A 72,089-nucleotide genomic window follows, 5' to 3' on the forward strand; every position below is an offset into this window, starting at 1 on the left:
ACTTTTTAAAAAATAGAAGTATCTGTCTCTTTGTTGTTGCTGCTGTTTAGTTGCTAAGTCATGTCTAACTCTTTGCGACTCTGTGCACTGTAACCCGCCAGGCTCTTCTGTCCATGGGATTCTTCAGGCAAGAATACTAGAGTGGGTTGCCATTTCCTTTTCCAAGGGATCTTCCTGACCCAGGGATCAAACCTGCATCTCCTGCATTGCAGGCAGATTCTTTGCCACTGAGCCAGACAGATAGGGCTTCCTTTATCTCACTGTACTTTAACATTAGTGAGACAAAACATGCAAAGTAACAGGAAGAGGATAAAGAGATTATTGCACAGCTAACATCAAGCTCCACAGCAAGGTAGGAGTCAAAAGTGCTTTACTGTAAACCACATATTCTAAACACGTTTCTTACATCACCCGTTTCTTTTTTGGTATTTATACATATACTGTAAATGTTTTAAGAATGGAAAACCTTACTTCTCTTTGATCCCCAGAATACTGAGAGTCCAGCAAGAATTCAAGTTGATAGAGGTTCATTCAGTTCAGTTCAGTCGCTCAGTCGTGTCCGACTCTTTGCGATCCCATGAATAGCAGCACTTGAGGCCTCCCTGTCCATCACCAACTCCCGGAGTTTACCCAGACTCATGTCCATCGAGTCCGTGATGCCATCCAGCCATGTCATCCTCTGTCGTCCCCTTCTCCTCCTGCCCCTAATCCCTCCCAGCGTGAGTCTTTTCCAATGAGTCAACTCTTCGCATGAGGTGGCCAAAGTATTGGAGTTTCAGCTTCAGCATCAGTCCTTCCAATGAACATTCAGGACTGATCTCCCTTAGTATGGACTGGTTGGATCTCCTTGCAGTCCAAGGGACTCTCAAGAGTCTTCTCCAACACCACAGTTCAAAAGCATCAATTCTTCGGTGCTCAGCTTTCTTTACAGTCCAAATCTCACATCATACATGACCACTGGAAAAACCATAGCCTTGACTAAATGGACCTTTGTTGGCAAAGTAATGTCTCTGCTTTTGAATATGCTATCTAGGTTGGTCGTAACTTTCCTTCCAAGGAGTAAGCGTCTTTTAATTTCATGGCTTCAATCACCATCTGCAGTGATTTTGGAGCCCCCCCCAAAACAAAGTCTGACACAGTTTCCACTGTTTCCCCATCTACTTCCCATGAAGTGATGGAACCAGATGCCATGATCTTCATTTTCTGAATGTTGAGCTTTAAGCCAACGTTTTCACTCTCTCCTCTTTCACTTTCATCAAGAGGCTTTTGAGTTCCTCTTCACTTTCTGCCATAAGGGTGGTGTTATCTGCATATCTGAGGTTATTGATATTTCTCCCAGCCATCTTGATTCCAGCTTGTGCTTCTTCCAGCCCAGTGTTTCTCATGATGTACTCTGCATAGAAGTTAAATAAGCAGGGTGACAATATACAGCCTTGACATACTCCTTTTCCTATTTGGAACCAGTCTGTTGTTCCATGTCCAGTTCTAACTGTTGCTTCCTGACCTGCATATAGGTCTCTCAAGAGGCAGGTCAGGTTGTCTGGTATGCCCATCTCTTTCAGAATTGTCCACAGTTTATTGTGATCCACACAATCAAAGGCTTTGGCATAGTCAATAAAGCAGAAATAGATGTTTGTCTGGAACTCTCTTGCTTTTTCCATGATCCAGTGGATGTTGGCAATTTTATCTCTGGCTCCTCTGCCATTTCTAAAACCAGCTTGAACATCTGGAAGTTCATGGTTTATGTACTGCTGAAGCCTGGCTTGGAGAATTTTGAGCATTACTTTACTAGCGTGTGAGATGAGTGCAACTGTGCGGTAGTTTGAGCATTCTTTGGCATTGCCTTTCTTTGGGATTGGAATGAAAACTGACCTTTTCCAGTCCTGTGGCCACTGCTGAGTTTTCCAAATTTATTGGCATTAGTTGAGGAGAAATTAACACTCCAGGCAGAGAGCCTGGGAAGCGTGTTAGGTGCCATATGAATTGTGGTCAGAGAGCGTGCTCCCTGCACGGGTAGGTGGAAAGGGAAGTCCAGCACAAAGTCACAGCATTAAGGAGCAAAACCAGAATCTGCATGTGAGTCCACCCCCGCGCTTGAACTCCTTCCCCTGAAACACATTCAGACGGCAGTGGCACCCCTGATGGTGGAAATAAAAAGTACCTGAAATCAATGGGAAATGAAGATGATAAAAAGTTGATTAGGGACAGAATGTAAGAGGTTCTGTCTCCTAACTCCTGTGGATTAGAATTGACATATATACACATATACATTACCATGTGTGAAACAGCTAGCTAGTGGGGAACCTGCTGTATAACACAGGGAGCTCAGCTCGGTGCTCTGTGGTGACCTAGAGGGTTGGGTCGGGGGTCGGGGTGGTGGATGGGAGCGAGACTCAAGAAGGAAGGGACATATGTATACATATAGTTGATTTACTTTGTTGTACAGCAGAAACTAACACACCACTGTAAAGCAATTATACTCCAATTAAAAGAAAGAGGCTCTCCTGTGATTCCTACTCTCAGGAGGGGATGTTTTTCTGTCTCATAGGGAAGAACAGTGTGTGTTTTCACTTGCAAGTGAAAAGAGCAAATCTGATTTGTATTTAAGGCTCTCAATTTGTCTTACTGTTCCTAAGACACCCTATATCCAGGCCCTAGGCAGAGGCTGCTGGCATAGCTGGGTTTCTGAGCTAAAGACACTCCCGGTGTCTTCCTTGTGTTCTTAGATATAATTTTAAATTATTTACATAGAGTACTCTTACATAACACACAGTTATTCATAACTTGTGGTTGATGACTTTCTACACTTTGAATCCTTTTTACCCTTTAAAGTTTTTAAGCTCAGTTTTCTTTAGATCCCAGCTTTCTACTCATCACCAATTTTATCAAGCTTGTCTTCCATCCTTGAGTACTCTAAAATGCCCACTGTTCTTAGGCAGGTTGAATTGTTAAACTGTCTAATAAGGACATCTATTTCAGCACAAAACTTCAGAATTCTTCGTAGAAATGTTTATATATACACACACATTATCATTTTCTAGGAAAAATGTGTGGGTAACAGCAATTGCGTGCTAGAAAATATTTAAGAATTGACTCTCCAGGAAAAAAAAAGAATAGAAAATTCCTAAAGTTCAGCATTTGTGATTTCTGTGGTGTAAACACTTCCACCATAGCCAATTTTAAGTTACCAACTTGATGTCAAGGAAGGCAGAGTTGGAAAGAAAAACACACAGTCAGTTCTCCTAAGCCAGTTCCAAGCACCACTGGAAGACCTCTGTCAGCACTTGGACTACACTAATAGTTTATGCAGGAAAGCTCCAATCACTTCAGTTTCATCCATGTATTAATTCCTGGGATATTTATTTAGTGATGCATTGTTGTACTAAGCACTTAATGTATCAAACACTGCTTTAGGATGTGGCTAAGAATTTTGTAGCAAAACAGACAAAGTTCTTGCCCATATGTAAATTATACATGTTCTAGCTGGGGGAGATAAATGGATAGATAGATAGATAGATAGATGGAAAGATAGATAATTTGTTTGTCATTTGGTGATAACTCCCAAGGAGAAATGCACAGAGTAGTAAGAAGGACAGAGAATCTGGTGAGAGAAGAGGATGGGAGAAACTTCTGTTTGTTCAAAGAGAGTTAGGTAAGGGCCACATGATGAAGAGGCTGAGAAAAATAAGAAAGCCAAATAGATATTTAGGCAAGAGCTGTCCAGGCCACAGAAATAGCATGTGCAAAGGTTCTGTGTCTGGAATATTCTTGGCCCATTAGAGGAATGGCAAGAAAGCCAGCAGAGCTCCAGCAAAGTGATGTCTAAACCTTCCAGTTTGGAAATCCATCGACGTTTCCTCTACAAATTTGTTCCTCATTTCCCTTTTTCTTCCCAATGACATCAAAAATGTTTCTATTTAAAAGAACAGTTGACATTATTACTTTTCACTTTCTTTCAAAAGGAAATGAAGTATATAGAAATAAAACCAAAGCCCTAATTACAGATCCAAAATAATGATTGGTCTCTGTTTTATGTACACTGTAACAAAACCCGTGCCAGGCAAGTTCCTGCCTGACCTTTCACTGGGTCCAAAAACCACATGTTGGCCACTTCATGTATTTGTCTCAACATCTGCAATTCTCCAGAAAAGAAAATGTTCTGCAGCCATCAGCAGACTGTCTTTAAATTGTGTGATGTGGTTTCCATTAAAAAGTCATTTTTTTCTGTAGTGAACTTATAATACCATTTGTTTACTTTTTAATTCATCCAACAAATATTTACTGGACAAACACTATGCTCTAAAAAATGTGCAGGGAACTAAAGATATAGCAATGGACCAAACATATTTTTGTCCCTACCCTAATGATGGTGAACATTTGGTGGAACAAGCAAACATTCAAACAGACTTTTAGATCTTAATCCTATGTCTTATAGTGATGATAAGCACTATAATAATATTACGTATTAGAGCAGAAATGTTATTGATACATGATACAGGAGAAATTAAGATGTTTCTGACAAAAGAGGATTTTTAATTTAAAAAATGCCTTGGAGACAAAGACATAATGAATTGAGTTAGAAGCCTGGGCTGGTGTGCTAGGGCCGAACTCCGGTGTTCTTTGCTTCTACAGCGAGATGAGTTGACACAATGTGGCAGGAAAGGTGGAGACAGAATTCAGTTGAGAAATTGAACACTTCAGAATATGAATTAGAGAGGAATCCAGGGCAGCAATCTGGACAGAAGAGGAATGGCTAGAAACTTGTTTCAAAGAGCACCTCTCATGTGATGGAGAATGGTGTCAAGGGCTCACATCAAAGAACGGTGGGTACCCTGCCACACAAGACCAGTCCCCAGGCTCTCCCCCATCAGAACAGCCGGGGAGAGCTTTTCTTTCAGGATTGGGTGTGGGGCACGTGGTGGTGGTCTCCCTTCTAGAGGGGAGGGGGTGGGAAGCGTATTGGACTTTTTGAGATGAGTCACCCCTCTCAGGAGGGGAATCTGGCAGTCTTCCCAGTTAAACCCCAGTGACCCTCCTGAAAGTCCTGCCTTTGCAAAATGCCTCTGGATGAGAAGTTAAAATCTCTGTCATGGCTTGGGGCTCAGCCCAAGGTGAGTGTAGACATCCCATGGTTGCCCGTGTTATTAACCCTTGATTTGATTTTATTGTTTTCCACTGAACAACTGCTGAGATAGAGTTTTGCTCTCTCATCAGGGTCAAGTCCTAACCACAGGATCTCATTCTGACTGTTAGTACTTAGCTTGCTGGGGTGCCACACCCACCAGTCCCTGCCTCTCCTGTCAGAGGATTTGGAATGCACAGGAGACACGAGATGCCAGGGTTCCTGAGCTGCCTTTTGCCCAAACAGCAAGCCGTTGGTGTCCAGCACGGCCTGAGCTGAGGAAGGGGAGAGTTTACAATGCTGGGCAGGAGCCCCAGCCCACCTCTACTGTGGCAGAGAGAGGGGATGGTGAGCAGTGGACCTCAGACCTCCTGCTAACAGGGAGCAGGAGAGGGGTGAGGCATAGGGGCTCAGGATTGGCAAACTTAGACTGATGGAAAGTTAGTTCCATCTCCAACCGTGTAGAAGATACCCTGGGAAGGCAGGTGATAACTGGATTGGAAAATACCAGACACGTTTAGGTCTATCTTTCAAAATCATTAGGAGATCGAAGAGCTTTTTTTCAACAGCTAACTCTGGAGCTAACCCAAGGTATATTTTTACTGCTTTCCATCACAATAATGATTTCTCATGAAACTTAAAAAAGAAAGAAAGAAGGGAAGAAAGAGAGAAAAAAAGGGAGCAGGAAGACTATATGTATCCAGTCTGAGTCTCATGTAATCGGAAGTGTGGGATGTAAAAAGGCTTCCTTGCCAAAAAAGAAACACTGCTGAAATGATACAGAGAGAATAAACCACAAGCCCCCAATTAACAGCAGTGTGGAACACTGTCAGGCCACACACACAGAAGGCAGGCTCTCTGGGCAATGTTAAAGAAAGTTGAGAATTTGAAGTTCTCAGAAAAAAGATAGAGAGACAAGAATGAGTGGTGGTGTGTGTGTTAGTTGGGGTGGTGGGGGGAGCTTTGAGAAAGGACATTTCAAGTAATCTTAACTAGTCTGAACCAGATGCAACTGTCTTACTTCCCTAACACAGCAACTTGAGACAAAGCACATGTCTGTACCAACACCAACATTTTGGTGGGGAGTAAAACCAGGGCACATGTCCTGGGAAATGGCATTGAGATCATCTGTGATCTTGTATTCAGCATACTGGACGCTCTCCCACCCGGCATCCTCCACACTGGTTGACCGTCTCTGTGAGGCTATCCCCAAAAGCTCTCGGCATTTTTAAAATTAATTTTTATTGGAGTACAGTTGCTTTACAATGTTATGTTAGTTTCTGCTGTACAGCAAAATGAGTCAGCTGTACATATACATATATGGACTCTTTTTTGGATTTCCTTCCTATTTAGATCACCACAGGACACTGAATAGAGTTCCCTGTGCTATAGAGGCAGAGAAGGCAATGGCACCCCACCCCAGTACTCCTGCCTGGAAAATCCCATGGACAGAGGAGCCTGGTGGGCTGCAGTCCATGGGGTCACTAAGAGTTGGAGACAACTGAGCGACTTCACTTTCCTGCATAGCACAGGGAACTCTATTCAGTGCTTGTCTACTTTATATATAGTATCAATAGTGTATGTATGTCAATTCCAATCTCCCAATTCATCCAACCCCTGCCTCCATTCTCCCTTCGGTGTCTGTATGTTTGTTCTCTACATCTGTGTCTCTATTTCTGTTATGCAAATAAGATCATCTGTATATTTTTCTAGATTCCACATATATAGATTGGTATATGACATTTGTTTTTCTCTTTCTGACTTACTTCACTCTGTATGACAGAATCTAGGTCCATCCATGTCTCTACAAATGACACAATTCCATTTCTTTTTTATGGCTGAGTAATACTGCAGCCATGAAATTAAAAGATGCTTACTCCTTGGAAGGAAAGTTATGACCAACCTAGATAACATATTCAAAAGCAGAGACATTACATTGCCAACAAAGGTCCATCTAGTCAAGGCTATGGTTTTTCCAGTGGTCATGAATGGATGCAAGAGTTGGACTGTGAAGAAGGCTGAGCGCCAAAGAATTGATGCTTTTGAACTGTGGTGTTAGAGAAGACTCTTGAGAGTCCCTTGGACTGCAAGGAGATCCAACCAGTCCATTCTAAAGGAGATCAGCCCTGGGATTTATTTGGAAGGAATGATGCTGAAGCTGAAACTCCAGTACTTTGGCCACCTCATGCGAAGAGTTGACACATTGGAAAAGACTCTGACGCTGGGAGGGATTGCGGGCAGGAGGAGAAGGGGACGACAGAGGATGAGATGGCTGGATGGCATCACGGACTCAATGGACATGAGTCTGGGTAAACTCTGGGAGCTGGTGATGGACAGGGAGGCCTGCCGTGCTGCGATTCATGGGGTTACAAAGAGTCGGACACGACTGAGTGACTGAACTGAACTGAACTGAGTACTCCATTGTATACATACACCACGTCTTCTGTATTCGTTCCTCTGTTGACGGACATTTATTCAGGTTGTTTCCATAGCAAGGTTATTGTAAATCATGCTACAGTGAACACTGGGGTGCGTGTGTCTTTTTGAATTATTCCTTTAAGTAAGGGTGACCAAGCAATCCCAGGTGGGGATGGTGGGGAGTTCTTGTGAAATAGGACTTTCAGTGCTAAAACCAGGAAAATCCCAGGCAAACTGGGTGATCTGGTGATCCTCCTTCAGACTCTGGTTTTGATCAGTTTTTCGCAGTTCTCATGCTTCTTTGGCCAAGGTCTCAGCTTCGCAGATGGTATCTCTTCCCCAGATTAGTGCCTTAGACTTGGCACCATAAGCCCCATGGAGAGATGATGCAGACAGGCTGAAGGAGACAGTTATACCAAGGGCTGGAGGTGAGCAATTAGGAACCAAAGTGTTGCAGCTAGGTTTGGAGAAAGGGAAGCACAAACGCTTCCTTTCTCTCTGGCCTTTAGTAGTGTGCAGCTCTGTGAGCCTGGGGCCAGCATCAAGGACCACATTCTCATCCACAAAACTTCTGAGGGCTGGCCTCAAATGACTTTGTGGGCACTGGGCATTGTCTTTAGGACCACACAGAAAAGTCTCTCAGTGAGTATGTATAAGATGCCCCCAAAACCTAGAGGCAGAACTTCTTTGGCAGTCCATGGGTTAAGACTTCAAGCTTACAATGCAGAGGGTTAAAGTCTGATTCCTGGTCGAGGAACCAAGATCCCATATACCATGTGGCATGGCCAAAAATAAATGAATAAATAAATAAGTTTTTTAAAAAACAACAAAACCTAGAGGTAACTAGGAGTCTAGGAGGAGGAGAAAAGAAATGGAGGATGGAGTACTAGATAAGGAGCAGAGAGATGGAGTCAGAGTCCTGTGAGATTTCATTATTATGGTTAATGGGACCCCCATCAGTGATTTTAAACTGCAGAAGCCTAAATAAATCTGGACTGCATACGGGTCTGGTAGAGCTGAACAGTTTGGTATAACAATCAAGAAGAATATAGTGATTATCTTTTTGTGGATTACTCTGCATCAGACATTGTGCTAAGAGTTTATGTGAGTATGATTTTATTTGAACCACAAAGAAATGTAATGAAATAAGTACTATTACTATCCATTTCTGTTTTAAAATAAGGTACAGAGAGGATGGATGACTTGCCCAAGGTCACACAGTCTTTGCAACTTCTCAGCGGTGACACAGGGCTGTGTTGCAAAGAGGTGAAGCTGTGAGGTCTGGATTTCTTAAAGAGGAACCTTGGGTTCACTCCCTTACCAGTTGCTTGTTTTGATAACACAGTAAGTCTGGAACAGGATTTGGTATATAATAAATGATAAATAAATATTGGCTATTGACTAGTTGACTGGTTTGATCTCCTTGCTGTCCAAGGGACTCTCTACAGGAGTCTTCTACAGCACCTAAATCAAAGGCATCAGTTCTTTGGCGCTCTGGCTTCTTTACAGTCCAGAGATCAAATCAGTCAATCTTAAGGAAAATCAACCCGAAATACTCATTGGAAGAACTGATGTTGAATGAAACTCCAGTATTTTGGTCATCTGATGCAAACAGCTGACTCATTGTAAAAGTCCCTGATGCTAGAAAAGATTGAGGGCAAAAGGAGAAGAGGGCGTCAGAAGATGAGATGGTTGGATGGCAACACCGATGCAATGGACATGAACTTGGGCAAACTTTGGGAGATGGTGAGGCATAGAGAGGCCTGGCATGCTACAGTCCATGGGGTCACAAAGAGTTGGACATGACTGGGAGACTGAACAGCAACAACATTGACTAGTTGTTGATTTATTATATATAATACGTACATCACGAAAAACCTCACTGGGAAAGTCTGAGCTTTTAACTTTTGCTCTTAGATGAGCCCTAGTTTGGAGAGCCAGAATCTAGGCTGTCTCAATCACCAGCTGCTGTAGCACAAGGATCTCCACTGGACCAGTTATTTTGTCAACAGTTAGTACATTTGCTCCTCATCTTTTTCTCTAGGAACTGTCTCTTTTTGTTGTTTAGTCACTAAGTCGTGTCTGACTCTTTTGTGACCCCATGAACTGTACCCACTAGGCTCTTCTGTGCAAGGGATTTTACAGGCAAGAATACTGGAGTTGGTTGCCATTTCCTTCTCCAGGGGATCTTTCCAACCCAGGGTCAAATGCGCGTCTCCTACATTGGCAGGCAGATTCTTTACCACTGAGCCACGTGGGAAGTCCAGGCCCTGTCTCCACATCCTGTTTTAAATGGTTACACGGTAACTGCAGGAATATACATGGCTGAATGGTTCTGCTGTTGGTTTTCTACAATGTGGGGCAGTTCTCAGGTCTTGTAGCTTCCTCCTACATTTTTACAGAACTGCTTGGAATAGAAGTATTTCACAGTGTATTCCCTTGAGTTTCATTGTGTTAAAAGGGATCCCTGGAAATAGCCCTCATTGAACTTCTCTGTATAGAATTCTTCAACCAGTCTCTTCAGATCTCAATCATTTCCTAACATTTGACATGTAATCTACTCAAATATAAAGAGGCGGCTTTTTTTTTTTTTTTTGGCATTCTGATTTATCTGTAAGAATGGAATCTTCAGTTCTTTAGCATTTGACACAACACCATATGCCTTTTCCAGAATTTCCTAGCATTCAACTGCTGTTCAGTTGCTGTCTTTCCCACAAGCTAAGTGTTAAGCTTGAAATAATCGATTTGCTAACAATTCTGCTTCTCTTATCTCTTATAGAAACAATGTCATTTTGCAATACTTTTCCTGTGCTTGTGGGTATCTGAGATGAAAATGCTAGAATGTGATTTTTGTTTTCTGGGTAAAGCTGATACTAGTAACATCCAGTTGCTGGTCACTTCCTGCCCTTTCTCAATAAAAAAAGCCAATCCCAAAAGTGGCTTTTTTTTTTTTTTAATGGTTTTGACCTTCAGGAATTCAAAAACCTTTCTGAAATATTTAGTGTTTATAATAAATTAATGTTTTTACAAACTTCATTTATCAATTACTCATCAACTTATGGTTATCACTAACTTTTAAAATCTCTTTTTTAATGAATATATACTGTATTTTAGACATATGTAATTAACCAAATTCATCTTTTATTTTCTTCATTTTGGACAACTTCTTAGATTATACAATTTCTAGATAAGGCTAAAGCTGAAAACATATATTTAAATTCCCTTAACATCATTTTACTTTTCTTGCATACAACCTTTTAATATTTTCAATATTATTCAATATTCAATAGTGTCAATATTTTTCTTTAAGTTCTAAGGATGTAGTCAAAAAGGATGGAACCTTTGAACTGACATGTTCAGTTAAAAGTTGAAGATTTTATCATAACCCTAGATACTTTGCAGCTTCAGTGATATTGCAAATAGAATCTATTTAAATAAGGCTTTAGCTGCTTAGGACAAATTACCTAAAGTTGAGTGATTTTCGAGTGCCACTTTGTAAGAGGCACTTCTAGATGGAAATAGTCCCTATCCAAGCACATTCTTTGGAGAAGGAAATGGCAACCCACTCCAGTGTTTTTGCCTGGAGAATCCCATGGACAGAGGAACTTGGTAGACAACAGTCCATGGGGTCGCAGAGTCAGGCACGACTGAAGAGACTGAGCAGCAGCAGCAAGCACCTTCCTGTAGGGGTGAAATCATAAAGACTTCACTGATGTTTCCACTGAGCTATCAGAATGCTATAATGCATTTTGATTAGTTTCATATACTTCTTGCCCACTCTTAAGCATAGGTTAATAACCTGAATTTAACAGAGAGTTGGACTGTGAAGAAGGCTGAGTGCCAAAGAGTTGATGCTTTTGAACTGTGGTGTTGGAGAAGACTCTTGAGAGTCCCTTGGACTGCAAGGAGATCCAACCAGTCCATTCTGAAGGAGATCAACCCTGGGATTTCTTTGGAAGGAATGATGCTAAAGCTGAAACTCCAGTACTTTGGCCACCTCATGCGAAGAGTTGACTCACTGGAAAAGACTCTGATGCTGGAAGGGGTTGGGGGCAGGAGGAGAAGGGGATGACAGAGGATGAGATGGCTGGATGGCATCACTGACTCGATGGACGTGAGTCTGAGTGAACTCCGGGAGATGGTGATGGAGAGGGAGGCCTGGCATGTTGTGATTCATGTGGTCGCAAAGAGTCAGACACGACTGAGCGACTGAACTGAACTGAACTGAAAAACACTGTGGATAATGGATAGAAGAAAAACCTTGCCCACTGATGCAGAGATGTAATGCAAGAAGAAGCCTTTTCTTTGTCTAAACTTTGCCAAGTGTTTTTGTGAGGTGTATTGTGGCCTCCTAAAAGATACATTGAAGTTCCAACCCTTGGCACCTGGGAATGTGACCTTACTTGGAAATAGTGTCCTTGCAGATGGAATCAATAAAGATGAGATCTTGATGAATTAGGGTGGACCCTAAGCCCAATGGTTGGTGTCCTTAAATAAAGAGGAGAGGACATATGTGCACCAACAGAAGGAAATTGGGCTAATGCAGCCAGAAGACAAGGAGTGGCCAAAAATGGGAGGCATCCATCAGAAGCCATGAGGCGCGAGGATGGATTCCTCCCTAGAACATTCAAAAGGAGTACAACCCTGCTTGGACCTTGACTTTAGACTTTCTGGTTTCCAGAATGGTAACAGAATACATTTCTATTGTTTTAACTGACTTGACTCACTCATTTGTTATGGCAGCCCTAGGAAACTAATATAGTGTAAAGTTCAAATTGTAATTTTCTATGTAACTTAGAAGAATTGATGTAAAAACTCATTCCAGATGAGGGTTACTTTTGGAATGCCTTGATGTAACAAATACAAATGTTCTCCAACCCCATTTCCATTCCATCCTATATCAGACACACATACACACACTCACACACACACATACGCATGCATGCACACAGAAGATAAATTCATTAAAAAACTGTCACAAACTACACAAAGAAACAATCTTTCATGAGAAGGAAATCGCAAACAAGCTTATAAGAAGATTACATTCCCAATTAAGATAAGTGGGAGACTACAAAAGAAGTATGTTTTGGAATGATTTAAGAAATATGAAGAAAAAAATTAGACACTATAAAAAAAAGAACAGAGAGTTTTAGAAAAATGTTTTTTAAAACTTCTAGATTTTAAAATATGAAGTAAAATAAAATGAAAAGTCCAGTGACTGCAATGAAAAACTTAATGGACAGATAAGTAGCAATGAAGTGTAGCTAAAGAGAGATATTGATCTAAGTAAATTATAATAGAAACTAATCATGGAGTTTAAAAAATTTATTTCTGCATATCTTTGTAAATATCTTAAATATGTTCTTATTCCCTACAGTAGTGTATAATAGTAAGAAAGTGAGTGTCATCTCTGTTCACATTGCTTCTACTTTATTTTTAAGCAGAAGGAACTCCTAGACCAAATTTCAAAGAATTTTACTGCTGTGGTTGAAGCTATTGATTCCGGATGATAAGCTCCTTCCTTAGACACCAACTTGCCATTTCTCCTCCACAGTTGTCTATGCAACAGCATACATGAATTTAAAGACAACACAAAAGGCCTATAGCCAAAACTATCTTTTCTCCTAGCACTAACATGAAGCCAACATTTACTAAAAAGTAAGAACTCAAAATTCAGTAACAACTGATTCAATAAGTTGTTGATCAAACATCTAACACAATGCAAAAAGTGCTATAATGCAGACTTCTGGCAAATTCTAGCTTCCATGATCTAATCTAAAAGGCACCTGGAGTCAGAGATGGGTGCATTACAAGTTTGCCCTGGGTTCGACAATAGCTGGTCAACAGCGAAAAATCATTCTAAAGAAGTGTTAGGAATTTTAAGTAAAGAGACTCAGTTTGTCACCAGTGGGAAGAGTAGCTTAGGAGGAACTGTCTGTGCCCCGACCCAAATTCCTTCTCTCCTTCTCCTCTCTTCTTCCTGTCTTAGCTCATTTATTTACGTGGATCACTGAAATATTAAATATGTAACAGTACAGTTTAGATATAGATATGGTAACAATAAAGACATTTAATGACTGAAATTTGAATTTTAAGGCTATCTGGCAAAATGAACAAATACAAAATTATTGCAGTTCCAGTAAAATATCAAACACTCCATTTGTAACTACATTCTTTTTGTAAGTGTTCACAGTAATTGAATATAAAGTTAAACTTAAATAATAATGAGGCAGAAATCACTTCTGTTGCTAGCTTTTAAAGAATAACGTGGTGAGATTTCCCTAGGAGGTATTATAACCAATTAAAATAGCAGATATGCATATTTAATAATCTTAACATAAATTACAGAAAGGATTAGCAATCAATAGAAAGAGATGAACAATTTAATAACCATGTGGGTAAAATTGGTATTTTTTAGAAGAAACAGAAGCAAGACTGTTCTATTACACCTTAAGCTGAAATATGCTCCAAATAAAGGTTTACTGTAACAACCGCAACAACAAACCCTAGAAAAACATATAGATTAATATACAAGTCTTATCTTTGATCATTAACAAAAGCCTTTGAATACAGTTTCTGTGGAGAGCAGGAATTGAGAAGATGAGGGACATAGGAATTAAGAAAAGAATGCCATTCTATGGGACAAAGGACGAGTAAAGCAATAAAGAATCTAGATATGCTAAAAACATCTAAAAAAATGATACAAATGAACTTATTTACAGAACAGAAACAGACTCACAGATTTACAGAATGAATTTAAGATTACCAGGAGGGAAAGGATTGGGGGAGGATATACTGGGAGTTTGGAATTGACACATATGCACACTGCTATATTTAAAACAGATAACCAGTAAAGACTTACTGTATATCAGAGGGAACATTGTTCAATATTCTGTAATAACCTAAACAGGGAAAAAATTTGTCCCATTTGATTCCAATATTAGACTAAGGTGATTTACAAAGTTACATATACTATAGCAAAACAAAATAATTGAAAAGTCAATAAAAAGATAAAGGAAAAATAATTCTAATTGTATCATATTAAATAATAAGTTATGTATTTATGTTATAACTACAATTCATGTTGTGAATTTTGATACACTTTTTAAAAATATCACTCTGGCTATAAGTTTCTCAGAAGTAAGTTGGAAGCTTGAACATGGTCATCCATGGAATTTCTGTAAAAATATCATTATCTTCATGTCTATAATTTTCATATAGACTAGACATAACTAATTAGAAGATATGATGACTGGTTTTAATGGTAACCACAATTGTATTAGTAACAAAAATGATCAAGTTAGCAATGTCATTTTTCCTAAAGAACCATCATTTTCAAATACCGTGCAATGGATACTTCAACAAATTGATATCAAGTCATCAAGTGGTACACATAAATTCCAGAACATCTTTTGGCAGCATGTAAGAACTTTAAATAAGTTCACATGCTGCCCCAGAACTCAAAATCCAAGAAACTATCAAAGGTAATAATTGTAGATGCAAACAAAGATTTATGTTCCAGGTAAATTATAGCACTATTTATACTAGTATGAAAATTGGAGACAGATTACAAGTTCAACAAAGGAAGAACTGTTACGTTACACCCATTTAATAGACTGTTTTGCAGGCATAAAAATAATGGTAAAACTTTTGAATGATATAATGTTATACTTAAAAGCCATTGCATACAGTTTGATTTCAACAAAAATAAATGACATAGACAAAATAAAAGGTATTTGGATATGAGTTTAGAGATTATTTTTTCTTCTTTAAATTTTCTCCGTTTTATTTTCTGTAGATATATAGGGCTTTCCAAAGAGCAGGAATATTTTCTTCTATTTGGAAGACATTTTCTACACATGGGAGAGGAGGCATGGATGGATTTTGTTTGGGGTGCACATGTGTTTTAGATATGGAGATTGAGGTTTGTTCGTAGAGAGCCAAACATTCTAAACAAAGAATGGGATTAATCAGAAAATAAACCCAGGAATCCTAGCAAATGGAAGGGGATGGAATTAGGCTCAATGCTACAAGGATTAACACTGAAGAAGGACATTCAGTGAGGGCCCGCACTAGCACGGAAACATTTAAGGAACAAAATGGGTAGAGTGCACATGCCTAATACCTCAGAAACCCTCAGAAAAGCAGAAGCAGGCATAAGAGGTACCTGGGGTGATGGGAAAATGAGCAGAAAGACTGGAGTGGAGGTTATTTTGAAAAAGGCGGTGTCTAGAATGGCAGATGGAGCTGGTCAGAGAGGTGGAGAGGTGCAGGTGGACAGGCTGGGGAGATCCTAAACTTGTCCCGGCACTGCTGTAAGGTGCACGCTCAGAGCAAAAGTAGTAGATGGTTTGCTCGGGGACAATACGCCCAGGTAGTCAGGTTCATGGTGCCGGCCACGTCAAGACCATGTAAGGCCACGTCTTACAGGCTGCAACCAGATGGAAAGGACACGGAATCATGATAGAGATGATGGGAGGGATAAGGGGAAAACTGGAAGAGTGGGTACCCCCAAGGATTCCAGTTAACGTGAAGATCGCTGGATCCCCATCCTCAGGTTAATCTGTTGGTGATTTCCAGCTAACTGTGCTGTTAGGAATGAGTCTGGGGTGATTATTAACGAGATCATAGGTGGTCTATGGGCCAGGCTTTGAGAAATCTGGGAATAGATGTTATAAGGCCCAGAAGACTTGTATGATGTATAACACTTATAAGACTTGAAAAGCAAGGGTATCCAGAAAAAAAGAGGTGAGAAATATGAGACTCTGCTCAGAAGTTTAGGAATTGACTTTATTTTTTGGTGAGAAGTTCAGAAGCAGGAGGCGCTTGATGACAGCAAGATCCAGACAGAGCATGGAATACCTTGCAGAGGAGGGAGAAGCACGTAGGGATGTGGCAGATCAGGAAGTTAAGGAACTCTGCATTTTGGTTTTGGGGATTCTTCCATGTAGTTGGTCAACAAAAACTTTCTTTGTACGAAAACAGTGTTTCTCCAACTCGTGTTCCATGGAAGATGATATGCAGTTGTAAGCAATACTAAGGAACAGCAAAGACAAGAAAGTGTTTTATGGTCAAGCCATTTAGGCAAATACTGGTTTATAGAAAAGACAAGAAGATTTGTTTATTGTGTATTTCCCAGAGGCTTTCCTGTGTTACTGTGTTTTATGAATGACTAATGAGACTTCAGCATGGTGCTCAAATGCATTTAACCAGAGGAAACTTTTTTCCTAAAAATGTATTTTAACAGGAATTGAAGTAACTGAAGGAACTCTTGGGGCTGAAGTTCTGTAGAAAAGGGAAGGGAGACATGGAAAAGGAAGAGACAAGAAAAGAAGAGAAATGCAGGATCTAGGTGCCTGAACTCACACCAGACAAGGTAATGCTGCCAGGGTCTGTCCCCATCTGCCTCTCTCTGTTTTCTCTCCCCTCCTGTCCCCTACAGGCACGATCCATTTCTGCACAGTAGACAGCAGACCTCTCAGACACCCTGCACATCTTCTCAACATCTGGAAATTCTTATCAACCAAGCTTTTCTAAGAAGTGTGTTCATCATAAACTGTTCTCAAACAATTTAATGGAATAATCCAAAGTTCTCTATTTGCTAGTGGTTTTAGTACATCCCTTTTTGAAAATTGTTGGCTTTTTTGTTTTGTTTTCCTTTTTAAACCTACTTTGAACTTCAATTTTTGCGTTTGGGCATTTACTAAGGTAACAATTTTCTCTGTAGTCTGTGAACGACAGTAATAGATTTCTACAATTGGATCTTCTGTGCATTCCTCAGTAAACTCTAGCTGGTAATGATGTATTCATTATTTTTAAAAATATACCAAAGGTGAGACTTTCCTGATGGTCCAGTGGTTAAGACTCTACACTGCCAAGGCAGGGGTTGCAGGTCTGATCCCTGGTTGGGGAACTAAGATCCCACATGCTGTGCAGCATGGCCAAAAGATAATATGCACTCACGCAGATCTATATCAGTGGGTAGAGGGGGAGGTATGACTAATTTTTCATTGAAAAGTTTTTCATTTGTGTTCATAAGACTCAACTATAGATTTACTTTCTTATTTTGTTTTTGTCCAATTTGTGGTTAGAGCCAATTCTAGTCATATGAAGTCAAATAGAGTGGCTTCCTGTCACTGTCCATGCTCTGGAATTTTAAAAAAATGCATCATATGGGAATTATGAGTCCCTGATGAATGGTGTAACTTGTGCAAAACCATCTGGGCCTGGTGGGTTTGGACAATACTTTACCTTATTCTAGGTTGGTATACTTGGACCTTCTATCTCATCTTCAGACAAATTTGTAAATTTGATTTTCCCAAAAAGCTATTTATTTCCAGCATATTTCCAAATTATTGAAATGAACCTGGACATAATTTTAAAATTCAAAAATTTGTCAAGTATAATATGCACTTGGTAAAATCAAACTATTATAAAAGAGGGTGTATGGTAAATAATTAGCCTTCCTCTGACCCCTAATTATAGTCCCCACTTTTCTCTGCCACTTATACACTCACAGGCTGCAAGTTCCCAGCTTTCTTGTTCAGTCCCCAGGCAGAGATATTTCGTGCATATTTGTGTGTGTGTATGTGTTCATGTACAGACACACTTGCAGACATATTCCTTTTAAAAATACAAACATTAGTATATTATATACACTCTTTGGCACCCTTACTGTTATTCTTTGAAGAGAGTTACATATCAGTACTGGTAGAAGGGGCTTCTTAATGGAAACAGAATATAGCTACTGATGTACCATGATTTAATCAATCTATCCTATAATTAATAGTCATTTCTTATTCTCCACTTATAACAACTAATGGGTTTTGTCACAAAATAAGAATGAATAAAAGTAATAGGTTATAATAAGGTTGTAAGAGTCAGACAGGACAGGGACAAAACTACCACCATCACGTTTCATATGCTAATGAGGAAACACAGGCCTCCAAAATGTAACCCAGGACAACGGAGTAACATGGGCATGAGGCAGAAATGGACAATGGAGGCTCCCTGGTACATTCTACCAAGAGGAGCAACTAAACTACCATACTTGTAGAGTGAATGGATCAGCTACCGAGACAATCTGCTGATGTGGAATTAGTTGGACAGAGAGAATTTTTAAATTATAAGGCACCACCTTCTGACCTATATTCAAGGAAATCACTAGTCTTGTTGCTTTCCGGGTTCATCCACTCATCCCTGAGTGCCAGGCATGCAGCGGGTGCTGTGGATGTCATAGAAAAGAACAAATACTCTACTCCCCCTTATTTTGTTTGGGTTTCACAGTCCTACCATTATTTTACATCAGTCTATATTCCCTATAGTAGGTCTGAGGAATAAGGAAGAGGAAAAATAAAGAAAGGATGTTGAGAGTAAAGATATCTGAGATGCAGTTTTATAATAGTAAGGGTTAGGGGCCTGTGGAGACAGATATTTTTCTCTCTGATTTGACTCTTCCGTGATTGAATGCTTTAACTAAAATGAGGTTCATATAATTGTCATTCAACATCATTTATAGTTTTATTGGAGGAGTCATGTAAATTTTGATTTTTTGGTGTGTGTACACATGTGTACTGGAATCCCACATGTGTAGTGGATTGCAACAGAGTAAACCTTCCTAGGTATGCTAGTAAAGATAGAAGTGGAGGCAAGTCACTCAGCCACTACCGAGGTCCTTGAAGGTGTGTAATCACACCAAAGATGATGGTTATGTTCACTAGGTCTCACGTTGTCAGTAAAAATAATACTTTTACTCTATTTACTATTTTTACATGTATCTTGATCACCAAACTTGATACTTTGGAGAAGAGTTCACATTCTGAATCATCCCATAAATTATTTAATGTTACATAGCCTGAATTATACCAACTTTCGAATTTTTGAACATTATAAATTATTAGGCATGTTGACCAGTAAAATAGCATATGTGTTTCTTGAACAATTTCTACCTTCATTTAAAAATCCACCATTTCTCATATGTTTCTGACTCATCTCCACATCAGTCATCAAGATAGAATCATTTAATAGCCATTTGATCTGAGGTTCCATTTTTAAGTTTCAAGCCTTTCCTTTTAAAAGCAGTAAGCAGCATTTTGTCAGTGGCAGGGAACTGAAAACACCAAAGAAGGTTCAGATTTGATTCTGAAACTTGAAATGCAACTAAAATTGGTCCAACAAGTTCTTCCATGCTTTCTTGCAACATACTGACTGCTCTTCTAAGTGAGGCTTTCCATTATTTTTAATAGACCATTGCCCTGGTACTGTTTCCAAGCCCACAAAGGGTAAACAAAGAGAATGAGAGCGCTCCACCCTTTCAGAGACTGGTTTTGCCTCATACCACGAATGCTGCAAGCCTGAAGACCTCAGAACAGCATCTGTTTAGGAACCCCAGGTTGCTAACAAATAAATAGTTAGGAGTCAATTACTTTGGTATCTGCACGGAAACAGTAATATGGGCAGCTCTCTCCCTCCACTGGACTTCAGTCTAGACTGCCAAGAAAATCCCATTGCCCTAGAGATGAAAGGAACACAGAAATGGCAAATAACAATGTCGCTAAATATATAACATTCCATTCCAAGCACAATAGGCAACTGGAACATTTCTTGTTCTCTGAAATAATTCAATGGCCCCAAAACACAAAGGAAACTTTCAGTCTCTAAATACCATCATTTTGCATTACCTCTAAGTACAAGTGGAGACTCTGAAGAGAAAGGTAGAGAGAGAGAACGATTGAGACAAAGAAGAGAAAGAGATTAAGAACGAAAAATATGGAATTACATGTGCTTCCCAGGTGGCAGAGTGGTAAAGAATCTGCCTGACAATGCAAGACATTCAGGTTTGAGCCTTGGGTTGGGAAGGTCCCCTGGAGCAGGAAATGGCAACCCACTTCAGTATTCTTGCCTGAAAGAGGGCTTCATGAGGCCACAAAGAGTCAGACAAGACTGGGCAACTGAACACACATACACACACGAAATTACTCAACTGTGCTTCCCATTAAGAATCCAGATGATGTGACTATAACATAACATCAAATTATGTTTTTTATCCAGAAACCAGTGTCGCCGAGACTCTTTGATTATAGCTCCCAGAATCCGGGCCTTCCTGGTGGCTCAGTGGTGAAGAATCCTTCTGCCAGTGCAGGAGGCATCAATCCCTGATCCAGGAGGATTCCCATATGCCTTGGAGCAACTAAGCCTGTGTGCCACAACTACTGAGCCTGTGCTCTAGAGCCTTGGAGTTGCAACCACTGAGCCCATATGGCAAAAGTACTGAAGCCCTTGGGTCCTAGAACCCATGCTCTGCAACAAGAGAAGCCGCTACAATAAGTCACTGCACAGCAGCTAGAGAGTGGCTCCTGGTCTCCACAACTAGAGAAAAGCCTGTACAAAAACAAAGACCTAGCACAGCCAAAAATAAATAAAATAGATAAAATAAAAAAAAATTCTGGAATCCAATACAAAGTGCTCAATTGTATTAAAACAAACATCAACTGGCCTCCTCTGAAGGAGGCCAATTATAGCAAGTCCCCTGGAAGCAAAAGAGGATTGGGTTCTCCTATCAAGCATCTCTGATGTTACCAAGCCCCCACTTTATCTTTAAGAAGTGTAAGAGGTGGCTGTTAGCAGAGAAATATTTCCCAAGTTCTCACAATAGATGTGGCTCTCCAGAGATGCTTGACAGCTACTGTTCTCTGTGAGCATATCTGTTCTCCAATTTAATTTGGAAGTAATATGCATGCATGCATTTAATTAATTCTATGAATAACCTTTAAAGACAGAGATAGTTATTGAAGAGCACGGAAGAGGCAAGGTGAACCTTTCTATGAGGATTTTCCTTAAATCAGTCAATCGTACGAGCAATCAGTTGTCTCACTCAATTCTCCTTCTTGCTCTCTCTAAACAATTTCTCTCCTTGGTTCATGGTTCTGTGATTTAAGAATGCTTTTAGCACATAAAGTAGATTTATTCCTTGGCCTGTGGATACTGGTTTCCACTTAGATGCAAGTTGGACTTGCCAACTCTGTTCTTTAAGGTAAGGAAGGGCTGGAATTTTCCAAGACATCTAGGAGAATCTCTGAGTCCATCAGACAATATTTTAAAGGCACAAGAGAGCTCCACGGTATGTCCATGATCCTATTTGATTTATTTCCCACGCAAGCAATCACCAGCCTTATAAACAGTTTCTAACTCCTCCAAATTTTGGTAGTGCAAATCCACAATTTTAGGATAAGATTGCAAACAGGTCTTTAACATCACCAAATAAAAAGTGCATTTGTATTAACAATATGTATGCTATTTTCAGTCTTGGACCCTATTATTAATTTTATTTGTGCTATTTTTCATTGTTTTAATTATTATGGGTTAAAGGTTTTTATTTTCCATTCTCTCCTATACCTTTCCCTACCCTCAACCTTTCTGGCTACCTTTAAAATGTGATTGATTTATGGCATCTTTTTAAAAAAGATTGCTTGTGTAGTTTGGTTGAGGTGTAGATAGTTGTCCTCTTTTATTGGTTTATTTAATTGGTTGTTCCCATGGTAACATTTTTAGTACGTATTTTCAGAAGGTTGAAGGATGCTTTGGGGCTTTTGTGCGGTGGTCTGTTAATCTTCAACAGACCCTAACAGGATTCCTTTGTGCATTTTTGTCCCCTGTTTTTGAGTGATTTGACTTCTTTAACCCTTCAGAGGCTAAGTAAGAACCATTGCTTCTAAGCATCGAATTTTTAGACAATGGTGGTCTGATGAGAGTTGAGGGTGGAGGCCAGTCTGTAACCATGGAATCCTTTTCATGAGAGATTCAAAAGAGAGACTGTAAAGAGGCATCTAAGGTTTTTATACTATAATTATGAAGTTTATATAATATAATGTGGCTGTTTATTTTATATTTGGTTGTCAGTGAAAGGAAGTGCAGCTTTTTTTTTTTTTACCTTAATTGTTGTTGAGTAGCTGTTCTTGGTGAATTGCTTTTTGAGACACTTAGTTGTGTCCTATGGCTCAGATGGTAAAGTGTCTGTCTACAATGCAGGAGACCCGGGTTCGATCCCTGGGTTGGGAAGATCCCCTGGAGAAAGAAATGGCAATCCACTCCAGGACTATTGCCTGGAAAATCCCATGGACAGAGGAGCCTGTTAGTCTACAGCTCATGGGGTCGAAAAGAGTCGGACACGACTGAGCGACTTCACTTCACTTCACTTAATGCTTAAAGGTGGGCTTCCCAGGTGGTGCTAGTGGTAAAGAACCTGCTTGCCAGTGCAGGAGAAATAGAGATACAGGTTCGATCAGGAAGATCCCCTGGAGGAGGGGGTGGAAACCCAATACAGTATTCTTCTTGGAGAATTCCACAGACAGAAGAGCCTGGCAGGCTATAGAGTCCCAAAGAGTCAGACAGGACTGAAATGACTTTGTATGTGAGCATGCAAGCTTAAAGGATGCTGTAAGAAGGAAGATAATTCATGATATATAGTAATTTTCCTATCTACAAAACTTCAAGTTGTGAACTTTCAAAGATGTGAACAGGCATTCCATCAATGTCAGGTATAAGTAGAATTGCAGGTTAGACTTACAAACTTACTGTTGGATTTATGAACAAATTGGACTTATGAATGCTCTCTCAGAATGAAATGCTTTGGTATGTAGGGGACTTAGTATATTTGGATATTTGTTCACTTCAATATATCCGCTCAGTAAAGGACAACTCTGAAATCTGGAAATCAGTATAAACATTTTTGAAAATGCAAGTTTCATGGGGCAGCCATTTTGGAAGACAGTTTGGCGATTTCATACAAAACTAAACATACTCTTCACATGGTCCAGCAATTGTGCACCTAGGTATTTACCTAAAAAAGTTGTACATGGATTTTTGTAACAGCTGTAGTCATAATTTTCATAACTTAGAAGCAAACAAGATGTCTATCAGTAGGTGAATGGATAAATAAACTGTGGTACTTCCAGACAAGGAAATAGTATTCAGTGCTAAAAAGGAAATGAGCTATCAAGTCACAAAAAGATACAGAGAAAACTTAAGTGCATACCGAGAAGTAAGAGGAGCCAACATGAAAAGGCTGCAAACTGTATGATTCCACCTATACTACATTCTGGAAAAGGCAAACCTACAGAGCCAGTAAAACGATCAGCGGTCGACAGGGATTTGTGTTGGGGAAGAGATGAATAGGCCGATCACAGAGGAATTTACAGCAGTGAATATACTCTGTATGATATTATGATGATGATGAAGATGGATATATTTGTCCAAACCCATGGAATGTACAACAAAAAGAGCGAATCTTATACTACAGATTTTGAGTGATTATTATGTGTCAATAACGTTCATCCTTGGTAAAAAAATGTACCACTCTGGTGAGTGATGTTGATATTGGGAGAGCTATGAATGTGTGGGGACAGTAGGTGTGTGAGAAATCTCTTACCTCCTTCTCAGTTCTGTTATAATTCTAAAACTGCTCTGAAAAATCAAGTCTTTTAAAAAAGGAATTTTCAGACCTTAATACAATTCAAATATGAAGGTTGCACTCATATGTACTTAAATATTAATTGTTGAAATAATGGCATGGAAGAGTTTTATTTTTGTTATTTTTAATGATAGTCATAACCTAAAATATTTACCACACCCATCCTAGGTGCTAAAAGAAGTTTTCATGGATTCTTTATTAATCCTGATGCACTTAGAAGAGATCACATATGATTCGAGATTCAAATGGTACAATCATGCAATGCACTCTAGCTCTCTACATTTTTCCTCCTTGATTCATTACATTTTAGTGAGGAAATGGGCTGTAAAATACACAACAGGGAGGGTGCTTAATAATTGTTTATATTTAATGTTAATAAAAGCTCTCCTGTCATGAAATGGAAAATATGTAAAACAGTTATAAAATTGAGTTTTCGTTAGGTATTATGAAATGATCTAAATGTGGGATGCCTTTGTCAATTTCAGTAATGGGACAGGTTATTCAGATAGCCTTCCTTCCAATTGGCCAAAGTCCACTATAATGGACATTATAATGGATTATAGGATCTCCAAGTGGTTTTATAGCAATTAAATTTTATCACAGTAATTATATTGCCAGAAATCGTATATCAAATTTACAGGATGTGGGAATGAAATGGAGCTGATACCCTAGATTGCATAATTTAGGTTAATAAAGATACTCTGAAAACTGTGAGAAGATTCTTCCTTTCTCCTTCTTTATGTTCCTTTAGCATGTATTCTATCTGGGTGAGTACCAGGGCCTGGGCTCACTGTTTTGTGTGTATTGTTGCTTTCAAGGTAGTGAGGAGGCCAGCCTGTAGGCTAAGCACATGGATATTGAACTCAGGTTGAATCCTGCCTCTGCTAATTACTGTCTGTGCCCGATTTGGGCAAATTGTCTAATACCTACGGATGTCAGTTTCCCCATTTGTAAAATGGGGACAATAATTGTGTCTACCTCCTAGGGTTCTTCTGAGGATTAATTGAGATAAGTAAGACTGCTGCTGCTAAGTCGCTTCAGTCGTGTCCAACTCTGTGTGACCCCGTAGATGGCAGCCCACCAGGCTCCCCCATCCCTGGGATTCTCCAGGCAAGAACACTGGAGTGGGTTGCCATTTCCTTCTCCAATGCGTGAATGTGAAAAGTGAAAGTGAAGTCGCTCAGTCGTGTCTGACTCTTTAGCGACCCCATGGACTGCAGCCCACCAGGCTCTTCTGTCAATGGGATTTTCCAGGCAAGAGGACTGGAGTGGGGTGCCATTGTATTGAGGAGATTAGTTGTGTTCTACCTTCTTTTGGTGGAAGTGATTAGTATTTCTGAGGCTCTGAGTGGCAAAGAAAAATAAAAGGAGGTGGTAGTTGGATGGCAAGACAAAATGACAATGCCAGTGGTAAACAGTAAGGTGTTTTCTCTAAGAAAAAGTGCTTTTATGAATTAGGGTTAGAAAAACATGATTTATTATTGAGGTTACAGAATTATATAGCTATTATAAAATTTAGGGAGAAAATCACAAATCTACCACAGAGAATGCTACTTAATATAGCAGGTGCTATATGGAACTGTTCTTGGTCCCTAACTCACTGATAATACCATGACTCATATGCTATAGAGGTCCTAGTGTTTATTCATGCTGCCAGAGATTAAATGCTATATCATTATAAGGAAGATCACTAACTCTAAGTTACTTCCAATTGGTGCCAATACCTATTGTTTTTGAGGATCAGAAAAAGATGAAATTATTAGCACATAGTTTATCTTCAGTAGAAGATAAGAAAAGTGAAAGGTCAGCATTTGGTATAGAGTTTTGGGAGAGATTACAAAATCAGAAAGTGTTTGTACATTAAACTGTCAGAAAAAAAGCATATAGGTCTTAGATTAAGAATTGAATGGTAGAAATCTCTTTTGCCATTTGCTTTTTAAGGAGACACTGGAAATATATTTAAATATAAAATTTTAATATATTACAAAAGTATATTATAGGTACATTGTAGGACACTTTTAAGATATACAATAAAAGATGAAAACTAAAATTATCCTTAGTGTCTTAATCTTAGCTCTGGTTATTTTCACCTTTTCTTAGGCTCAACATAGAATTACATGAGAATTCTCTTGTAAAATTGACATTTTAATTTCAGTATACAACAAACAAACTTCCTGTATCATTATATGTTCTCCTAGAACCATATTTTAAATATAATAGCTGCATTTTATTACTCTTTATAACACACTTCGCTTCATTGATTCAGCCCCTAAATTATTTACATTGAGTGTGGTTATTTAGTTGCTAAGTCACACCCATCTCTTTTGTGACCCCGTGGACTGTAGCCCATGTTCTATTTTATTTAAAATATTTCACCACTAGAAACAAACTGTTGCAGCTAAATCTTTATACTAATTTACCACTACTCACTTTTCATAGACTTCTGGAGTTAAACTGGTAAATTAAAAGGAATGTAGATTTCTTTGGCTGATGCTACACAGTGTTATACATGCTATTCGGTTCAGTTCAGTTCAGTCGCTCAGTCGTGTCCGACTCTTTGTGACCCCATGGACCACAGCACCAGGCTTGGTGGACCACAGGACCAAGTCAGGTTTCCCTATCTATCACCAGCTCCTGGAGCTTACTCAAACTCATGTCCATCGAGTCGGTGATACCGTCAAACCATCTCATCCTCCATTGTCCCCTTCTCCCGCCTTTAATCTTTCCCAGCATCAGGGTCTTTTCTAATGAGCCAGTTCTTCACATCAGGTGACCAAAGTATTGGAGTTTCAGCTTTAGCATCAGTCCTTCCAGTGAATATTCAGTACTGATTTCCTTTAGGATTGACTGGTTGGATCTCCTTACAGTCAAAGAGACTCTCTTTAATTATAAATAGTTCACAATTTGAGAATTAATTTTCCCTTTAGTACTACCATTAATGTTGTGCATATAAGTTTTGGCTGACATAAAATATTCATAGGGGGAAAAAACTGTTCACTAACTTTTCAGCACCATAGTGTGGTATATTCTGAAAGACAAAAGGGCTCAATATGTGATGCCCAAAATTACTGTGGAAAGATACAGGGGGAAAACCCAGGGTGAAAGCCTCACATGATATCAGTTTACAAAACTGAATGTCTGGGTGCTTATACATAAAAGCAAGGTTTGGAACAAATAACACTCTCCACATAATTAATTCCTTCCCAAAGTATCCTTTTGTCAGTAGTTAAGGAAATAATTCTGAGACCTCCCCCTAAAAGGCTGCATATTCTTTTCTCCACTTCCAGTGTCTCATAGGCACAACTTTACTGTCTAAATAAGCTGAGTTAGGTCGAGTTTAGAACCCATGTTCAGGAATTGACTATCCAAGAATGCTTGGAAGCATGCGTGGGACAGTTTACCCTTGGGGTGCTTGGGGAATAGAAGAGAGAGCAGGATGGCCACGTGATGTGTGTTGAGTGCGTCGTGTATTGAGAGGAAGGGGAGTATTGTAAATAGACTTTGAAGAGTATCATTTATTTTGGCAGAAAGATTGCTAACAGAAAAGGTCATAATTTCATGAACTTATATGACCATGGGAAGGCGTTACATTTAACTACCTGGTGCCTGGGTTTTTGAGCACAAGTATGAACATACCCTAATTTAGAAATAAATTGATATGTGTGGGCTGAGGGTTCAACAGATTCCATCCCTTGGGGTTAAAAATCGTCTGCTCCCAGCAAAATTCAACTTTCTGGTTTTTTCCTTTTGCAAGTGAGGGACAGAGCAGGAGGAAAAGAGAAGGGAGACCAGTTTTAAATGACTTATAAAAAGGACTCAGAAAAAAAACTTTCTGGACATCAAAAGCTCTTACAAAACAGGCTTTTAATGATTTAAGTGTAAATGAATCAAAAACATATGGATAACATTTTCTTTTAAAATACCCTTGGGTTTAAAAAATTAAGGGGAAAAGTAAATGGAAGAGAATGTTTTAGATTTGGTGAAGCAGAAAAACATTTCAGAAAATAGCTTGAGGAGTTGGAGATGCCCAGTAGCATTTGGGTTTGTTTGAGCTCACTAGAGGAAGGATGTGATGAAGACTTTAGACCCTACATTCAGGAGCCCTGCTCAGCAGCTACCTGTACCTAAGAGGCATGACAAATAGAACCACAGGTACGAGATGATGTGTTATTCTGGCCTTGGTTTGCATTTCTCTGGTGATTAATGATGTTGAGCACCTTCTCACGTACCTAGTGACAATTTATGCATCTTCGGAAAAAATGTCTATTCAGGTCCTTTGCCTCTTCCCCCTTTTTTAAAAAAAACTGGTTATTTGAGTTGTTTTGCTATTGAGTAGTAAGAGTTCCTTATATATTTGATATATAGTTTGCAAATATTTTCTCCCATTCTATAGATCACTTTTTCATTTTGTTGTTACCTTTGCTGTAGAGAAAGCTTTTAGTTTAATGTTATATCAATTGTTTATTTTTGCTTTTGTTGACTTTGCTTTTAGTATCACATCCAAAATGTTTTAAGAACAACTTAAAGTTCCTCTTCCCTTTGTTTTCTTTTTTTTTTCCCCAATTTCCATTTGTTTTATTTTTATATATAAATTTATTTATTTTAATTGGAGGTTAATTACTTTACAATATTGCATTGGTTTTGCCACACATCAACATGAATCCACCACAGGTATACACGTGTTCCCCATCCTGAAACCCCCTGCCTCCTCCCTCCCTGTACCATCCCTCTGGGTCGTCCCAGTGCACCAGCCCCAAGCATCCCTTTGTTTTCTTTTAATGTTCTATAGTTTCAGGCCTTACATTTATGTCTTCAGCACATTTTGAGGGGACTTCCTTGGAAGTCTAATGGTTAAGAGTTCACCTTCCAGTGCAGGGGTGTGGGTTTGATCCCTGGTCAGGGAGCTACAATCCCATATGCCTCATGGCCAAAAAGCCAAAAGGTAAAACAGGTACAATATTATAACAAATTCAATAAAGACTTTAAAAATGTTCCACATTAAAAAAAAACATTAAAAATACATTTTGAGTTGATTATTGTGTATGGTATAAGGGTCCCAATTTCTTTTTTTTTTCATAAGAGGCTATCCAGCTTTTCCAACATCATTTATTGAAAAGACTATCATTTCCCCATTGTGTACTATTTGCAATTTGTTGAAATTAGTTGATCATACATGTGTGAGTTTCTGTGATTTCTAGTCATTTCCACTGGGATATATGTGTTTGTTTTATGCAAATACCATACTTTTTGGATTACTACTGTTTTGTAATATAGCTTGATATCAAAAAGTGTGACACCTCCAGCATTTATCCTCTTGGCCAAGATAGCTTTATCTTTGGGGGAGTCTTTTATGGTTCTGCCCAAATTTTAGGATCATTTTTCTATTTCTGTGAAAAATGCCATTGGGGTTTTGGTAGAGACTACATCGACTCTGTTGATTACTTTGGGCACCACGAATAACAATATTAATTCTTCCAATCCATGAAGATGGGTTTTTTCCATCAACTGTTTATAGTTTTCAGTGTACAGATCCCTCACCTCCTTGAACAAATTTATTTCTAAATATTTTGTTCTTTTTGATTACTTCCTTAATTTCTTTTTCAGATATCTCATTATTAGTGTGGTACACCAGAGAAGGCAATGGCAACCCACTCCAGTACTCTTGCCTGGAAAATCCCATGGATGGAGGAGCCTGGTAGCCTGCAGTCCATGGGGTCGCTAAGAGTCAGACGCAACTGAGTGGCTTCACTTTCACTTTTCACTTTCATGCACTGGAGAAGGAAATGGCAACCCACTCCAGTGCTCTTGCCTGGAGAGTCCCAGGGATGGCGGAGCCTGGTGGGCTGCCATCTATGGGGTCGCACAGAGTTGGACACAACTGAAGTGACTTAGCAGCAGCAGCAGCAGCAGCAGTGTGGTACACAAGTGATTTTTATATGTTGATTTTGTAGCCTACAACTTTACTAAATTAATTTTATCAGTTCTAACAGTTTTATTTTTTTCCCCTGATGGAGTCCTTAGGGTTTTCTATATATTATAATATCACCTGCAAACAGAAACAATTTTACCCCTTTTCTGACTTGGATGACTTGTATTTCTTTCCTGGCTTAATTGCTCTGGCTAGGACTTCCAGTGCAAGTGATGAGAGTGGATACTTTTGTCTTATTATTGATCTTAGAGGAAAAGTTGAAAGCTTTGCACCACTAAGTATGTTGTAAGTTGTGTGTGTCCTATATTCCATCTATACCTAATATTCCTTATATTCCATCTACACCTAATTTCTTGAGAGCTTTAAACATAACAATGTTCGTTTTTGTCAAATGGTTTTTCTGCATTTATTATATGGTTTTCAACCTTCATTTTGTTAATGTGGTATATCATATTTATTGATTTGCAGATGTTGAACCATCCTTGCAACTCTGGGATAAATCTCACTCTATCATGGTGTATATTGCTCTTACTGTGCAGTTGTATTTCATTTGCTCATATTCTGTTGAGAAGTTTTTCATGCATGTTCATTAAATATTGGTTTTTAATTTTCTTTTTGTGTCCTTGTCTGGCTTTGGTATCAGGATAATATTCACCTCACAAAATGAGTTTGGAAGTGTTCCCTCCTCTTAAAAATTTTGGAATACTTTGAAAAGAATTGATATTAATTTTTCTTTACATGTTTGGTAGAATTCGCTGTTTGGTCCTGGACTTTTGTTTGTTGGAAGGTTTTTGATTGCTGATTAAATTTCCTTACTCATTACTGTTCTGTTCAGATTTTCTGTTTCTTCATAATTCAGTCTTGATAGGTTTTATGATTTTAAGAATTTATTTATTTCTTCAATAAATTATCCAATTTGTTGATGTATAATTTTTCACAGCAGTCTTATAATCCTTTGTACTTATGCAGTATCAGTGGTGATGTCTCCTTTATTTTTTATTTTATTTTTTTGAATCTTATCTCTTTTTTTTTATCTTTTGATAATATTATCTGTTTTATGGACCTATTCTAGTGTCTCTATGTCATTTATGTTTGCTGGATCTTTGTATTTCCTTCTACTAACTTTGAGCTTGTTGTTTAGTCGCTCAGTGGTGTTTGATGCTTTGTTACCCCATGGACTGTAGCACGCCAGGTTTCCCTGTCCATAACTATCTCCCAGAGTTTGTTCAAACTCATGTCCATTGAGTCAGTGATGCCATCCAACCATCTTATCCTCTGTCGTCCCCTTCTCTTCCTGCCTTCAATCTTTCCCAGCATCAGAGTCTTTTCCAGTGAGTTGGCTCTTTGCATCAAGTGGTGAAAATATTGGAGCTTCAGCTTCAGCATCAGTCCTTCCAATGAATATTCAGGGTTAATTTCTTTAGGATTGACTGGTTTGATCTCCTTGCTATCTGAGGGACTCTCAAGAGTCTTCTCCAACACCACAGTTCAAAGGCATCAATTTTTCGGAGCTCAGCCTTCTCTATGGTCCAACTCTCACATCTGTACATCACTGCTGGAAAAACCATAGCTTTGACTATATGGACCTTTGTCGGCAAAGTAATGTCTTGGCCTTTTAGTATGCTGTCTAGGTTGGTCATAGCTTTTCTTCCAGGGACCAAGCATCTTTTAATTTCATGGTTGCAGTCACCATCTGCAGTGGTTTTGGAGCCAAAGAAAATAAAGTCTGTCACTGTTTCCATTTTTTCCCTACCTACTTGCTATGAAGTGATGGGATTGGATGTCGAGATCTTTGTTTTTTGAATGTTGAGTTTTAAATCAGCTTTTTCACTCTCCTCTTTCACCTTCATCAAGAGGTTCTTTAGTCTCTCTTCACTTTCTGCCATTAGGGTGCTGTCATCTGCATATCTTATTGATATTTCTTCAGGCAATCTTGATTCCAGCTTGAGCTTCATCCAGTCCAGCATTTCTCATAATGTACTCCGCATATAAATTAAAGAATCAGGGTGACAATATACAGTCTTGATGTACTCTTTTCTTAGTTTTGAACCAGGCTGCCTCTCTTGAACATTTTCCAAACCCTGGTTGCTATTCTCCCTGCTCCTTTCCACACCTCAGTCATGTAGCTCACCTTGGTACCCTGAATGGGGCAATAAAGAGGTAGAACTCTTTGGCAGAATCCTGAACAGCTGGGGAATCCAGCCACTCATTCACACACACTTATTTTCCCCATGGGAGAAACTCCAGGCCAAGATGGTGAGGGATAATGGTAGAGTTACACTATTCCTCTTACCCTTTTCAATATGTCTAATCATGGACTTTTGTGCTCTGTGTGCTGAAACTTCTCTGCAGGACTCTTGTTCTTCCACAGAATTATTCTTGTCAAAATCAGTGTTCTTTGGGAAAAAGATGTAAAAAAAGAAATAAAAAAAGCTTTTTCTATCATCTTGCTTAGTGATTTCTTGTTTATTTTCAAAATGCACAAAACGTCAATAGAGTTAAATGTGTCCTCCAAAGTTTGAAAATTAACAACTTTTAAACATACAGTGATGTTTCTTTACTATCTTTACAAAAAATTAAAATCCCAAAGCCTAGAAAGCTGTGAAAGAAATGAAAGGGGTTATCATGTAATGTAGACTATCGTCCCTACATCACCTTTTTGATTGCTGCACAAAGAATTTGAGCCACAATGACAGGAAGGCATCCTTTTCAAGGGTTCAGGAACCCCTGCCCCTTCAAAAAATCATTCGTTTAAATGTGTAGTCCTTATTGATTAGTGAAAATTTTTATACACAGGCTTTGATCACCTATAAAAAAGAAATCTCCTTCTAAAATTTTAGTTTAATAAAACCATCCTTTCTTACTAGAGGGAGACGTGAATGTTTGGAGTAGTTTGTAGACTTACTGGTCATGTATTTTCATGATTGGGAGGACAACAGAATAAACAAATCCACTTTAGAATCAGTCTTTTGCATACATACTTTGTTACATGAAAATTCTGTACTTACCATCAACATTAGACAATGGCGGTATCTAAATAATCAGCACAACCATTCATTGATTCAGGAAACATCTTTGGTCCTTGGTGGGTTCAACTCAGTTGATTTAGTTTTAGCAATATTTATGGAAACACATGAAATATTAGGACTAGTATGTCTGTTTTCATTCCCAGGCACATCATAAATATTTGACGTTCTTTTCCTGATACTATACTGTTCTCTGTCTCATAGAGAACCTCAGTGTATCTTTCTTTTCTCATTGACTGTCCAACCCTCCAGTATGATTTCTTCCCTGATCTATCCCAGATGAAAAGGTGACATCCAAACTAGTATTTTACTAACATGTTTAAGCTTCCCCCTCTGCCACCCCATGCTCTTTCAATTCCCCACCCACTTCCCTGCTGTACCTTCCAGGAAAAATCCCCATGTCTCACCCACATTTGATCTTTTCTTTTTTATCCCTAAATTTCTGCATTCTGCTGAAGAGATTCACTCAATAGGGCAGATTATCACCTCACCACACTAGTGACTTTCAGCCTCAGATGGACCACTTTCAACTGTGTTCACCAATCTTTGAATTTGGTCTGAGCAGGCTCCCATTCCTGTTGTCCCAGTTTTTCATTTGACCCACAGCCTGTCTGATACATGATCTTATCTTCTAATCTTATATGTCATCAGGTGTGAACTCCCTCAACCTCCTGTCTTTCCTTGCCTCATAGAAATTCATCTTCACCTATCCCTTCCCTGCCTCCTTGTCTCCATGGTCAGAGAATAAATGCCCTGTCTCTTGTCCAATGCCAGAATCCTCAGTGCTGCCCTTGATCCCATCTGTTTTCCTTCAAGACCATGATCAATCAAATACAATATTTACTGTTTCATCATCAACCAACCCTTCTGTCTTGGCTTCTTTCCCTTGGGCTAAATAAATGTTTAAATCTTTGCACACTTTAAAAACAAAACAAGCACAGTAGAAAAAAAAATCTCCCTGGGCTCATATGTCCTCTGTGAGTAGTCCCTCTCTTATCCTTCTCTGTGTGGTGAAGCTTCTTATAAAAGTCATGGCAAGACTCTCCACTCACTGACTTCATCTTTTTCACTCTCAGTTCAGTTCAGTTCAGTTGCTCAGTTGTGTCCGACTTTGCGACCCCATGAATCGCAGCACGCCAGGCCTCCGTGTCCATCACCATCTCCCGGAGTTCACTCAGATTCACATCCATCAAGTCAGTGATGCCATCCAGCCATCTCATCCTCTGTCATCCTCTTCTCCTCCTGCCCCCAATCCCTCCCAGCATCAGAGTCTTTTCCAATGAGTCAACTCTTCACATGAGGTGGCCAAAGTACTGGAGTTTCAGCTTTAGCATCATTCCTTCCAAAGAAATCCCAGGGTTGATCTTCAGAATGGACTGGTTGGATCTCCTTGCAGTCCAAGGGAATCTCAAGAGTCTTCTCCAACACCACAGTTCAAAAGCATCAATTCTTCGGTGCTCAGCTTTCTTCACAGTCCAACTCTCACATCCATACAAGACCACTGGAAAAACCACAGCCTTGACTCAGTTCAGTTCAGTCGTTCAGTCGTGTCCGACTCTTTGCGACCCCATGAATCGCAGCACGCCAGGCCTCCCTATTCATCACCAACTCCCAGACTTCACTCAGACTTACGTCCATCGAGTCCGTGATGCCATCCAGCCATCTCATCCTCTGTCGTCCCCTTCTCTTCCTGCCCCTAATCTCTCCCAGCATCAGACTCTTTTCCAATGAGTCAACCCTTCACATGAGGTGGCCAAAATACTGGAGTTTCAGCTTTAGCATTATTCCTTCCAAAGAAATCCCAGGGCTGATCTCCTTCAGAATGGACAGGTTGGATCTCCTTGCAGTCCAAGGGACTCTCAAGAGTCTTCTCCAACACCACAGTTCAAAAGCATCAATTCTTTGGCGCTCAGCCTTCTTCACAGTCCAACTCTCACATCCATACATGACCACAAGAAAAACCATAGCCTTGACTAGATAGACCTTAGTCGGCAAAGTAATGTCTCTGCTTTTGAATATGCTATCTAGGTTGACCATAACTTTTCTTCCAAGGAGTAAGCATCTTTTAATTTCACGGCTGCAGTCACCATCTGCAGTGATTTTGGAGCCCCCCAAATATAAAGTCTGACACTGTTTCCACTGTTTCCCCATCTATTTCCCATGAAGTGATGAGACCAGATGCCATGATCTTCGTTTTTTGAATGTTGAGCATTAAGCCAACTTTTTCACTCTTCTCTTTCACTTTCATCAAGAGGCTTTTTACCTCCTCTTCACTTTCTGCCATAAGGGTGGTGTCATCTGCATATCTGAGGTTATTGATATTTCTCCCGGCAATCTTGACTAGATGGACCAAATTGTTTCAGCCTCTAGCCTTTACTACCTCCGAAAAGGTCACCGAAGACCTTCTTTCTAAATGCAGTGTTGCTGCACTGGTGTTTTTCATGCAGGGTCTCTTGACTGTCTTTGATACAGTGGAACATTCATTCTTCATGGAATCCCTTGCCCATGCTGATGGGCCTCACTGGTCTTCAGAGACTAGTTCCTCTCTATCTTATTCTTGTAACTCTCCTGCTTCTCCAGGTAGCTTTTTGCTCACTATTTTCTCCAGATTTCCTATTTTCCACTAGATTTTCTTTAGTTCTCATTGTGTCAGCATCCATTTGAACTTTACTATCATCTGTTTGCCAATAGCATCCAATTTCATCTTTGCTGATCCATCCCACCTTTGTTCTCACATATCCATACTGTTGCTTACTTTCTTTCCTATCTCTTCTCATGCTATTCTCCTTTCTCTTGTTTAACTTTTAATCATCATTCAGATTGGGATCATGCATCTTCACTTACAGGAAGCTTTCCCTGAAACACCAGGTTGCCAGTGGCCCTCTTTCATGCCTCTTGGCTCCAGAGGTGTACTTGACTCACAGCTGTCCCCACATCAGAGGGAAAATATTTGGTCTTGTGTTTCCTAGTCTCACTGCTCTGCAATACCAAGCATATTCCATACTTGGTACCTAGTAGCTATTTAATGACTTTTTGAGAAAATATCAGCTTATTTCCTTAATTCATAGTATGTATATCACATATAATTTTTACTATCACAGATCAAAATGTGAAAGTAATAAATAGCTTAAAATTTGACTTTTTGACTGTATTATCTGTCTAAACTATATACACATAATATGTACATTATAATTTACATTATATATTAATTACACTCATATACACACAACAGGCACTATTTTATAAGAACTTTTCAACCTCAGAAAATGTGTTCTAATTTGGGTAACTATTTCCTTTTTCTTGATTGTTTTTCCTCTTTCCTCTTTCAAAATGCTATTTCCTCAGAGAATCCTTCCCTGACCTCACACGGTCCTAGCACATTCATTCTCTAATCTTTATCCTAACCTTACTTTTAAATTTACACATTTAATGTTATACATTTATATAAGTTACCCTCTTATTTAGATGTCTACATAGTTTTGTGAACATTTGAACTTGTAATTTTTCTTTTTTAAGTGACTGGTTTTGAGTTTTACTCTTCTTTACTTCATGAAGAATGTAAGTACTTATCCATCTTATTCTTCACCCTATCAATATGCCTGGCACATAAAAGGACTTAATAAGTAGGTGCTGACTTAATCAAATGAGTGAATGGGTGAAGGGAGGGTAAGCTAAATGAATCATATTGGAAGAAGGTCATAAAGTCACTAGGCTTGAAAATTATCCTTACTGTAAAAAAAGTAAAACAAAACACTTCCACACAGATGTGCTTCTGAATCAGCAAAGAGCTTAAGTAGGCTTCGAGTTGTTTATGAGAAATGGAGCCAAAGTGAATCCAACCTTTTTTGCAGTTTTCAAACTTTCTCTTTCTTATTTGGAAAAAATGTTCCCATTGCTCATGTTTGCCCCTAAATGGTGTCTTAAACAACAAGACTCAAAGCCTTCTACATACCAGTGGCGTGGAAACTCAAGAGGGCTGTTAGTCATGGTGCATCTCTCAAAGATTTGGCCTCTTCCTCATTTGGCCTACTGTATACCCTGCACTTTGCTGTACATTGCGAAAGAGCTGAATCTTAACAGGTCAATCTGGGCAGAGCAAAAGTTTCATGGGGCAGTCATACAAGAGAAGCAACAGACCCAAGCCACTTTTGAGGAAGGTTTCAAAGCCAGGCTAAGGTTTATAGATATTTACTTTTTAGTGTTACAATTATACTGAAAACTGTATTTTAGGAAATAATGTTGGGATGCTAATTGTAAATTGAAGTTTTTCCCAGAGATTAAGGATAAATAAACCTGTTAGGACACTGTAGCTCTAATCCTGGTTTTATGTAATAAAATTTTAATTACTCCATTTATCTCTATCATGTTACAATGAATTATAAAATATAGAAAAGTAAATATTTTAATGGAAAAAGAAAACTAATCAGAATCAGAGAATAGGGATAGAAAAGTCACATGGGTAACAAAAGATATAGTAATTAGGCATAAACGTAATTTCTAAAAGGTAATCATAATTCAGCCATAAATCTGCCTTGGAACTTCCTGGAAGCCAAAGCAAAATATGAAACATAATTACTTACATAATTTAGATTGTATGTATAATAATAAAAGCTAATATTTGTGTTCTAACTTTGTGCCAGACCCTTTATAAGTATTCTTGACATATAACTATTTCTACATATATTTGAAGATCTCACATTCTTGAGAGAGAACCCTATTAACTAAATAAGCTGATAAAAAGATCTTCTACAATGAGGAAGTGAAAATTTATGCTGAAAACCATGTCCCTTTTTTTTCTTTAGAGAATAATCAACCGAAATTAAACTTTTAAATTCTTGATTTAAGGCAGCCAGCCTGTTTTAGCAAAGTTGCCAAATATTCTTAACCGAAAGGAAGCATTGCAAGATATGACAAACAGGAAAGCTAAACAAAAGTCAACAGTGTTGCAAATCATACATTTATGGGAGGAAACGCTCCAGCCTTGCCGCCAAGCCTGGAACTTAAATCTACAAGGCGGACCGTGCTAACATCAACAGGGCGTTAGGCTGTGCAGAGCTGTGAAAGAGCACCCTCAGAACAGGTGTGCAAGCAGCCAGTGAGCAAGGTAGCCTGTGGTGCAGGCCTTTAGGAAGACAGTGAGAACACTAGCCTCCAGCTGCGTTGTCAGAGGCTAACAATACTTAGAGAAGACTGGAGATGCGTTTGACATTAAACTCAAATTACACCCTGTTCTGTTCCCAATCGGACTCCTGGAAATTAGCTATAAGGTAACCACATCCTCAACATCTTTGGAACAAATCAGTGGATATTTTTCATAGCTTTTTCTTATAGCACATATCCGTGTATATGTTAATGACCCTTGTTCCAGTAGTAAAACTGAAGTCAACCAAGGTCACCAATTCAGATGCTTAAGGGGGAAAAAAAAAAAAAGAAATGTGAAGTCCAGACTTTTAAATGAAATCTCCCAATTTTTAATCATTAGTAATTCATTCAAATATGTCTAAGACCTTAAAGAGTTAGGTCAATGCAATTCACTAAGAACTGAAACCTTCAATTCAACACTTCATAGGAAGATGTACCTCCATGAATTAAATTCTCTTCATAGAGCTTTTAATAAAAGTTGTGCAGCAAACCAAGGAGAATAAGTTTGCCTGGTAAAGACTTCAGGCTCTTGTTCCTGATTCATGACAGATACATGATCACTCGTGCTGGCAACAGATGTGACATCCTTTTGTGAAAACTGATTTGGCACCTGGACTTATCTAAACCAAGATGGGCCATCTTCATATGGGGCAGAGCTGAGACAGTATCTCTAAGTCAGGCCAGTGTTTTCTTGCTGCTAATGCTAGGTTTCCCACTGGATGAGCAAATGGATGAATCATTAAGATTCCATAAAGGAGGAAGAACCACGCTAAGTGTCATGTGATAAGGGATTTTTGTAGGAAGTAGACCTTAAATAGGACTTCCCTGGTGGCTCAGATGGTAAAGCGTCTGCCTACAATGCGGGAGGCCTGGGTTCAATCCCTGGGTCAGGAAGATCTTCTGGAGAAGGAAATGGCAACCCACTCCAGTGTTCTTGCCTGGAGAATCCCAGGGACAGAGGAGCCTGGTGGGCTGCCGTCTATGGGGTCACACAGAGTTGGACACGACTGAAGCGACTTAGCAGCAGCAGACCTTAAATAGGACTTCCTTGGTAGCTCAGATAGTAAAGCATCTACCCACGATGCGGAAGACCCAGGTTCAATCCCTGGGTCAGGAAGATTCCCTGGAGAAGGCAATGGCAACCCACTCCAGTACTCTTGCCTGGAAAATCCCATGGACAGAGGAGCCTGGTAGGCTACAGTCCATGGGGTCGCAAAGAGTCACACACGACTGAGCGACTTCACTCACTCAGACCTTAAATAACTGGGGAAGGCATTGGGGAAAGAAGATACAGATAGGCTTTTGGGACATGACTGAAAACTCTGGCCTGGGGAGAGAGCATGAAATTTGCAGGGAAATCTGAGAAGCAAAGGACATTTCTTTACAAAGGGATCACTCGCTGAAAGGTTTAGGAAGTTCTGACCTCTGTGTAAATTCTACTTCTAAGTCAGCAGGCAAGCATCAACAGGGCCTGGACCTCTGTTGGTCAAACTTGAGTCTGGAGGAAATTCTGTCCCTGGTGGGGAAGAATGCAAAGTTAAGCAGAGAGGCCCAACATCAAGCAGGACCGCTGGCCCCTCTGGATATCTCCTCACCACATCTAACCACAGAAACTCCTCAGAGTGTAATGGCCCCTGCTTCACCTCTGCCTCCCAAATTTCACACCAGCTTCTCTTTTGGACACACCAGCCCAGGACAATAAAGAGTAGGTGATTTGGGTCAGCATAATGCCCAGCTCAACCAGATTGACCGTAGAACAAACCCGCATAGTAAGCATGGAGACCTCCATTTCCATGAAATAGGCCATGATTATTATAGCTGGAACATTTCCAAATCTATTTGACTCTATATTACAAGGAAAAAGAAATAGGGGGCGGCAAGGCAGTTAGACAGCCTTGTATTTCAATCTTGATCACCTGCTTGCTCTACAGCCTTAGGAAAGATACTCAATCTCTTTGAGTTGTAGTTTCTCTATCAAGAAAGTGGGGTTCATAATACCATTTTTAAAGTTTTGTCTTAAGGATTAAAACAGAGTTTGGGACAGTACAAAGTGTGATCCATGAGGACAAAGACTACATTTAGATTATCCATCTTTGTAGCCTCTAGGGTCAAACAAGTGTCTGATACCATGTAAGCAAGCAATATGTTTAAATCTCCAATATTACTGCTTTTAATAAGAGGGTCTCTGGAACACACATGAAAATTTAAGATAATGAATGGATTGCAGTCAGTGAAGTTTTTCTTGATCTTTTTGGAGGTTGATGAAAATGAATTCTCTCAAAGGTTTGTTGTGTGCTAGGAAATGTTTGGAATTAATTAGTTTTTATTCTCATAGTTAAAAAGACTGGGGAAGTGGACAGTAGCACAGATTCTATATGTAAGCATTCTTTCATTCTTTCCAAAAAAATCCTCATATAATCTCTCCCAAGTTGCTTCCTCATCTCCATTAGCATTTAGCATAGCATTTCTGAGCAGAATCCAGCTTACATCCAGTAAGTAGGAGACAAGCACACTGACCACACACACTGCATCTTTCTCCTTGAACACATACACACACTGGCCTTTGGTGAGAGGCAGGGCATGAATAGGAAAAAACAGAGATGCATTCCAACAAGACATTAGCTAAACAAAAGTCAAGTCCACCAGACAAAGTCATCAGGAAATTGGTTAACATATTTTCCCCCCATTCAACAAAAGATAGCAGGCACTTGTCTCAATATCTCCTTTCATCCCTGAAAGCTTTAAAATTGATTCATGGTTTCATAACTACAACAAAGTAACCTTGGATAGATTAAAATCAAGGCTTTTTTAAATTTGGATATCAACAGCAAGAATCCCACCCAGGTCTTGCTAAAAACGACTTTGGCTGACGTTATGAAATGCTTCCTCAAGCTCTTCCTCAGCCAAATGAGAAGTCGTCTGGAAAGGATTCATCCTTTTAGTGTACACAGAAGATCTTCTTCTTGGATCTATAAACTAAGTCTTTAAATTCCACTGTAATTACTCCAAAGACATAAATAGAGCCGATACTATTTCTGGCATCCCAGCTGGCCCTTTAGACAAGGTACAGAGCATTTTCAAATAAAGCTTCCTCAAAGTGTGTAGGTATTCTAGCAACAGACAGATGCCTGAAAATTCTAAAACGTAGTGTCTAAAAGAATGGCTTCCAAAAATGCTAGTGTGTAAGACAGGTCCCTTTCTTCATTTTAATTCTTGTACCAGTTGTTAGGATTGAGTTTCTTTGTAAGAGTTGAAACCTATTCTGTTTTCAACCACTAACTTGGCTCTCTTTGAAGGTTCTGTATACTGAAACAATTCATTAAAATACTCATACATAAAGTTTTATTAAGGGGATATGTTATTGCTCTCAGATGTACTCTGTAGTTATTAACTGGTGCAATTTAAAAGCTTTGTTTCAAAAGCCAGTGTGTTACAAAACCATCTTAGCATTAGTGTTGATGAATGCCAACATCGTATGCATGTTCAGTGTGAACACCATCCTTTTCTGGAGGCCTTCTTGGACCTGGACAGGAACATTTTACTCTTGCTCTTTGTGAACATTGTAGGCTTGCTTTTATGAGCAGGCTTTTCAACCCCCAAGGCATTCCATGCCTTTTCATGTTTCTGATCACAATTTTTTGCTCAGAATCTCACTAAAGTCTGATTGCAAATTACTTACTCTACTGTTAACAACAACAACAACAACAACAAATCAATTGCATTAATTTCCATAACTTATGGTTACTTTACATTTTTTTTTAATTTAATAACAAAAAAGACGAGAATTAGCACTTTGTCCCTATTTTATTATTTACCTGTACCTTTTTTTCTTTATGTATAGAATAATGGGTCAGGGCAGCTCTTGTTTAAATCTCTAACTTGGAAGGCAGAGACTCTGGATGGAAACACTGTTAGTCATTTGTGCCTCTAGGCCCAAGATAGCTTTGTACCTTCTGGCCCACTTGTGGTAGGGTTGGGTCAAGTGGCTAGTTTTGACTAATGAGTCATGGGCATAAATGACATGTGTCCCCTCTCTCTTAACAGCTTATTGCCAGGAGAGGTCTTCTGGAGCCTTCTTTCCCTCTGCATAGTGGCAAGTGGTGTTTCAGACAGTAGCTGACGGTCCACCAGTTTGGAGGAGCTTGGAGACTGTCAAGGCCGGGGAGAGAGCCCTCAAGAAGAACCAAGTGTGAGCAAGATTTGAGCCCTTGGCTGCAAGCCATGAGGCATCTGGAGCTTGATATGGTAGTTTGCCTAGTCTATCCTGAATAATATAATTTATTAGCCACCCAGATCTTACCAAATGAAGCCAACTTCTTTTTTCCTCAAAAGAAGGAAAGCTGTATGAATTCTGTTATACCCCATAGCAGCATATTTCTATCTGGAGATAAAAAACTTGAGGAGAGGTTCAGTTATCAGCTACTATCTTCAATTAACAAGGATGAGGCTCTTCATCCTTTAAGGGCATGGGATAAAAATTCATTTTGAGGGATGACTACAAACGTTCACTGCCTTTCCACATCTTTTCCTTAGTTCCTTGTGAGTAAGGGCTTTTGCGTGTGACATTCGTGTACAAGGCAAACCCAAAGTTTCAGGACATTGTGGTATGAGCTTGTCCACAGAGGGGTTCAGTTCATTCTTACTTAGGGTCATACCCGGCCATGCCGATTAAAAGAAGAGCTCTGAAGTTACCCAGACTGGGTTCAAATCTGAGCTCTTAGTGACTATAGTATCTTCCATAATTCGCTTAACCTTTATGCATCCCAACAACCTCTTTTATAAAAAGGAAATACCATATTTTAGTGTCTGGCACACAGGGTGGGTTGTTATTTTTGACTTTGCTACAGTCACTGGCTGTACTTGCTCATAAAGGAAGCTCCTGTTCACCAGGAAAAGCAAGCACAGCCCATGCAGAAGTGTAGGCGCACTGTGGCCAACAGACCCTAAGGCGGCTCCCCTGTTGGCTCCACCTCTTGGTGTTTTTGTGTGTGCGTGCTCAGTTGCTAAGTGGCGTGAGACTCATTGGGACCTCATGGACTGTGGCCTGTCAGCCTTGGTGTTTAACTCTGTTTAATTGCCTCCTCTGGACTGGAGGTGGAACCTGCAACTGGCTTCTATCCAATAAAATAAAGCCAAGGTGATGGTCTATCGCTGCCACGGTTAGGTTATATTCTATAAGAATCTGTCTGAACAGACGGGAGCCAGAGACTTTTCTGTGGGGTTGATGAAGGGAGAGGCTGGGCTGGAGACACTTTTGTATAACAGAGTGTGGGAGGCCACTGTAAACTACAGTGGCTGCTAGGAGCTGAGGGCAGCTTTTAGCCAGCATCCCAAAGAAAGCCAAGGCCTTCAGTCCTCCAACCATGATGAAGTCGGGGACTGAGTGGGAATGCTTCCCCAGCAGAGCTTCTAGAAGAGAATGCAATGTAACCCATGTCTTGGTTGCAGACTAGTAAGCCCCAAGCAATGGACCCAGCTGAGCCTTGGCTACACCACTGACCCACGCACGCTCTGAGACAATAAACACATTGTTTTAAATTCTTAAGCAAGTTGTAATTTGTTATTGCCATGTAGTAAATGCCCATGCCAGACTGGAAGATTTGGCTATTTTATCATGTAAAGAAGGAGATTTTACTCCTTATTTAAGTGATTGGATATGTAACTCTCTTTTTTTTTTTTTCTGAATCAAATGAAGTATTTGAGATTTCAGAATTTTTACCGACAATCATGGTCATACAAGAAGATGGAATTTTAAACTTAATTTGGATATTATTTAGGTTTCTGTTTACCAGCTTATTGATACTTGATAAGGTAAAATTTGCTCTTTTGAAAATACTTCTGCAATGAAATTTTATAATAAAAATCCTTTGTTATGAAAAAACTCAAGAACATTTTCTGCTAAGAAGGGAACAGTCATTTATTCACTGGTCCAGTCCCGTTCATCATTAAAAATCCAACCTAATGTCATTTACTTTTTTTCCCCATACGTCCGTGGGCTCGCAAAGTCAGACACAACTGAGCAACTAAGCACAGCACAGCACAGTACATAATTGCTGTACAATGATGTGTTAGTTTCTACAGTACAACAAAGTGAATCAACTATATGTATACATCTATCCAATGATCCAACGGATGTTGGCAACTTGATCTCTGGTTCCTCTGCTTTTTCTAAATCCAGCTTGAACATCTGGAATATCATGGTTCACATACTGTTGAAGCCTGGCTTGGAGAATTTTGAGAATTACTTTGTTAGCATGTGAGATGACTGCAATTGTGCAGTAGTTTGAACATTCTTTGCGTTGGGGAAACTGGCATTGTGGCAAATTCTTAAAGAGATGGGAATACCAGACCACCTGAGCTGACTCCTGAAAAATCTGTATGCAGGTCAAGAAGCAAGTTAGAACTGGACATGGAACAACAGACTGGTTACAGATAGGAAAAGGAGTACATCAAGGTTGTATATTGTATACAACCAAGGTAGTATATTGTCACACTGCTTGTTTAACTTACATGTAGAGTACATTATGAGAAATGCTGGGTTGGATGAAGCACAAGCTGGAATCAAGATTGCTGGGAGAAATATCAATAACCTCAGATGACATCACCCTTATGACAGAAAGTGAGGAAGAACTAAAAAGCCTCTTGATGAAAGTGAAAGCGGAGAGTGAAAAAGTTGGCTTAAAACTCAACATTCAGAAAACTAAGATCATGGCATCTGGTTCCATCATTTAATGGCAAATGGATGGGGAAACAATGGAAACAGTGATGGACTTTATCATTTTGTGCTCCAAAATCACTGCAGATGGTGATTGCAGCCACGAAATTAAGATGCTTACTCCTTGGAAGGAAAGTTATGGCCAACCTAGACAGCATATTAAAAAGCAGAGACATTGCTTTACCAATAAAGGTCCATCTAGTCAAAACTATGGTTTTTCCAGTGGTCATGTATGGATGTGAGAGTTGGACCATAAAGAAAGCTGAGTGCTGAAGAATTGATGCTTTTGAACTGTGGTGTTGGAGAAGACTCTTGAGAGTCCCTTGGACTGCAAGGAGATCCAACCATTCCATCTAATTTCCATTTGGAAATCAGTCCTAAATTTTCATTAGAAGGACTGATGCTGAAGCTGAAACTCCAATACTTTGGCCACCTGATGCAAAGAAATGACTCATTGACAAAGACCCTGATGCTGGTAAAGATTGAAGGCAGGAGGAGAAGGGGATGACAGAGGATGAAATAGTTGCATGACATCGCTGACTTGATGGACATGAGTTTGAGCAAGCTCTGGGAGTTGGTAATGGACAGGGAAGCTTGGAGTGCTGCAGGCCATGGGGTTGCAAAGAGTCGGACATGACTGAGTGAATGAATTGAACGGATACATATATTCCCTCCCTCTTGAGCCTTCCTCCCATCTACCCTCCCCCTCCATCCCTCTCGGTCATCACAAAGCACTAAGCTGAACTCCCTGTGCTATATCACAGGTTCCCACTAGCTATCTATTTTACACATGGTAGGCACCCCACTCCAGTATTCTTGCCTGGAGAATCCCATGGATGGAGCAGCCTGGTAGGCTGCAGTCCATGGGGTTGCTAAGTTGGACACGACTGAGCGACTTCACTTTCACCTTTCACTTTCATGCATTGGAAAAGGAAATGGCAACCCACTCCAGCGTTCTTGCCTGGAGAATCCCAGGGATGGGGGAGCCTGGTGGGCTGCCATCTATGGGGTCACACAGAGTCGGACACGACTGAAGTGAATTAGCAAGTGTATATATGTCAGTCATAATCTCCCAATTCATCCCACCCTCTCCTTCCCCCAACGTGTCCACCAATGTCATTTACTTTTGAATGCACTTTCCATGTTTCTCCCAGAATGAACTGACTCTTTTCTTTGGGTTGACAGGACAGCTTAGTTATAAAATATCTTAGCCTGTGTTTTAACTGCCTATTGCTATAAACGTTATCTATCACTGGTCCAAGAGCTGGCAAACTATGGCTCATGGGCCAAATCCTTCCTGATGCCTGTTTCTGTAAATAAAGTTTTATTGGAACAAGCCATGCCTATTTGCTGGTATATTATGCTATGCTTATTTTCACATTACAGCTCAGAGTTGAGTAATTGCAACAGAGAGCTTATGGCTCACAAGTCTAAGCTATTTACTATATGGTTCATTACAGAAATAGTTTGCTGACCTCCACATTAGATCATGGACTTCATGAGGTGATAGACTGATTTTGTCCATTTCTGTAGCCTCAGAACCTAGCCCACTGCAGACCCTAAATTTGTAACTGAGTATATACAAAGATGCATCAAACACCGGAATTCAAGCCAAAATTAGCATTTATCTTCCCTCTAAATTAGAACTTCCCTAGAGAGACCCTAGATTTTCATTAAGACTGGCTGTCTTGAAGAAACAGTCTGCCCTCATATTTTGTATTCCCTTGAAAGCTGAAAACAGAATTAACAGAGCTGGGTATTAGAGGACATTACTACCCTTCATTAGAAGGCTGCATTTAGACCAAATTGCCGTTTATTAAACAATTTTCACATTAGTTACCAAGCCCATGTGCCTTTCAGGGGGCAGTTATTCTGTTTTCAGATTCACTTAGGACCAATTTCCAAAATACTGCTAGTGTATTTGCTGTCCAAGAAACCTTTTAATTTTCGTTTGTAAACCTTTTTTGATGTCGCTCTCTTGTCAAAAACAGGAAGCCATTATTTTCCAGCAGTAAACAAGTTCAAAATCAAGTTAGCCACTCCACTCCCCAAATCAAGACTATGCTTTGTGTACATGAAAAAATCAACTTTCTAATCTTCATCGACTGTATCAAAACTCTCAAGGGAAAGCCAAGAGCATTAAATTTTTGTGGGAATCAAAGAATGTGAAGGTCCTGCTGTCACCCCCCTGGATTTGGTTATTCTCCAACCTGGGGGAACCTTTCACATCTCTTGTGATTCACTCCCTCACTATTTCTGTCCCAGGAGATTAGTCTGAATGCTTTTTTCTTTATTCACCCACCCACAATCTTTCTAACTCCCATATGGGATGTATACAGTAACACTAACCACCGAGAACAAAGCAGAACAAGATGTTTGCCATGGATATCAAGTCTCAAAAGAGACAATTAAATTGATGCAAATCATCATTGCTTCCTGAATCACTGTGGACCGCTGTATTTCAGAATGCCAAGGAAATTACTACAAAGCGTTACCTAAAGATTTTGTAAATAAATGTATTAAACTCATAAGAGAAGCTTAAAATGAGTAGGAAAGTTTTTCCTGGTTTCATCATGATGTTTAGAAAACTCCAACGCACCTGATGAATGCCTCCAGGAGAAAAAGACTCGGCTCCCCCACTGAGGTCAGATAGCAAAGACTGTGACACTTCCTTGGCCTTCTACTGTGCCCTGGGATCTGCTTCTCATCTTCATCACCACCATCACCTTCTAATTGCTATGCATCCTCAGCTGGAAAGACCTTCCCCTCTATGGCAACCAACAGAAAAAAAAAAAAAAAAAAGAATCTCTACGTAAAGAGCTTTGTCTATATTTACTTACATACATACATGTTTCTTTTATTATGAGTTTTCCTACTTAATTTGCAGAGGATGTTAAAATATCTCTTATTTAATCAGATATGAATGTCACAGAGTATAATTTTTAATAGGTAAAGCCATCCTATCAGTACCCCCAATTTTTTAAACTGATCCATGAAGCCATAAAAGATCTGAAGATTTAGAACACTGAAAAGTCACTCGAACTGAGGAAGGGAAGGAGATGGTAGAGAGTATTTCTGGCTCATAGAGGTCAATGACTTGTTCAAGTATACTCAGCTGGTTAGAGGCAGTGAATTACAACATGGATCACTTGCTCCTGGGCCACTGAATCTCTTAATAATCCAGAATGCTCTCTGTGAAACTACTGTGGCAGCCCACCTTAAGAGTGCAGTCAGATCTTATATGTTGTCAAATCTTTTGGATTAGTTCTATCCCTTGTTCATTATTTCTTTAATATCCTTAACCAATGTGTATATGTAGGCATCTGTGCAGCTCATGAAAATTACTTTGAAATGAATCGTATCTTGCTCCATGATTGTGTCGGCACATGAACTACTTCTGGGAGCAACTGTCATGCAAACATAGCCATAGGAGCTGTGGAAGAAGAAGGTACAGGATGCTCAGAAAAGCTCACAGATGAGCCTGGCAGGGATCAGGGTGGGGACGAGGGGGTTGAAGGGAAGGAAGGTAGCAGTGGTCTGATAAACTAGAAGATGAAGAATGGGCATCCTTATCCAAAAGTGGAGGAAAGGCAGAGAAAACAGGACCTCCTAAGAGGCCTGAACATATTCTGGCATCACAAAATATTGGGCAGAGTTAAGATGAGGGGGAAAAAAAGTGGGTTTTCAGGAAGAGCTTAGGAAGTTTCATGAGATACAATATTTGCCAAATGTAATACCTTTGAATAAAAAGGACCAGAGTCCCATGAAACATCCTGAAAAATGAAAAAAAAAAAAAAGAGACAGAGAGGGGGACTGGAGAACAAGAAAGTTTGAAACAGTTTATATTTACAATAGATGCTTCAGATACCCAGAAGGAAAGCAGCTTAGTGTGTCCTAGGGCACTTTCTCAGTCCATAGCTGTTCTAATGTTAATATTCATATCAGGTTTCTTAAGAATATATAAAGATAGCCTTCTGAAGGCTAAATAATTGACATCAGTTCAGTTCAGTTCAGTTCAGTTCAGTTCAGTAGCTCAGTTGTGTCCAACTCTTTGTGACCCCATGAATTGCAGCACGCCAGGCCTCCCTGTCCATCACCAACTCCCAGAGTTTACTCAAATAACATCCATTGAGTCGGTGATGCCATCCAACCATCTCATCCTCTGTTGTCCCCTTCTCCTCCTGCCCCCAATCTCTCCTACCATCAGAGTCTTTTCCAATGAGTCAACTCTTCGCGTGAGGTGGCCAAAGTATTGGAGTTTCAGCTTTAGCATCAGTCCTTCCAAAGAACACCCAGGACTGATCTTTAGAATGGACTGGTTGGATCTCCTTGCAGTCCAAGGGACTCTCAAGAGTCTTCTCCAACACTGCAGTTTAAAACCATCAATTCTTCAGCACTCAGCTTTCTTCACAATCCAACTCTCACATCCATACACTACCACTGGAAAAACCATAGCTTTGACTAGATGGATCTTTGCTGAAAAAGTAATGTCTCTGCTTTTCAATATGCTGTTTAGGTTGGTCATAACTTTTCTTCCAAGGAGTAAGCGTCTTTTAATTTCATAGCTGCAATCACCATCTACAGTGATTTTGGAGCCCCCCCAAAATAAAATCTGACACTGTTTCCACTGTTTCCCCATCTATTTGCCATGAAGTGATGGGACCGGATGCCATGATCTTCGTTTTCTGAATGTTGAGCTTTAAGCCAACATTTTCACTCTCCTCTTTCACTTTCATCAAGAGACTTTTTAGTTCTTCTTCACTTTCTGCCATAACGGTGGTGTCATCTGCATATCTGAGGTTATTGAGATTTCTCCCAGCAATCTTGATTCCAGCTTGTGCTTCATCCAGCCCAGCGTTTCTCATGATGTACTCTGCATATAAGTTAAATAAGCAGGGTGACAATATACAGCCTTGATGTACTCCTTTTCCTATTTGGAACCAGTCTGTTGTTCCATGTCCAGCTGACATAACTAGATATTTGTAGACAACCCTGGTGTTTTAAAAGAGTACATCAGTTCAGTTCAGTTCAGTCGCTCAGTCATTTCTAACTCTTAGTGACCCCATGCTCTTAGTGACCCCATGGAACACAGCACGCCAGGCCTCCCTGTCCATCACCAATTCCTGAAGTTTACTCAAACTCATCTTCATTGAGTCAGTGTTGCCATCCAGCCATCTCATCCTCTGTCATCCCCTTCTCCTCCTGCCTTCAATATTTCCCAGCATCAGGGTCTTTTCAAATGAGTCAGCTCTTCACATTAGGTGGCCAAAGTTTTGGAAGTTTTAGCTTCAACATCAGTTCTTCCAATTCCAATGAACACTCAGGAAACAGTACATACCTATGTGTATATATTATTTTTCTCATAGATGACCAAAATACTGAAGTACTGTGGAGGGGCAGAAGGTACCTGGGCTGGCTGTACTTGCAAGATTAGAATTAGAATCTTGGGGGTTGTGTTCTAAGCTTTGGAATTTTTCAAACAAACTTCCCAGACATTTCCTGGATCCAGATCCATAGATCCGAGGACTGTGATCTATTGAATAGTGCCAGAGATGGGCACTTACCAAGAACTGGCCAGGGCTCTTTGCAGCCATGAGGCTCTCTCCTCATTGGGTTTGACTGCATCTGCCTGGAAACCAGATCCTAAACACACAGGTGACTCTCCCACCGTGAGACTGTGTGACCGGCACAGAGGGAGCATTGACTCTTGTATACTGTGGAGTCTGCCTGTTCCCTCCATCCCCAGTGGGTCTCATTCTGGGCATTACCACATGGCACTTGGTATCCTGTGATGCCATTCTCTCCACCCAGGAGGCCCCTCCCTCTTCACATACCCACCTTTCCCTTTTGTTTCCACATCTCAGGGCAGGTACCACCTCTGCTCTCACAGAGTTGAATCTATCACACTCCTACCTCTGAGGCTCACCAGCATCAGAGTCTGTGCGAAAGCCTTCTTTATTTTGTGACTTTTCCTCTTCATTCCTCAACCACATCCATTCCCCAAGTCACAGCTCCTGCTCAGACACCCTCTCTGGTGTATTACATCCTTAAGCATGTGTGTGTGTTTTCTCACAAATGAATTATTAATGTACATATGTGGTCTTGTATGTTAATCTAAATCAATTTTGTACCTGATCATCGATGACTGGGTTTCCCCACTTGTTCTGTGGTGCTGTGTCCATTCTTTCCTGCTGTTTCACCGTGTACATCACTGTTGCTGTGTCCATGCTGTGACAGAGGACTGTCCACACTCATACACAGAACTGTGGATCTCTTGTGAACATTTCTTGGAATCATGTGAATTCTCAGGCCTGAATCTGTCAGACCTGAATGAGATGGAAAAGAAAGAACTGCTAATTAGATAAGAAATAGACTTCTTTTTGGATTATGCATACCAGTGATATCATATGATATTTGTCTTTCTGTGTACAACTTATTTAACTTAATATGATAATCTCTAAAAAAAATTGATACAAATGAACTTATTTACAAAACAGGAACATTTACAGACTTAGAGAACAAACGCGGTTAGCAGGGGAAAGGGTTTCGGAATATATTGGAACCTTGGGATGGACATGTGAAAAGAATAGTTACTCATATGGGTGTAACTGAATCACTTTGCTGTATACATGAAACTAACTCAACATTGTTAGTCAACTGTACTCCAATATAAAATAAAAATTAAGAAAAAGAAATAAGCATTTTAATACAGATGCACTATAATAGATACGACTTCTCAGTATCAGAATGATGACTGAAAATAACCAGAAAGAGGGAATCTGTTTGTGGTACCATCAAGGGCCCAGGATGGGAGACTACAAGAGAATGTATTCGTTTGAAGGCAGAAGTGGGAGAGAAATACAGCTGTTCCCTGATGGCATTCTACCAAGTCCAGCTTGTTTGGTAACCTAATTATAGACCCAGTGGTCTATATATGTGCTCCAAGGCCAATGTCACATCTTTTATTTACTGCTCTGACAGTACAGTGTATCTTAATATCTGGTGGGAGGTAACACAGACCTTATTCCTCCATATAAAATTTTAAATGAGCTTGTCAAACCCTCTATCTATATCCCCAACATCCTGCTAGAATTATGCTTGGAATGTCACTGAATTTATGGATTAATTTGGTGGTTTCCAATTGAATCTTTCCAATGTTAAGGTCTTCTATTCATAAATATTTATCTGGGTTTTCTTTTAGATCTGCTAATAGACTTGTGGAAATTTCTCCATAGAGGAATTTAGTAAATCTTGGTAGGTTAATTCCTAGACATTCTATAGATATTGATCTCATTTTTAATGACACATTTTTTTCCTGTGATGTATTCTACTTAGCTGGGCTTCTCTCTCTATTTCTTTTTCCCCTAGACTGGGTAAGGTTATGCATTTGTGCTCACAGTTCATCTTTACAAAACTCCAACGTAGCAGTGATCATTGTTAAGATATCTACTTACCCAGCTGGATTGTGAATGCCTTGAGGGCAGGAATGGTCTCTTATTTACTTTTGCATCCTCAGCAACGTGCAAAGATATACTTATTTTCCAGATCTTTTTAAATGTACCTGAAAATACTTGAAATCACTTTGCTGTACATCTGAAATGAAAACATTGTAAACCAACTGTACTTCAATTTAAAAAACAAGAAGAAAATGAAGACACATAATTCAAATATTTAATGAAAAAATCTTTAATACATATTTATTCATATTTTATGTTGAATGTATCTTAAACTGTATATAGAAAATCCATTAATTGTACCCACTACTGGTTTGGAATTCTGGGAAATTTTGAGAAAACAGGAATAAATTTACAACAGTATGCAAAGAAAAAAAAAAACAAGAAACTATTATGTTATAGGGTTCGGTCAGCAGTTTTCTCTGTTGCCTGGGTTGCTTCCTAGTAGAACTGGGCAAAATGAATCAATCATTCTCTCTCTCTCTTTCTCATGTTCCATCCTCACACTCTTGATAAATGACATGGTGTTCTAGTTACTGGGACAAAGATCCAACAAGGATCCAAGCTTCTTTATGATGGACAAATAAAAGGTATCTGGTGATAGAAATGACCAAAGGTCTCTTCCAGTTCTAGTATAAGCATCTTTATCTTTTTTAAGTATCTAAATATCTATATCTTTTGCTTCTGTGATTTCCCTCTAGTTGAGTCTCTTAGTTGTCTAAATCTAAGTAGAACTACTTTCCTACCATCAAATCCAAATAGAGAAATCTAAATCTAAGTAGAACTACTTTCCTACCATCAAATCCAAATAGAGAAACCAGGGTTACAGGAAGCCTTTGGATAAAAGACCCATTTTGCAGATTTTAACTGATATTGCTAATGGTAGCATCAATTGATCATCTGTTTCTCATCACATCCTAGCTTTGTGCATCCTGACTTCAAATTTGATGACAGTTCAGGATTCTGCACATAATCAACTGGGAACTTATGGAGTGAGGTGTCAGGAGGCAAGTGAGCGAAGGGACACAGGAAAGGGCACAGTGATAGCTGAGAAGGCCAAGCCTATGATTTCACAAGGTCTGGCTTCAAGGGTCAGTTCTCCTAGGAATACTCCCAGCTGTCATAGCTCTTAGGTCACCATCACCCTTTCAGTTCAGTTCAGTCGCTCAGTCATGTCCGACTCTTTGCGACCCCATGGACTGCAGCACGCCAGGCCTCCCTGTCCATCACCAACTCCCAGAGTTCATTCAAACTCATGTCCATTGAGTCGGTTAGGATGAACCAAACCGAGACCTTCAGTAAAAAAAAAAAAAAAAAAAGAAATTAGAAGAGACAAACAACAGTAACGACACAGTTTCTTGGGGGACAACCAGCAGCAGCAAGATAGAAGGGAACTGTCCCTGTCTACATGTCCCTCTCCACCAGAAGGAGCCTTCTCTCAGAAGCCATTGCCTCTGATCCTTCCACCCCTGGTAGGCAAGCATGCAAATAGACCAGAATTCTGACATCTGGAAATGTTTTAGTTATCACAAGGTTTAGTAACTTTTCAAAGAGAAACATAAAGTTGAGTGAAAAGTCAAACAAAGATTTTGGTTCACTAGAGGGGTAGGAACCTTCCTTCCATGACCCTGTTCATCTCTCATTTGATGGGATTACCCAGGAAATGTCTTGCTATTTTGCTTTTAAATTGCTCCCAAATATGTGATTGCATAAGTGCAATCCAGAATAAGCCTCGGCAGAAAAAAATGTTGGGAAGGATGATGATTTTATTACATTTATTCCATTCTCTTTCTGTTCCTTGTGTATGTCATGAAAATCCATCAATCTGTATTATCATTTGGGGAAAACATCCCAGAAAATGCTATGTGAAATATCCAGCAAGCCTAGGGTAATCTGGCTGTCAGATGTTGGCTCAATGATTGAAGATTCATAAAAACAAACCAAGTCCTAATGTCATCCACCAGTCTGATTTTTGCTGAAATTACTAACAGAGATAAAGGAGTATTTGTACTGTGTTCTCTCTCTTTTTTGTAACTGAATATGTAACTTGATACAATTTTCTGGGTTTTAAGTTTATCTGTATAGCCCCTAAAATGCTACCACATTGCCTTGCACACAGAAGCTTCGATGAAGACAGATTCCTGGGTCCATCTCTACCCCTACCTAACGAGTTGGCTGACCCTGAGCCCGTTTTCTTTTCTCCTAAAATTGAGGTAATAAAGGAAACCATGATGATGTAATTCCTAGGTTTATTGTGATGAGTAAATGAGACAAAACATAAAAAGTAATTAACCGGGGGCTCAGCATCTGCCATGACAGTAGTTGCTAGAATTAAAAGATTTTCAAGAGCATCTAGTCCAAAGACTACAGTATGAATTTTTAGGGAGAGGATCCATTAATGTTTCTCAGAAGAGTTTGTGACTCATCCATCAGTCTTTTTACGGACTTATCTGCAAACTCAGTAAATTTGCTAAGTTGGAAATCTGAGCCTGGAGAGGGGAAAGTGACTGCGGAAGGCCTCAGTGGTAGAATAAAACTGAGGCCAAGTCTCCCCGCACTACGTTCAATACTCTATTCTATTGTTCTAACTGTTCAAACATTAAAGTATACAGATATCAGTGAGAGAGAATGAAGCGAATGAAGAGCAATTAGTGAGTGCCCACGGTGAAGAGCACAAAGTAAATGACCTTAGCCTGATCTCAAGGATCATTTTAATTAAATTCAATAACAGTAATAGAGGAAAACATTTAAAAATATACCAAATATAGTAAAAGTCAACATCTCATCTTGAGATATCTGCAATCAATCCCAAGGAATCCATCACTGACCCCTAAGAAAGAGATGAAGCAAAGGCCTGCCCCTAGGAATCTCTTGTCCAGGCAGCACGGCTTCAAGTCAGAAGGCAGGAGAATTGTGCTCACAAATGCACAGAGAGGGAAGGGAAAGTAGAAGGGGACACACTGAGAGAAACATCCTTCAATGTATCATCTTGGTCCCCAGGTTATTTAACTGCTCCTCAATGCCATAAAAGTGTCCACATTAGGGGAAGGAAAGAACAGCTCAGACTATAATGTCCTTATCATTTGGTCAATGCCCCCCAGAGCTCTTCCCCATTAGCGCAGAAAACCATTTCTCCTTCAATTCCTATTGGCCTTGGGTTTACTCTTCAAAGAAACCAGCATAGTATTTATTATGTCTCTTCTTTTGGTCCTAAATTTTTTTCATGTAATGGGCCCCTGAGAAATGGTCCAGAGCAAGTCACGTTATAAGGTGATGTAATAGGGTTGCAATTATAATCAATAAATTTGGCCGTGAAAGCACATAACAATAAAAGGTCTCTTTTACATTTATGTCAGGGTGAATGTAAGAAAATACTAAGGAAAGAAACACCATAAGCCAGGGACACACACAGCAGTCATGAGCTTACACTAACTTTGGTAAATGTGGGCTAACAGGACCTGTATTTCTCCTCCCAGCAGAACAGACCTGGCTGCATGTTCAAACAACCTGGGGTGTAAATAAATTCCAAGGCAGGGAGGGAGATCTAAACAGAGATAGCTGTTAATTACTTTCCATCAAACTTAAAACTGCAATGTAGGATGATAATTTGAGCACTTTGATAACTTTTCTGATAAAAAGAGCGATTAAATGATTTCCTGGCAGGGTCTTTACAGATAGTTTTTCCATCTCAGGACAATAAATTGAAGAGCTGGAGAACTCTGCAGAGATTTCTTAACAGATCTCATAGCTGTTTCCATGATATAGAGAAGCAGTCTCTCATTGAACTCTTAAGAGCTCTTGTAAAATCTTCCTGGTGTGCTAGACAGAGAACTGGACAAGCGCTGGAATTTGGGGTCCTGGTGCCAAGCTGCCACCACAAGCACCCAGTGGGCTTCCTCTGCTGGATTCAGTCTTGCTCAACACTAAAATACTATGATTTATTAGATGATGCTGTAATAATTAAGATATCACCTCCCCCTCTCTAAGGTCCGTTGTCTCCAGAGAATTCTATTGCTATGTGAAAACCAGGTGTGGTATGCAGAACAATGCTATCCCCCTTCCCCAAGATGTTCACATCTTAATCCCTGCAACCTGTGAATATGTTGCCTTATCTGGCAAAAGAGATTTTGCAGCTGTGATTAAGTTAAGGATCTTCGATGAGATTTGTCTGGATTACCCAGGTGGGCCCAATGTAATCACAGGGAAAGAGGGAGGCAGGAGTGTCTTTCACAGAAGGAAAATGTGATGACAGAAGCAGAGGTCAGTGATGTGATTGCTGGCTGAGGGCCATGAGTCAAGGTATGTAGCAGCTTCTAGGAGCTGGAAAACTAGGGAGCTCACTTCCATATTTTTCTATGTGTGTTTTTATGTGATATTTAAAATACTTTATTAATACTTTTGGGCATTTTTGGGTAAAAATAGCATCCTAAGGAAAGAAAATATGCCTAAGATGCACTACCCAAAATCTTGTGTGTGTGTGTACATATGCAGCTGTGCGTGTGTGTGTGTGTGTGTGTGTGTGTGCATGTGATGATAACGTTAGGAAGTCCGTTTTCTTACCTGTAAAATGAGAGTACTACTTTAGGTTCAGTACTGGACAAACTAATGTGGATGAAGGCAATGATGGAGGAGGTGAGAAAACTGGTCACAAAACCACAGGAAACTGAGAAGCCCCCTCACGCTCCACTCTCATTGTTCCACCTTGAGAAAAAAGCAGAACCTTCTCTCAAAGAGAATCCAAGTGTGACTGTGCACCAGGCTTTAGCATCCATCCTCCAGGACCTGTGAATTCTCTCAGAGGAGGAAAAGACCATGTTCTAGTATTTTCCCTTGGCTCCATTAAACAAATATTGTATATTAACACATTATACGTAGACTCTAGAAATGGTATAGATGATCTTATTTGCAAAGCAGATATAGAGACACAGATGTAGATACCGGCGGGGGAAAGGAGGGATGGGAGGAATTGGGAGATTGGGATTGACAGATACATATATATATATAGCTCCTCTAGGCCCTCCTGTGCCCGCGCAGCCACCGCTCCTTGGACGTGGGGCTGCTCCTCCCGGCTGCCACCCCTGGCCTCAAGCCTGGGGTAGCTCTTCTCGGCCGCCGCCCCTGACCTTGGACGTGGGGTAACTTCTCTTGGCCGCGGCCCCTCGGGCATGGGGTCCTCCCGGCTTCTGCCCCTGACCTCAGACGTGGGGTAGCTCCTCTTGGCTGCACTCTGTGCCCCGTTGCAGCCGCCTGTACAAAAAACATCTTCATGACCAAGATAATCACAATGGTGGGATCACTCACCTAGAGCCAGACACCCTGGAATGTGAAGTCAAGTGGGCCTTAGAAAGCAGCACTACTAATAAAGCTAGTGGAGGTGATGGAATTCCAGTTGAGCTATTTCAAATCCTGAAAGATGATGCTGTGAAAGTGCTGCACTCAATGTGCCAGCAAATGTGGAAAACTCAGCAGTGGCCACAGGACTGGAAAAGGTCAGTTTTCATTCCAATCCCAAAGAAAGACAATGCCAAAGAATGCTCAAACTACCACACAGTTGCAATCATCTCACACGCTAGTAAAGTAATGCTCAAAGTTCTCCAAGCCAGGCTTCAGCAATACGTGAACCGTGAACTTCCAGATGTTCAAGCTGGTTTTAGAAAAGGCAGAGGAACCAGAGATCAAATTGCCAACATCCGCTGGATCATGGAAAAAGCAAGAGAGTTCCAGAAAAACATCTATTTCTGCTTTATTGACTATGCCAAAGCCTTTGACTGTGTGGATCACAATAAACTGTGGAAAATTCTGAAAGAGATGGGACTACCAGAGCACCTGACCTGCCTCTTGAGAAACTTATATGCAGGTCAGGAAGCAACAGTTAGAACTGGACATGGAACAACAGACTGGTTCCAAATAGGAAAAGGAGTATGTCAAGGCTGTATATTGTCACCCTGCTTATTTAACTCATATGCAGAGTACATCATGAGAAACACTGGGCTGGAAGAAGCACAAGCTAGAATGAAGATTGCCAGGAGAAATATCAATAACCTCAGATATGCAGATGACACTACCCTTATGGCAGAAAGTGAAGAGGAACTAAAAAGCCTCTTGATGAAAGTGAAAGTGGAGAGTGAAAAAATTGCCTTCAAGCTCAACATTAAAAAAACGAAGATTATGGCATCACTTCATGGGAAATAGATGGGGAAACAGTGGAAACAGTATCAGACTTTATTTTGGGAGGACTCCAAAATCACTGCAGATGGTGACTGCAGCCATGAAATTAAAAGATGCTTACTCCTTGGAAGGAAAGTTATGACCAACCTAGACAGCATGTTGAAAAGCAGAGACATTACTTTGCCAACAAAGGTCTGTCTTGTCAAGGCTATAGTTTTTCCTGTGGTCATGTATGGATGTGAGAGTCGGGCTGTGAAGAAAGCTGAGTGCTGAAGAATTGATGCTTTTGAACTGTAGTGTTGGAGAAGACTCTTGAGAGTCCCTTGGACTGCAAGGAGATCCAACCAGTCCATTCTGAAGGAGATCAGCTGTGGGATTTCTTTGGAAGGAATGATGCTAAAGTTGAAACTCCAGTACTTTGGCCACCTCATGCAAAGAGTTGACTCATTGGAAAAGACTCTGATGCTGGGAGGGATTGGGGGCAGGAGGAGAAGGGGACAACAGAGGATGAGATGGCTGGATGGCATCACTGACTCAATGGATGTGAGTCTGAGTGAACTCCGGGAGTTGGTGATAGCAGGGAGGCCTGGCGTGCTGCGATTCATCAGGTTGCAAAGAGTCGGACACGACTGAGCAACTGAACTGACTGATATATATATATATTTATATATATATATATTTATATGTATTTATATATGTATGCACTACTATATATAATAGATAAATAATGAGATGTTTATCTATTTTAATAGAGTAGTAATGTGCTACTCTATAGCACAAGCTCTACTCAGTGCTCCATAGTGACCTAAAAGGGATATGTGTATATGAATAGGTAATTTACTTTGCTGTATAGCAGAAACTAACACAACATGGCAAAGCAATTATACTTCAATAGGAATTAATTAAAATAAAGATAATATCCTCAAAGTGATGCCATGTCCTTCATCTTGACCTCTGTGATGAAAGAGGTCTAGGAATGCTGTTAAAGAAAGAAAGAAGACTTCCCTGTTCACTCAGCAGTAAAGAATCCACCTACCAATGCAGGAGACACAGTTCAATCCCTGACCTGGGAAGATCTCACATGCCATGGGGCAACTAAGCCTGTGGGCCACGAGTGTTGAGCCTGTTCTCTAGAGCCTGGAAGTTGCAGCTCCAGAAGCCCTCATGCCCTAAAGCTTGTGCTCCACAAGAGAAGCCACCGCAATGAGAAGCCTGCTCAGCACAACTTGAGAGTAGCCCGCACTCTCAGGGCAACTAGACGAAAGCCTGCATGGCAACGATGACCCGGCACAGCCAAAACAATAATAAAAGTAATAATAATAAGTAAATAAAATGTTTAAAGAAGAAAGGAAAGAGAATCTTAGGCTTTAAATAATATTACATGGGCCCCTCTTCAGCCCCCTATCATGCAGGCAAGACCAGAGTCATTGTTAAAACATTTTATAATGAAAACAAGTCCCTTGGTAAAAGTACTAGAAGTCATCTAAGTCATTTCATCTGCTCTAACACTTGGTAAAAAGTGAATGGCTTTGCTGACACTGAAGACAGTATTGTGGTTTCTCTCTGCGTTTCAAATGGGTGTTAAGGATCTGTCTACTGTGACTAGCACTGTGCCAGCCATCAGCGGGTTTGCAAAGAATAGAACTATGCCTGACAACAGTCTTCCAGTATGGCTGGTGCTCACATGACTATTCCCAGCACGTCCATCCAGCAAGGCAGAGATGGTTTTCATGTTGGTTTGTTTTTCTTTACAAGTGTTGTTGCAAAAAGCATGCTATAAACCAAGAACAGTTATAAAATAAGAATAAGTAATAAAAACAATTGTAAACCACATTGCAAACATGAAGTGCCATGAAAATGTTTTAAGTAATAAGTCTTCCCCTCTACCCTGGCTAGTCTATAGCATATTTTATAAATCCATTGGTAAGACACAGCTGCCAGGCAAAATTACAGAATGCAACTAATAGACAGACCTGGGTTCGAATTCTGGCTGTTCTTGACTCTGATGAGCCACTGAAGTTTGAACATGTTGCTTAACCTTTTTGAGCTTCCGTTTTCCTTTGTGCAAAATGGAGCTAGCAATATCTGTCTATGGGGTTACTATAAATCTCAAATTAACTAGTTCCCTGCTAGGTAACTTGTAACTAGTTATAATTAGTAACTAATTATAACAACTATAGTTATAATTATAACAACTATACTAATTGTAACTAGTTAGTAAGTAGCTCTCTACTTAGTGTAGAGACTAGTGAGTTGAAGGTGGCCCTGTGTGTGTGCATGCATGCTAAGTTGCTGCAGTAGCGCCCGACTCTTCATGACCCTATGAACTGTAGCCAGCCAGGCTCCTCTGTCCATGGAATTCTCCAGGCAAGAGTACTGGAGTGGGTTGCCATGCCCTCCTCCAGGGGATCTTCCTGACCAAAGGATCGAATCCATGTCTCATGTCTCCTGCTTTGGGAGGCAGGTTCTTTACCACTGTTGCCACCTTGGGAAGCCTGAAGGTGGCCCTAAAACTTACATTTCAGGGCAGAAGTTTTCTTTCCTAGGCTAGATGACAAAACTACTCTCTAAGAACTCTTAAGAAGGAAATTTGAGGACAAAATATTCAAAGAGAAAGTAGAAAGAATGGGGAAAATAAATAAGAAATTGCTATAAAGATTATGATCTTTATACTTTGACATTGAGGGGTGAGATGGTTAAGACCTTGACTTCACCCTAAGGCACATGTAAGCTGAACAAACTGCTGGATGTAACTTTCATTTCTTATGAATGTGTTCTAATATGTACTTTCCGGCCACTACCCCAAATGCATTTTCTTTCTTTTTGTTTTAAAATTTTTATTAAAAACTAATAAAATCCTTTGAAGTACTCCTATCCCTACCCAAACCATTTCCCTTCCCACCTTCAGAGAAAGAAACCATGAGGAAATTGGCATATACCCTTCTTCTTCATGGTCTTACAATTTTTTTTTCCACAGTTATAATATATGCTTAATATATAACACCATGAAATTTTTTAAAAAACATGCAAATAGTATACTGTGAGTCAGCTGGCACAATTCTGTTCATGTAGCCTACTTTCAAGGTTGATTCAGGTAGATAAATGTATTGCTGTTCATTTTAAAAGTTATAGATCAGCTATTTAAATTCATCATGATTTATTTTTCTCATGCCTCTATGGGTGAATATTTAGTAGTTTCTGATTTTTCTTGTTATATATGTTTTCTAAGATTGTCCGCCCTTTTTCATGTGTGCTAGAATTCTGGAAGTGGAATTGCTGAGTGGTACGATTTACTCATTTGTAACTGTATCAGATAATGCCAAGTGGCCATCTGAAGAAGTGAAAGCAATTCAGACTTCCACTAGTAACATAATAAGTGAATTTGATTGCCTATGTCCTCATCCACATTTGGTAATACCAGACTCTTAGATGCTTCCCAGTCCAATGGGTGAAAACTGATCTGTCACTGCTGTTTAACAAATTACTTCTGTTTGTGTTAGTCATTTTAACTTTGCTCATGGTGCCTTTTCTAATAATGGTTGTTTTCTAATTTTTAAGTTAAATTTATCAATATTTCTGCTAGGGTTTGTGTATGTTGTTTCTTGTGTAAGAAATAATTAGCAACCAGAAGTAATAAATTATTCTGCATTTTTTCCTAAAAATTTAAAATATTGCCATTCTTGATTGAGTCAATAAGCCATTGGAAGTCATTCTCATATATGATCTGAGTTGGGGTCTAATTTACTTTTTCTACATGGATCGCTAATTTTTCCAGGATCATTGATGAATCCTGTGTTTTTCCTACGGTAATTTGTAATGGCGCCACTCTCAAAAAACACACATACACAAATTTCTATGTAGAAGGAGGCTTATTTCTTGGCTTTCTAGTCTTTCTGTTAGTTTATCAATTACTACATTAGCTTTCTAAAAATCTTGATTTCTGCATGGTGAGTCCTCTATACTTATTATTATTGTTATTACAGTAAGTCCCCTACATACAGATGAGTTCCATTCTCAGAGTGTGTTTGTAAGTCCGATTTATTTGTAAGTTCAACAAAATTACCCTAGATATCCAACTAACACAATCAGCTGTAAAGTACTGTACTGTAATAGGTTTGTAATACTTTTTACATAAATAATACAAAAAACACACAAAAATAAAGAAAATATGTTTAGTTTTACAGTACAGTACCTTCAAAAGTACAGTGGTACAATACAACAGCTGGCATCCAGAGGCTGGCATCAAGTGAGCAGGCAAGAAGAGTTATTGACTGGAGGAAGGAGAGAGGGTGGGAGATGGTAGAGTTTGACAGATCTATAAAAGTAGCATATTTATGATTTAATTTTTTCTGATATTCCAAACAACTTTCTTCAGTGATTTACAGTGTAAACACAGAATGCAGAGAAAGCCAGAGAACAGGAAAGGGCTTGGAGCACAACAGTTAAACAGATCTAGGTTCTAACTCTGGTTGGTCACACCTCTAAAATTAGCCATGTATCATTGAACGCATTGCTTAACCTCTCTGAGCCTCAGTTTCCTTATGTGTACAATGGAGCTAAACTGTAGCTATCTTGGAGGGTTCCTGTGGATCTAAATTAGCTAGTAATAATAATTAATGTTAACATTAGTAGCATCCAAGAGGCATAACCTGTTAAATCCTCTTCTAAATACTTAGCATAGAGGTTAGCATATTAAAAAGCGCCCTGATGTCTTTTTTCTTTCTTTGCAGGTACTTGTATGTGTGCGTACACACACATGCGCTCACACACACATCCATCTGTGCTGGGGAAATATGCTAGAGGAAAACCTACAAATATTAAATGTCATTTCCCAGGGTTTAATAGAAGAATGGGCTGCTGCAGAGGTTAATACTAGAAAATGATTCACATTCAGGATTTCTAATTCTACCTTAATTGTATCTGGCTCCAGTTATACTATGGGATCTCCATAAATCTCAGGAAACAGTCACCAAATTGTTAACCCAGGCCCACTCCAGCTTACCAAGAGCAGTCTCTCAGGACCCTCTTTTATACCTGGAAGAGCTGTTTGGCCATCATGCCCAATGTGAGCAACTAAACTTCGCCTCACTATGGAAACTCTGTGGATGGAGGATGAGAACAATTCAGTGGAACCAAAAAGAGTCCCAGCATAGATCGAAGCAGCTTTCCGATTCAGCTACAGAGGAAACCCATACAAAGTTACAAAGGGAGACAGAGGGGATGTGAAAAGAGGAGAACACTTCTGAATTTCAAACATGATGTGAAAAATCTGACAGTAGAAAGGGACAAACAGCTAACAAAATGGCAATCATGTATTTATAGCATATTTACAGTAATAGTGACCTTGCAGACAGTAAAACTGAACAACTGACTGCCACTTGCATGGATGTTTCTGTAGTGTCATGAATATTTGTCGTTTTCTTCCCAGTATCAGTCCTGTAGAAGACAATAGCTATGGTCTTGGTTTGGATGTTCCTTCTTTTTTTTTTAAACTCTATTCACATTACCTGAGAAAGCCTTTGTTTAATATTGGTCAAGAGATGGAACTCATACCTGGGATTACGCTGGCACACAGGTGGTCAGAGTGCACAGGACTGGTTTGACTCCTTAGAACAAGTGTCTGAACTTTCGTAGAAATACTCAGAACACTCTTTCTTAGCTCAGAGTTGTGAGGATGTGAGATTGCAGTAGCTATGACCCTAAGTTGCTGTGTTATGTTTCTGTGGCTACTGTAATAAAGTACCACAAACTTCATGACTTAAAACAACCGAAATCTATTCTCTCACAGTTCTGGGGGCCAGAAATCTGAAACTGAGGTGTCAGTAGAGCCATGTTCCCTCCAAGGCTCTAAGAGAGAAACTTTCCTTTCTTCTTCCACCTTCTTCTTGGGTTGTGACTGTATCATTCCAATCCCTGTCTCAATCTTCACAAGATCTTCCTCTTCTGCTTCTTACGAGGAAACCTGTCATCAGATGCAGGGCCCATCTGGCTAATTGAGGGTGATTTTATCTCAAGATCCTTCATTATATCTCCAGAGAACCCTTTTCCAAATAGAGCGCCATTCACAGATTCCAGGAATTTGTAGACGACATATCTCATTGGTTGCCACCATTCAACCCACAACTGTCACCGTGAAAGAAGTCTGCTTCAAGAATGCAGCCAACCCAATGATGGAGAGAGAAATCTTAGAGCTCATCACTCACAAGAGGACCTTATCAAACGGTGTCTGAAATCAGCCCTATTCCCACTGTGTGAGCCATGGGATTTTAGTATAATTCCTTAGGCTGGAAGTTGGATCCAACTGGGCTTTTTGTTATTCACATCCCAAAGAGTTTTCACAAATTAAACAAAGAAAAAAGATATTTTGTAACAGAACACCCATCCTTCCTCTTTTAAACAAGAAGAATATCTGCAGGATTCTATGTAATTGAGGAGGATTCAGACTCTCCCTTTGGTGACAGACTCTGAAGGCATCCCCCTGCAATGTCTTGCACTGCAGGCTCAGAGGATGTGCATGCTCCCGGAATGAATGTTTCATTCTCCTGCAGCTTTGGTGGGGCTGACCTGGAGCAGGATTCAGAGTTACAATTAGCTATTGAAAAACCACACTGGCTTCCCTGATGGCTCAGTGGGTAAAGAGTCTGCCTGCAATGCAGGAGACACAGGAAATTCGGGGTTCAATCCCTGGGTTGGGAAGATCCCCTAGAGGAGGAAATGGCAACCTACTCCAGTATTCTTGCCTGGAGAATTCCATGGACAGAGGAGCCTGGTGGGCTACAGTCCATGGAGTTGTAAAGAGGAGTCAGACATGACTAAGTACAAGCACAGCAGTGTTGAAAACAGGGAGATATTCTCATTATAAGAAGGCAGTGTGGGATCATGAGAAGATAGTGGCTTGCAGATTAAAAACATCTGAACTGACATCCAACTCTGTGGTGAAGTATGTTGAGCCTCAGATTCCAAAAGCATAAATAAAGACCCTCCTGGAGAATGAGCTGAGGAATGCAAGTGTAGGGGGAAGAGAGGATGTCCATGTATTCTCCATGCCTCGTGCCTACTAACCCAGTGTCCTAGTGGGGGAAGCAGTGGAGGTGAGAATGGAGGCACAGGTGGGACTAATGTTTCTTTAGTATCTTTGAGGTGCCAGACTGTGTGGTTTTCTCTCCTTTAATAGTATAAAGTATAAAGTAATCTGCGTTGCACAGTTGAGAAATATGAAGCTCCAAGTGTTATATAACATTCCCAGTTCACACAGGTAGCAAGTGGCCAAGCTGGAATTTGAACTCAGGTTGGTCTGAGTTCAAAGACCACAGTGTTTACATTACTCCACCCTCTCTCATGACACCTAAGAAGGAGACAGTGAGGGCAGAGAAACCATCAACACCACCAAGCAGAGAAACCAAACTAACTCTTACAGAAGCTTACTATGAGCTGGGAACTCTACTAAGCACTTTTTTAAGTTGCCTTTGATTATATATGGGGGAAAAAAAAAAAACATAGCCAATGTTTATTGAATGCATGCTATATGTCAGGCAGTGTTGTGTTGTATGTACTTTATATGCAGTATTGTACTTAAATCTTGTAACAGCTTTTTGAAAAAAAGGTATTTTTATTATTGCTGTTATTATTATTGGTTCTGTGTTACAGGTCAAGAGAGTGGCCCAGAGAGGGTGAATAACTTAGATAAGCTAGTAAGGAGCAGGATTTGGACCCAGGCAGTCAGTTCTAGAGCTGCAGCCTATAGTTGTAGGAAAATGCATCAGAGGGTGGTTGGACCCCACCCAGGTGCATCCTTCCTATAAGACAAGCAGCTTGCACAGACTAAGCTTGGGAAGGTCCTACTGCCCTCCCTCTGCCATAACTGACATCTTCCCAGCAGCTCTGTGAGGAGATCCACCTCCACCCGCTGTAGTGGGGACAGGCTGAGCAGAAGGTGGGGAGCGGGCCTTCTCTGTCCTTGCACTTCCCAAGTGGGACTGGAAGTCTCTCCCCACAAAGATTTAAGAATGGACGGAAGGAGGTAAAAGAGCCTCATCTGCTAAGGGTCAGGGAGTTTATTACTATTATCATTATTATTGCCATTCTAACGCTGGAACATACAAAATGTTCACCATTAAGTCCATTTCAGAACACCAGAGTCCTTTGTGATTTTTAGAAGAAAGTTTGTTAAAATCTTTGAAGTTCATGATTCCAGACCTGAACCAGTCTGTCTTTCTTTTGAATATTACTTAGAGAATATTATTAGGGAAAGCCCTGGCACAATAAATTAGGCATGCTGTTACTATTAGTTTCATTATGAATATCTACACTGTGATCATAGGACAATTCATGCACCAGATAAAAATGTCCCAGCGCGAGGGCTAATCGTGTTTATTTTTCCGGCTAAGGCCTGGCCCTTTTTGTACCTGCCTCATGTAACACGCTGGGCATCATGCAATACTGAGCGCTGGAATTCTGGGTGAGCCTTCTGGGTGAGGTCCGCCCCAGGGAGCCCTAACACCCACATGTCACGTGGTTTGCTGGTGGGTTTGAGTCTGCACATAAGCTATGGCTTCTGACATGCAGCTCTCTTTTGTCTGCTTGAAGCTCTGTCTTTGAAGTTACTGGATTTTTTTTTTTTAAGCACAAGATTATATGGATTATTTTTGGAGTGTTCTAAAAAAACTCTCAAAACATTATTTCACTTATTTGGCATTAAGTAAAAAAAAAAGCAATATATATTTTGCCATTATAACAAAATAGGTGTGAATAATGCCTGCAGGCATTGCCTTGTATGCTTGCAATGCCTTGTAGGATCAGAATGTGATTTAAAGTGATGTGAAGAGTTGGGATTTAAAATTTTATGTACCGTTTTCTATCTTATTTAAATAAAATATAATTTTCTAAAATAATAACAGTAGTAGTAGGAATTTTTAATTACCATCAAACACCAATTTTTTCAGCTTATAAACAAATGTTCTTTTTAAAAACTTTTTATTGGAATATAGTTGATTTACAGTGTTGTGTTAGTTTCAGGTTTAAAGTAAAGTGAATCAGTTATACATATACATATATCCATTCTTTTTAGATTCTTTTCCCATATAGATCATTACAGAGTATTGAGTTCCTTGTGCTATACAGTAGGTCCTTATTAGTTACTTAAGCTCCATTATGTTAAATGTGTGAATGAAGATGAGATTTTTCAGAAGCTGTGTATAACTATTTTGGTCCACAAGGACGATGTGTGGCAAATAATTGGTTAATAAACAAAGAATTTGGTTAATGTGTGTTGATCAACACAGATATTAGAGATAATTTGTATGAAACTAGTGGTTTCAGTTCTTCAAGTGATTAGGAGCTGGGAATGATGACTCAAAGTCTGTTTGGAAATTGGTCCAAGGGAAGTCTCCCGTGGGATTGGTGGGAGCCAGGTGTAAGTGCTGTGAATTCATGATGTGGCCCCAGACAGGTCACTTTACATCTGCAAACTCAGGGAGCCCAGACTGGGCATCACCCAAGGGGACCCCTGGTGTCAACTTTGAGGTTCTATACTGACTTTCCATTTGTACATGTGATTTCTCAGAATGCCTTGGCTCTAATTACAACCTACAGTTCAATTCAGTTCAGTTCAGTTGCTCAGTCATGTCCAAATCTTTGTGACCCCATGAACTGCAGCACGCCAAGCCTCCCTATCCATCACCAATTCCCAGAGTCCACCCAAACCCACGTCCAGTGAGTCAATGATGCCATCCAACCATCTCATCCTCTGTCATCACCTTCTCCTTCTATGCTCAATCTCTCCCAGCATCAGGGTCTTTTCCAATGAGTCAGCTCTTCACATCAGTGGCCAAAGTCTTAGAGTTTCAGCTTCAACATCAGTCCTTCCAATGAACACTCAGCACTGATATCCTTTAGGATGGACTGGTTGGATCTCCTTACAGTCCAAGGAACTCTCAAGAGTCTTCTCCAATACCACAGTTCAAAAGCATCAATTCTTCGGCGCTCAGCTTTCTTCACAGTCCAACTTTCATATCCATACACAATCACTGGAAAAACCACAGCCTTGACTAGACGGACCTTTATTGGCAAAGTAATGTCTCTGCTTTTTAATATGCTGTTTACATTGGTCATAACTTTCCATCCAAGGGGTAAGCATCTTTTAATTTCATGGCTGCAATCACCACCCGCAGTGATTTTGGACCCCCCCAACCCGCCCCGCAAAATAAAGTCTGACACTGTTTCCACTGTTTCCCCATCTATCTGCCATGAAATGATGGGACCTGATGCCATGATCTTAGTTTTCTGAATGTTGAGCTTTAAGCCAACTTTTCCACTCTCCTCTTTCACTTTTATCAAGAGGCTCTTTAGTTCTTCTTCACTTTCTGCCATAAGGGTGGTGTCATCTGCATATCTGAAGTTATTGATATTTTTCCCAGCAATTTTGATTCCAGCTTGTGCTTCTTCCAGCCGACTGTTTCTCATGATGTACTCTGCATATAAGTTAAATAAGCAGGGTGACAATATACAGCCTTGACATACTCCTTTTCCTATTTGGAACCAGTCTGTTGTTCCATGTCCAGTTCTAACTGTTGCTTCCTGACCTGCATATAGGTCTCTCAAGAGGCAGGTCAGGTGCTCTGGTATTCCCATCTCTTTCAGAATTTTCCACAGTTTATTGTGATCCATACAGTCAAAGGGGCATAGTCAATAAAGCAGAAATAGATGTTTTTCTGGAACTCTCTTGCTTTTTTGATGACCCAGCAGATGTTGGCAATTTGATCTCTGGTTCCTCTGCCTTTTCTAAAACCAGCTTGAATATCTGGAAGTTCACGGTTCACATACTGCTGAAGCCTGGCTTGGAGAATTTTAAGCATTACTTTACTAGCATGTGAGATTAGCGCAATTGTGCGGTAGTTTGAACATTCTTTAGCATTGCCTTTCTTTGGGATTGGAATGAAAACTGACCTTTTCCAGTCCTGTGGCCCCTGCTGAGTTTTTCCATATTTGCTGGCATAGTGAGTGTAGCAGTTTCACAGCATCATCTTTTAGGATTTGAAATAGCTCAATTCCATCACCTCCACTAGCTTTGTTCACAGTGATGTTTCCTAAGGCCCACTTGGCTTCACATTCCAGGATGTCTGGCTCTAGGTGAGTGATCCCACCATCGTGATTATCTGGGTTGTGAAGATCTTTTTTGTACAGTTCGTTTGTTTATTCTTGCCACTTCTTAATATCTTCTGCTTCTGTTGGGTCCCTACCATTTCTGTCCTTTATTGAGCCCATCTTTGCATGAAATGTTCCCTTGGTATCTCCAATTTTCTTGAATAGATCTCTAGTCTTTCCTATTCTATTATTTTCCTCTATTTCTTTGCACTGATCACTGAGGAAGGCTTTCTTATCTCTCCTCGCTATTCTTAGGAATTCTGCATTCAGATGCTTATATCTTTCCTTTTCTCCTTTGCTTTTTGCTTCCTGTCTTTTCACAGCTATTTGTAAGGCCTCCTCAGACAGCCATTTTGCTTTTTTTGCATTTCTTTTTCTTAACCTACAAGCAGGTAGGAAAGAAAATGATTTCTCTATTTCTTGTCTCATCCTGTTCCTGTGGACTTTCTTTCATTCAGAACAGCTATTTTACGAATTTAATCTGTGAGTCCTCTTTTGTGGGGAGAGGGGTTCATTATTTCTCTTTCTTGTAAAGTCCTCACAGGGCAGTGTTTTGCCCAATAAGTGTTAAGAGATTGATGATGGTTATCACTTTGTGATAAACCAAATCTGCAAAAATGGCTTCATCTCCTTATGCAGGTGCTCACAACCTGAGGTGCCTCTTCAAGCCCCAGCATATCACATTGGTGCCTCTTAAAAGCCCTCTCCAATAGACCATCATTTCTCACTTAAAATGGTTTCTTTTGAATTTTCAATTTAGTCTTGTGTTTTCTTTCCAGTTATTTTTAGGGGGAGTCAGAGCTCCTTTATGGGTCCCTGAGAATTTCTTCTGGGCCTTTCTAGAGCAAAACAGTTCTAGCATGGAAAGGGAGAAATATGGTGGAGGAACTCTTGGCCATCAGTATAGTTTATTTAAAAAGACCAGTTTGGAAAACACAGACTAAGGTGACAGATAGAGCTTGTCACTGAGAGGTCAAGAAACACAGATGGTATTCAGAAGTGTGGTGGTGGAAATTCTTGCTGAAGATTGATCAAGGTGATACCATTCATGTGCTCCCAAACAGGGGGACAACTCAGAGCAAAGCCATACAGCTACAGTTTGGGGACAGGGTGGTATTATTTTCAATCAAATTTGCATGCTTTTGTTAAAAAGGTGAATGTTTTTGTGAAGTACATATTCTTTCATCAACCAAACATCACGCTATTCCTTATCGTATCTATGTAATTTGAGCAAACTCCAGGAGATAGTGAAGGACAGAGAAACCTGGCATGCTACAGTCCATAGGTTGTAAAGAGTTGGACATGACTTAGTGACTGAACAACAGTCTATGTAAGGCACACATTTAAATTTCCTACCTGGTAATGTACGATCTTAATGACAAGATCCTTTGACTTTGATTGATTCCTGAAATTAGATGAGAAAATGACCTTATAAAGTAACTTCACTTATTCTCTTATCTTCAACCATGGAATGTTCATCAGATGAAAAGCAAGAGAAATGGCTCAGTGAAGAAAGCACCTTATGAATTGTGGCAGGAGTTGCAGGACTATCCCTCCAGTCTGTGGCCCAGAATCCGTCAAATGCTCTGGAAATGCTACAAAGAGCAAAGGTGAACTGTGTGGCTTGGTAGTTCTATGGTCCTGAAGGTGGAGAGCATGTCCAAAGTCTTCAGTGATCTGGTTCATCTCAGAGAGAAGTGATCAGAGAGGAGCAAGGCTGTTTGAAAGTGTTCTCTCCCTACAAGAGGCGTGGTGGAGGCTGAGGGGTGATATTGATCCTCCCCCAAGCTCCTCCAGTAACTCAAGGGGTGGGGGAGAGCATTGTTTGATACAGCAGTAGGGTACCATGTCATCATAACAGGTTGGCCTTACCAAGCCCTTACAGGCTCTACGTTGAGATTCTGCCTATACCTGTGGCCTGACTGCCTGGGCTTGTGCTATCCTGGATTTTGGCCCTAGTTGTGAAACTTTATTTGCAAGTTCATGTAGTTTTACAACATTACAGGCTAGAAGCACATACTGGGATTAACCTCAGAAGTCATTCGAGGTCACCCCAGCAGACAGGAATTTTGCCCAGCCACCTTACTTGATCTTTTGACTCTCTCGGATACTCTAATCCATGGCAGCTGGCCTCTCTATATCAGAATGCACACTCCAAGCTCAATGCAAAATGCTGGGCCCAAGGTGCTCAGTGTAAGTGTGATGCCCATGCTTCATGCAATGCAAGTACTCTCTGATCTGGCACTGCCCACTTTCACGCCTTCTTCTCTCATCACTCTCTGCATTACATTTTAGGTTCCAATACATTACGATGTGGAAGGTCCCTACAGAAGCCATGCTACTCTTTGACCCCTGACTTTTGCTCATGCTGTCAACTTGAAATACTGTCTCCTCTTTAGCTCTTAATAATTTGGTGGAACCATGCAGTTTCCACCTCTTTCAGGAAGGCTTCCTGATCTCCCCCATCCACAGCTGAACTACATACTCCTTATCTCTGCCCATAGA

The sequence above is a fragment of the Oryx dammah genome, unplaced genomic scaffold (genome assembly GCF_014754425.2).
Source record: "Oryx dammah isolate SB20612 unplaced genomic scaffold, SCBI_Odam_1.1 HiC_scaffold_18, whole genome shotgun sequence".
Lineage (NCBI taxonomy): Eukaryota > Metazoa > Chordata > Mammalia > Artiodactyla > Bovidae > Oryx > Oryx dammah.